The 63,631-nt window shown below is 43.2% G+C and overlaps 1 protein-coding gene across 3 annotated transcripts; it reads right to left on the reverse strand.

The window, feature by feature from the left end:
• Positions 1–17,375: 17,375 nt before the first annotated feature.
• SLC25A19 (solute carrier family 25 member 19) lies at positions 17,376–56,484 on the reverse strand. 3 transcript variants are annotated; one of them, XM_073684033.1, is made up of 7 exons: positions 56,427–56,484; positions 53,489–53,633; positions 52,157–52,312; positions 51,891–52,061; positions 34,338–34,518; positions 30,816–30,946; positions 17,376–22,019 (listed from the first exon to the last, which is right to left on the reverse strand). In XM_073684033.1, the coding sequence occupies exons 2-7, from the start codon at positions 53,618–53,620 to the stop codon at positions 21,819–21,821; spliced, it is 972 nt and encodes a 323-aa protein (XP_073540134.1). In that variant the 5' UTR covers positions 53,621–53,633; positions 56,427–56,484; the 3' UTR covers positions 17,376–21,818. The 3 variants fall into 3 exon arrangements, with proteins under 3 accessions (XP_073540134.1, XP_073540136.1, XP_073540135.1); XM_073684035.1 differs by lacking the exon at positions 17,376–22,019 and adding an exon at positions 22,051–23,963; XM_073684034.1 differs by lacking the exon at positions 17,376–22,019 and adding an exon at positions 22,051–23,981.
• Between the last annotated feature and the right edge of the window lie 7,147 nt (positions 56,485–63,631).

Genomic DNA, 63,631 nt, shown 5'->3' on the forward strand with positions numbered 1-63,631 from the left:
ATAACTGATGTAGGCAGGGGAGTGCAGTCATCCGAGTTTACTCACAGTTCTGTTTAAGTTCCTCAGGTACACTGTATGGGTGTCAGCCTTCCGCGTTGCACTGCGTCTACCAGACAAGGGGTTCAGCACTTTCTCAAGTATATCAGGAGTGCTTGACGGAACCCCACTTTTGTATATTCCTTTCTAGACCGACTTCCCGTGCTGGGTCTTCTCCTTCCTGCCCTGCGCTTCCCCACACGAAGTCCCGATCGGGTGCTCTGAAGTCGCTCTGGGCAACCTGAAGTTCCCGGACCTACTTGATGCCCTTCACGGCGACTAGGGTGAGGCTGTGGCAACTGCACCATGGAAGTGCAGAAGCCTCCGGTTTTCCAGCCGAGACCTGGAGTTCCCTCTGACACTTGGCAGATTCGGGCGTACGGGTGCCGTCCTGCACTCACGGTACCCCCTGGGATCCCTTATGTTACCAGAGCCTATCTCCTCTGCTCCCCTCCTGGGCCTCTCTTACTAGGCCCCACTTCTGGAGCAGAGCTCCTGAAAAGACTCTGCTCCCCTCCTTTCCTTACTACTCACTTCCGTGCACAGTACTGCACTGAACTCACTAACTAAGATGGCTTCCCTATATATATCTCCTATAAAAGTCACCCCCTGTTCTGCGTCCTCCACCCACATCCACTACTGGTTCCCCCTCTCTTTGGTTCCCCCCACTCCAGCCAGGGACAGGGCAGCAGAAGAAGTGCATAATGCCCTTCCAGCCGGCCTGGAGCAGTGTAGTGTTGAACGCGGGTGTTGGGGTCCCGGACAGCACTCCCTCCTTACCTGAGAGAAGGAGACACCACACCTCTGGGTGAGGTGCAGTACCTCTGTGGCGACTGAACCCTCAGGGGCGCCACAGGTACTTGTTGTCATCTTCGGGTTTTCGGATGGATCCGGAGAAGATCCGTGCAGTCCTTGACAGGGAACGTCCCTAGAACCCGAAGGCTCTACAACGTTTTCTGGGCTTTACTAATTTTTATAGGAAATTCATCCAAAATTACTCTGTTATTGTGAAACCCCTTACTGACATGACTAAGAAGGCGTCTGATTTTTCCAAATGGTCAGATGCTTCCCTCCATGCTTTTTCTTCCTTAAAGAATCATTTTGCCACCGCACCTATACTCAGTCAACCGGATATTTCTCAACGCTTTATTGTGAAGGTTGATGTGTTGGATGTCGGGGTTGGGGCTGTGTTGTCTCAGGGTTCGTCCCCTGGTAAATGGCATCCATGCGCCTTCCCTTCTAAAAAATTGTCTTTGGCTGACAGAAATTATGACGTGGGTAATAGGGAACTTTTGGCTATCAAATTGGCGTTCGAGGAATGGCGACATTGGTTGGAGGGGGCTGTCCATCCTATTATGTTATTACTGACCATAAGAACCTGTCATATCTCCAGTCAGCTAAACGTCTCAACCCTAGGCAAGCCAGATGGTCCCTGTTTTTTACTAGGTTCAATTTTGTTGACACTTTTCATCCAGCCAAGGCTGATGCTTTGTCCCGGAGCTTCCATGGTGGTGGTGATGATGAGAACCCTGGCCCGATATTACAGAAAGGGGTAGTCATTTCGGCACTTTATCCTGAACTGGAGTGTGAAATGTTGGAGACACAGGGGGACGCCCCTGCCTCCTGCCCTTCAGGAAAGTTATTCGTAACATTTGATCTGCGCCGCAAAGTAATTAAAGAACATCATAAATCTGTGCTCGCTGGGCATTGAGGTGGTAAGGCAACCGCGGACCCCCTCTCGTCGTTGTTGGTGGCCGGAGTTGCATCGGGATGTGATTGAACACGTAGCTGCTTGTAGCATTTGCGCGCGTTCTAAGGTTTCGCATACCCGTCCATCTGGTACTCTTCTTCAGCTACCTATCCCTAGTAAGCCATAGACACACTTGTCCATATATTTTTTTACTGACCTACCAGTTTCTGCAGGCAAAACGGTGGTTTTGGTGGTAGTAGATAGGTTCAGTAAAATGGTTCACTTAGTCGCATTGCCTGCACTTCCAAATGCCAAGATACTTGTTCAGGTGTTCATAAATGAGATTGTGAAGCTTCACGGGGTTCCGTCTGATGTGGTGTCAGATCGGGGGACCCAGTTTGTTTCCAAGTTCTGGAAGGCATTCTGTTCCCGACTGGGGGTGCAGCTGTTCTTTTCCTCTGCCTTCTACCCTCAGTCGAATGGTCAGACCGAGTGTTTCAATCAGAACTTGGAGACCTACCTCAGGTGTTTTGTCTCCGAAAATCAGTAGGATTGGGCATCCTACCTACCGCTGGCAGAATTTGCCATTAATAATCATCGTCAAGAATCCACTGGCAGGTCACCGTTCTTCGGTGCATACGGTTATCACCCACAATTTGGTACCTTTAGTGGGGGAGAAGCTTCAGGAGTTCCTGAGGAGGAACGGTTTGCTTCGTCGCTCTCCTCGGTATGGCAGGGTGTTCTGAGTAATTTAAAGATCATGGGAGACAGGTATAAACGTATGGCTGACAGAAAACGCTTGCCAGGTCCGGACCTGAATGTGAATGACTTTGTGTTGTTGTCTACCAGCAATATAAGATTGAAAGTTTCTTCTTGGAAGCTGGGACCTAGGTTTATTGGTCCCTATAAAATAACCGCCATCATTAACCAAGTTTCGTCTTGAACTTCCTCAGGCCCTTAAGGTTCACAACGTGTTCCACAGGTCCTTACTCAAAAAGTATATGGAACCTCTTGAGCCCTCACCTCTACCACCGCCCCCAGTAATGGTTAATGGTAATCTGGAGTTCCAGATTTCGAGGATTGTAGATTCTCGTCTCCAACGTCGTTCTCTACAATACTTGGTGCACTGCACAGGCCATGGTCCAGAGGAGAGGATGTGGGTTTCAGCATCATTCAGAGGTGAATGCTCCGAGATTGGTTCGCTCATTACACACATTTTTTTTTCCTGAGAAACCCAGTCCTGAGTGTCCGGAGGCCACTCGTAGAGGGCGGGTACTGTCACAGGTGTATCAGAGGTGACAGACCGTCGCCATGCAGTTGGTTGCAGGAGATCTCTACGTTTGGAATTACAGACATCTTCTTAGAAAAGAGGCTGTCTCTAGGACCTAGCGGCTACCTCCCTCTGGTAATTAGCTCACTTGCCTGGGTGTGTATATACCTGGTGTGTCAGAGAGGGAGGTGCCAGCTATATTCATTTCTACTTGTAAAGGCTTAGCAAGAGCAGTACTTTGTCCTCTCTGGAGCTTAAGGCCGAGTTCGCATTTGTCTGGAGTCGTCTAAAGCTAAGCATTCTCCACCTGTTTGTCTACGCTTGTTGTCTATAGAGTTTAGTGGAGATCGACTAGTGCTCATCTCCTCCCATCCCTAGCCTTAGCCATATGCCAGGGAAAGACAGGGCGAGGCACGCGTGCGGCAATTGCTGAAGAGGCAATATAGGGACGGTAGTTGAGACAGGGTGACACTAGACCAGTCGAGGAAGTCTCCACTCCCCCCTTTCCCTCTTCTCTCTGTGTTGCACTAAGTCTTTCCCACACCTGGCGTGACACTTTCCCACTTATGCATATTCACCAGTGGATACTTATCTATATATTTACAAATCAGTAGTTTATATAAATCTGATATGAGACCAGCTCTATGACCTTTAGTAGCTAAAATATAGACAACATGACATCTTTACATATTCTGATAGGTTTATGCCTGTTTTGAGCCTCAAAAGCATGTCGTATCTGCAGATATTGACATCTGGCAATTCTGGCAAATTCCAGATAGGCCAGAGCCAGCTGTAGACCGCTCCTTCATTTACTGACTCAGCCAGCCCAGCAAGAGCAGCTGACACATAGAGAGTAGAGCAGTATGGTGACCGTTGTGCTCAGGTGAGTACTGCAGATTACATGCCCCCCACATTCAGGCTGTGGTTAGAGCTGCTCTGAGTGTGAAACAGTTGTCCTATGGCAGCTCCTGTCTCTTTGATCTGCTGCTCCCCTCTCACTCCTCTTATCACTGTCCTCTGTAGAATCCGCACAAGACAGTAGATTTAACCCTTGTGTTGCCTTCCTTCAGCTGACTTGGAGAACTGTTTTTAGATGGGTAGTGAAAGGGTTGAATTGTGTGCCTTGTGTAAATGGCTTTTACAAACTAAAGATAGTGATAAGATGTGAAGAGGTCAGTGCTGTCCTTCTGACAGTTTGTGAAGCTGTGCCACAGAGTCCTGCTCACAAAAGCCCCCAATACACATTAAAGGGAACCCTAGCCTCCTAAACCAGCGTCACCGGACTCGACCAGCTGAGAACTATGCCAACAGCTGGCGGTAACATTGCTTTTAAAAATCAGGTCACCCACGCCCACAGGGTTGTGCTTACACAACGAGAAGGGGGATTAATCCAGGGAAATCAGCGCCCCCTGATTTAGTCACCCACTGATTTACATAGCTCGATAACATGTTTAACTCCTTTTAAATCCCTATGTTCCCCCTTGTAATGATAACACCTATACTCCCCTCCGGGGCAGGGGGCTGTTTCCAGCAGTGTCAGCACTGGCTCTTCCAGGATTTGCTTAACATTGTTACGTCACGCGATCCCTGTGGCCAATCATTGCTGGCTTCACTCTCCTCACTTTTGGATAAATCCAGACATCCAGAGGAGGTGAGAGCTGCGGCTGCTTTCTCACTACCTTTGGATGTCAGTTACGTCCAAAGGAGGGGAGAGTGAAGCAGCTGCTGAATTGCCACAGGGATCGTCTGGAACGCCACCGGCATAGGAGGTGAGTGTAAGTGTTATTATTTTACTGGGAGGAATAAAATAATAGTGATTGATTCTGGGTTGTCTGAGTAGTGGACAACCCCTTTAATTTTACAATAAGCAACAAAAAGGGGCTAATGAAAATGTAGAAAACGAGTGCAATAGAGTCATGGTTTCGTTATTGTTTTGCCTATTTCCTTTTTGATGATGATCCGCTTGAGAATCCACATTACATGCTGGGATACTCAAACAAGTCATCATCAGGAGGCACAGGCTGCGGTCAGTGCCGCAACCTCTGTCCCCACCCTGGAACAAAGTGTCATCGTCATCAGTGATGTCCATTTCAGGGCTGGGCTAGCCCCTGATCTACTGAGCATGGTTAAGTTGTCAATTTCGATTTATGCACAGTAGGATCTTGTCACTGTGCAAGATTCTTCTCAGTGCGCAATGACCGTGCGCAACCTCGCCAGCTCTAATGAGAAGTGATGAGCTGAAAAGAGAGCGCATTGTTAATGCGCATTATAAGGAGAGAACAGGGGAGCAGAGACCAGCCATGCACCTGATAGTGAGGTCACTTTCTTGCTTGCTGTGTCCCTCCCTTGACTGACAGCCGGCTGTGCATCAGTGCACAGCCGGCTGTCAGTGAAAGTGCTGGGGCGTGCTTACCGCTGCTGCTCTCACTGCTCCGGGCACGCCTGCATGACTGAAAGTGGCTTCTGGGAGAAATAAAGTTTATTTTGTCCCAGTTGCTGTACTTTCAGTACAGCAGCTGGGCACCTTTCTAATGCTGTTAACCTGCAGATTAACCCTATATCTGCAGGTAAATAGAGTTACTGGACCTGACAGGTTCCCTTTAAATTTCACATAGTGTAATTCTGGCTTCACAGCAGTTTGTATCTTGTAAGACCACATTCACACGTTCAGTATTTGGTCAGCATTTTATATCAGTATTTGTAAGACAAAACCAGGAGTGGGTGATAAATGCTGAAGTGGTGAGGTGTTTCTATTATGCCTTTCCTCTGATTGTTTCTCTCCTGGTTTTGGCCTACAAATACTGATGGAAAATACTGACCAAATACTGAATGTGTGAACGTGGCCTAAATGTGATGTATATCTCAAGCGATCCACAAAGATTGACCAACATATATCACATTCACTTCATATCAAGTGGGCCTGTGTGCTCTGAAATGCCAGGGCTGAATTTCAATCCCAGCCAGACCCTACCCTCATTATCTGAATGCAAGGAAGAGTGTGAACCTGTGCTAAATGTGCAGTAATACTGTCATCTCTGCTCCGTCCTGTTTTCCAGCAAAGGGTTAGAAATGCTCCGTCTCCATATCTGGCTTCATGGCTTGATCATAGATGCTGGATTCTGATTCCCAAGAAAATCCCATTAACCCAAGATTGTGAAAGAAACGCACAAAACACTTTTATTGGATGTTAAATTGACCGAATTTAACATCCAATATTGAGAGATATAATAATTATAATTATTTTATATTGTGTTTATATTAATATTGAGCAAAATTAATTTCCGCCTATTGGTTTGGCCCTCCACAACAGTCAGTCTCTCATGTGGTCCATTGCGAAAATTAATTGCCCACCCCTGACTTAAAGGAATTATTGTGCTTATTACACATCAAGCCTGTAGATGCGCTCACTAATTAGACTTAGGGCAACTTCAAAATATGTGACAAGTTTATTTCACAGGCTTCTGGAGAAAGGCACAATGCCAGTCATTCAAGGGTTAATTCTTTGGAACACTGAGAGGGACTTTCTAACCAATGATGCACCAGTAATAAACACCTGTGGTAACTACAGCAACTGTGCTGATGTCATAAATACCTATAGCATAGATGTAAAAGAAGATTCCGGAACCACAAGTTATTCAGCCGTATGAGGTGCCGTACTTGATGTGTCTGGAGACCTGGAGCTTCATCACTCCAAAATCTATAAGGGAGGAAGGGGAGACCGCCTAGCCAGCCAGATCAGCCATACCGCCTAGCCAGCCAGATCAGCCATACCGCCCAGCCAGCCAGATCAAACTAGCCCTAACGATCAATGGGGTGACAGATGTTGCAGCCAAATCTCCCTCACATCCGGTAATAGCCACCTTCACCTTTATGTGTACGGCCTGGAGAGGTCGCATTAGGCTTCTCCATACGGCGCTCGCACAGGGCAGCTGCTTTGACCTTCTCCATTACTGTTTTCTACTGATGTAATGTGTAACTTGTGTGATGTTACTTATTGGCATTAACCTTCTAAGCCCAAGGGAAAGGCAGTCCTTCAGCCATGGTTCCCTAGAGGTTTCCTTCACAGGGGTTTTTCCTCTCCTGAGTGCTGAAGGATGATTCTTCGTGTGTCAGAGGTTTGCCATTTTCAGTGTCTTTTTCATAGCAATTGGCTAATTCTAAATTTCAGACACTGAATGAAATAATAATAATGTGATTTATAATAAAATTAGGTCAATTTAACATCCAATAAAAGTGTTTTGAGCGTTTCTTTCACAATATTAGGTTAATGGGATTGTCTTGGGAATCAGGATACAGCATCTATGATCAAGTCATGTAGCCAGATATGGAGTTGTAGCATTTCTAACCCTTTGCTGGAAAACAGGATGGAGCAGAGATGACAAAGAGTTACTGCGCTATTAGCACAAGTTCACACTCTTCCTTGCATTCAGATAATAGGGGTAGGTCTGGCTGGGTCTGACTTTTGAGAGCACACAGGCCCACTTGCTATGAAGTGAATGTGATATATGCTGGTCAATTTTTGTGGATTGCTCGAGATATATATCACATTTATGCCACGTTCACACATTCAGTATTTGGTCAGTATTTTACATCAGTATTTGTAAGCCAAAACCAGGAGAGGAACAATCAGGGGAAAGGCATAATAGAAAGCAATTACAGTCACCACTCACAGCAGTGAGCGCGGCAGCTGTAAGCACACCCCAGCACTTTCACTGACAGCCGGCTGTGCAGCAGACACGAAAGTGACCTCACTATCAGGTGCATGGCTGGTCTCTGCTCCCCTGTTCTCTCCTTACAATGTGCATTAACAGTGCACTCTTTCCAGCTTGTCACTTCTCATTAGAGCAGGCGAGGTTGTGCACTGTTACTGCGCACTGAGAAGAATCAAGATACTACTGCGCATATATCGAAATTGACAACTTAAGCATGCTCAGTAGAGCAGGGGCTAGCCCAGCCCTGAAATGGACATCACTGATGACGATGACACTTTGTTTCAGGGTGGAGACAGAGGTTGCGGCACTGACCACGACCTGTGCCTCCTGATGATGACTCGTTTGAGTATCCCAGTATGCAATGTGGATTCCCAGAAATGAAATAGGCAAAAAAATAACTAAACTATGACTGTATTGCACTAATTTTCTACATTTTCATTAGCCCCTTTTTGTTCCTTAGTGATTGATGATTAATGTAAAATTAAAGGGGTTGTCCACTGCTTGGATAACCCCGAATCAATAACTATTATTTTATTATTCCCAGTAAAATAATAACGCTTACACTCACCTCCGATGTCGGCGCCGTTCCAGGCGATCCCTGTGGCAATTCAGCAGCTGCTTCACTCTCCCCTCCTTTGGACATAACTAACATCTGAAGGCAGTGAGAGAGAAGCCGCAGCTCTCACCTCCTCTGGATGTCTGGATTTATCCAAAAGCGAGGACAGTGAAGCCAGCAATGATTGGCCACAGGGATCGCGTGACGTAACAATGTTAAGCAACCCCTGGAAGAGCCAGTGCTGACACCACCTGAAACTGCTCCTTGCCCCGGACGGGAGTATAGGTGCTATTATTACAAGGGGGAACATAGGGATTTAAAAGGAGTTAAACACATTACCGAGCTATGTAAATCAGTGGGTGACTAAATCAGGGGGCACTGATTTCCTTAGACTAATCCCCCTTCTCATGGTGTAAGCACAACCTTGTGGGCGTGGGTGACCTGATTTTTAAAAGCGACATTATCGCCAGCTCTTTGCAAACTTTGCGGCTGGTCGAGTACAGTGTCACTGCTGCCTCCCTGGCAGTGCGCCAATGATATCGGGGTACGTACACTCAACTTCATTGCATGTTGCCAGGGAAGTACAAAAATGTCCGCATGCGCAAAATTTGCAAAAAGTCAGCGGTGACGCTGGTTTAGGGGGCTAGGGTAATAGTCAGGTTCCTTTTAATGTGTATTGGGGGCTTTTGTGAGCAGGACTCTGTGGCACAACTTCACAGACTGTCAGAAGGAACAGCACTGACCTCTTCACATCTTATCACTATCTTCAGTTTGTAAAAGCCATTTACACAAGGCACAGATTTAACCCTTTCACTACCTAGCTAAAAACACAGTTCTCCAAGTCAGCTGAAGGAAGGCAACAAAAGGGTTAAATCTACTGTCTTGTGCAGATTCTACAATCACAGGACAGTGATAAGAGGAGTGAGAGGGGAGCAGCAGATCAAAGAGACAGGAGCTGCCAGAGGACAAGTTACACACTCAGAGCAGCTCTAAGGACAGCCTGAATGTGGGGGGCATGTAATCTGCAGAACTCACCTGAGCACAACGGTCACCATACTGCTCTACTGTCTATGTGTCGGCTGCTGTTGCTGGGCTGGCTCAGTCACTAAATGAAGAAGTGGCCCACAGCTGGCACTGGCCTATCTGGCATTTGCCACAATTACCAGATGGTCAGTCCGACCCTGGTCATAGGGGCAGCTCATTATACTGTGATTTACTTACAACATTTATAAAATGCATATCATTACCATGAAGTAACTAATCATCAACTAAAACAACAAGAATAGAATAGCACAATATATTTATATATCTTTACTTCACACTATATCTATCCTTGCAACCATTGTGGATTTCAACAGGACAATTGTATGTCAGACAATTATTTAAGGAAGGTTGGAAAACACAATGTCCTTTACATATTGTTGGAGGAAGGTTGGCAAACAACTGTCCTTTGACTCTTTTTCTTGAGAAACTGATTATTTCTCTAAAGTCAGTAATGCAGCAAGTTTGTCTATTTTATGCATGAAAAACTGAAACCCGCAAATTGATTGATCAATTTATTATATAATTTCAATAGGTAACAAGTAAAGATGACAAATATTAACACCCACATGGCTTATGTTTACGGTTAAGGAGTTCATTATTGTCCCCCCCCACAAAGGCATTTAGAAGACATAAATCAGAGGAATCAGCAATAGCATTTACATTATCCCTACGTAGCAATAGCATTTACAACAATATCCCTCCGTAGATTCTAGGGGGACGGGCTGCGAAGCTGCGAAGATATCACACTGACAAAAGTGTAAAAAATGTAAATATTTTATATCCCAAACCAAATCCACAGCATAAAATTCAAAAAACAGATATCAACAAAATCATTACAATAAAGAACCATTAATTCCTTAAGCTTATGGTCATTTCCATAATGTTATAGATACTAGAAAGGAACCTTTCACCTAGTGCCTCCTGGTTATGCCGCATTTGTGTGGCACTCATTATTATTATTTATTTCTATAGCGCCATTGATTCCATGGCACTGTACATAAGAAGGGGTTACATACCAAATACAGATATCACTTACAGTAAACAAACTAATAATGATAGTCTGGTACAGAGGGAAGAGGACCCTGCTTTTGAGGACTTACATGCTACAGGAATGGGGAAGGAGACAGTAGGTTGAGGGGTTGCAGTAGCTCCGCTGTTGTTGAGGTGGCAGCAAGCAAGGTGATGGCAGGCTGTAAGCTTGTTTGAAGAGATGGGTTTTCTTCAGGTTTCGTCTGAAGGATCCAAATGTGGAGGCTAATCGGACGTGTTGAGGCACAGAATTCCATAGAATGGGAGATATTCGGGAGAAATCTTGGAGGCGATTGGGTGAGGAACGAATAATTCTGGTGGAGAGAAGGAGGTCTTGGGAGGACCGGAGATTATGTAAGGTAATATATAGGGAGATTAGTTTAGAGATGTACGGAGGAGAAAGGTTATGGATGGCTTTGTAGGTCAGTGTTAGTAGTTTGAACTGGATACGCTGGGCAATTGGGAGCCAGTGAAGGGATTTGCAAAGGGGGGTAGCAGAGGAGTAGAGAGGTGAGAGATGAACCAGTCGCGCAGCAAAGTTGAGAATGGACAGAGTTGATATGTTTAATTTATCTCCTTGCATTGTCCTCTCATCGGTAGCGGTAGTAACCTGCCTCACTCAGGGACCTATTTCTGAATGCCAGCCTTCCTCCTTTGTCACACTTGGGTTGTTCATACCCCTTTTTGAGACTTCAGCTGTCCACCAACCTGGAGACACTATGTCTCGCCTTGGGAACAAAGAACTGTATTCATCAATCTATTCTTACCCTACAATATGCGTAAAACTGATAATGGCATCCTGATTATTCTTCCTTCACACTGTACTGAAATTACACAGAGACCTGCTGACCAGTTGTTATCACCCCCTAATTGTTGTAATACAATGGGACATTTCTTATGGTCTCCGGAACCTTTGTACTTCAAGATACAGTAATCGTTGATATGAACATCCTGATTATCACTTCTTAAGACCCTTTCAGAAATTGACACAAGGCGTACATTAGGCCTGATAAGGGAACTGTCAGCTACAATAATCTCTGAAATGGATCGTCAACAGTGACACTAGTTTCAGGGACTGGGCTAGACCCAGTGCGATGTGCACTGTGCGATGAGTAATGACAGAGCGCTCTCTCAGATCAGCAGTAATGAGCCGGCAACAGAGCGTATTCACAGAATACCAGACAAGCAGAGAAAAGAGACGTCACATGGCGATTGTTACCAAGAATCTTAAATTTTGACTCATCAAACCACAGTATGAATTTCCAATGATCTAATGACCAGTCCTTGTATTGCTTGGCTCAAACAAGTCTTTCTGTGTGTGGTCCTCAGTAGTGGCTTCTATGCAGCAATTTGACCATAGAGACCTACTTGTTGCGGTCTTCTCTGGACAGTTGATGTTGAGATGTGTCTGCTACTTATAGTGGTGTGAAAAAATTGTTTGCCTCCTTCCTGATTTCTTATTCTTTTGCATGTTTGTCACACTTAAATGTTTCTGATCCCAAAACAAATTTAAATATTAGACAAAGATAACACAAGTAAACACAAAATGCAGTTTTTAAAGGAAGGTCTTTATTATTAAGGGGAAAAAATCCAAACCTACAGGGCCCTGTGTGAAAAAGTGATTGCCCCTTAAACCTAATAATTGGTTGGGCCACCCTTAGCAGCAACAACTGCAATCAAACGTAACTGGCAATGAGTCTTTTACAATGCTCTGGAGGAATTTTGGCCACTCATCTATGCAAAATTGTTGTAATTCAGCCACATTGGAAGGTTTCTGAGCATGAACCGTCTTTTTAATGTCATGCCACAGCACCGCAATCGAATTAAGGTCAGGACTTTGACTAGGCCACTGCAAAGTCTTAATTTTGTATTTCTTAAGCCATTCAGAGGTGGACTTGCTGGTGTGTTTTGGATCATTGTCCTGCTGCATAACCCAAGTGCACTTCATCTTGAGGTCACGAACAGATGGCCTGACATTCTCCTTCAGGATTTTTTTTAGGAAACAGTAGAATTCATGGTTCCATTTACCACAGCAAGTCTACCAGGTCCTGAAGCAGCAAATCAGCCCCAGAGCATCACACTACCACCACCATATTTTACTGTTGTTGGTATCATGTCCCTTTTCTGAAATGTTGTGTTACTTCTATGCCAAATTAATGGGACATACAGCTTCCAAAAAGTTAAACTTTTGTCTCAACGGTCCAGAGTATTCTCCCAAAAAGTCTTGTCGATCATCAAGATGTTTTCTGGCAACACTGAGACGAGCCTTTATGTTCTTTTTGTTCAGCAGTGATTTTCATCTTGGAACTCTGCCAGGCATGCCATTTTTGCCTAGTCTCTTTCTTATGGTGGAGTAATGAACACTGACCTTAACGGAGACAAGTGAGGCCTGCAGTTCTTTGAATGTTGTTGTGGGGTCTTTTGTGACCTCTTGGATGAGTCATCGCTGCGCTCTTGGAGTATTTTTGGTAGACCAGCCACTCCTGGGAAAGTTCGCCACTGTTCCATGTTTTCACTATTTGTTTATAATGGCTGTCACTGTGGTTCGCTAGAGTCCCAAAACTTCAAAAATGGCTTTATAACCTTTTCCAGACTGATAGATCTCAAATACTTTGTTTCTCATTTCCTGAATTTCTTTGGATCGCAGTACGACGTTTAGCTTTTGAGGATTTTTTGGTCTACTTCACTTTGTCAGACAGGTCCTATTTAAGTGATGTCTTAAATGAGGACAGGTGTGGAAGTAATCAGGCCTGTGTGAGGCTAGGGAAATTGAACCAGCTTCCCAAGATGTGATAAACCACAGTTAATTTATGTTTTAAGGGAGAGGGCAATCACTTTTTCACACAGGACCCTGGAGGTTTGGATTTCTTTTTACCTTAATAATAAAGACCTACATTTAAAAACTGCATTTTGTGTTTACTTGAGCTATCTGTGTCTAATATTTAAATTTGTTTTGTGATCTGAAACATGTAAGTTTGACAAACATACAAAAGAATATACAACACTATGTCTGTGCATCGTTTATGAGGGTTAATGTCTGAGGCTTACAACTCTGATTAACTTATGCCCTGCAGCAGAGGTAATTCTTGCTTTTCCCTTCCTGGGAATGTCCTCTTGTTTTCATGACTGCACTTGAGGCTACCTTTAAGGTTCTAGCTATTTACCAGGTGGACTATAGTTTCTTTTAGTAGAATGCCATATTCTGGCTTAAAACAGTTGTGGAATAGGACTTAGCATCATATGGAACTGTGTACCAACACTGCCTCTGCAAAACACACGTGATAGTCGCAAACATTTTTTGAAGGTCTGTGATTCCACAAATTAAATCTCTACGAGGCACACCTGTTCATTGGGAGACCATTACAAGTGACGACCTGATGAAGCAGCTTGAGAGAATGCCAAAGAGGTGCAAAGCAGTCATCACAGAGGGGATAACTTTGAGGACTCCAAGGTTTCTCACTTTTTCTGTTTTGTTTCACATTTCTTTACTCCTTGTTTCTATGTGTGTTCCTCTGTGGTTTTGCAGCCTTCAGTCTGACTCTACAATGTGCACATTTCAATAAAAACAAGGAACACCATTGTATGAATAAGCGAGTACAAAGTTCTAACTGATACTGTATGTTTAGCCACGGACATATCACACTCACATATATGCGTGTATATAGAGGAATATTTTCCCTAGATTTTATGTGGCAAACAATTACAAACTAATCTGTTATATTAGTAATATTAGCCACAAAGAAAAACTACTGAGCCTGAAAGCAGTGAAATCATGTGCGATCATTGAATCATTTTCTTCAGGTACAATAAGCTGTATCTGAAACTGAATCTCTCCAAAACGGAACTACTCGTGTTTCTCCCCTCTACCAACCTATCTGTACCTGATGTAGAAATTTCCTTGGGTGGTTCTACCATAACCCCCAAGCAGCATGTTTGCAGTTTTGGGGTCATATTTGAGTAAGAACTTACCTTTATTCCCTATATCCAATTACTTGCTCCAGTTACCTGTATCTAAAAAAACAACTCCAGAATCTGACCTTTTCTCACCTTTGAAACTGCAAAAAAACTCTTACTGTTGCCCTTATCCATTCTCATCTGAACTACTAATCAATCTCCATCTTACAAACTTTCTACTTTCCAATCTGTCCTTAATGCAGCAGCCAGGATCGTAGTTTTGTCCAGCCACTACACCGATGCCTACATCTTGTGCCTGTCGTTGCACTGGTTGCCCATTTGCTGCAGAATACAATACAAACTTATCGCTCTCACTCACAAAACTCTCCAAAGTTCTGCACCACCATACAAATCCTCCCTCATCTCTGTCTAATATCCTACCCATTCTCTCTGTTCTGAAACTGATCTAAGACTAACATCCTCCATAATCTGAACCTCCCACCTCCATCTCCAAGAAATCTCTTGTGCTGCGCCAGTTTTCTGGAATGCACTAACGCGGGTGATACGATTAATACCTAGCCCCCACATGCATGCTTTAAAAACATTTCTTTAGAGAGGCTTATCACCTCACTTCACTAACCTAACTCTCCCCTGTTCCCCCTTCTAATGTTTCCTAAGAATCTGGTCCCTCTTATTCATCTGTCTCCACATCCTCTATGCACACAATAGCACTGGTAATATTACCTATACAGATACTGGCTGATGACTGATGGCAGCTTTAAATCATAACCCCTATTTATTACAATGATGGCTGGACCTTATATGACAAGAGCGTTCAACATGTTGTGTCCCCCCCCCCCTCCCCACCCCCCCACCCACATCTCCTGATAGATTGTAAGCTTGTTAGCAGGGCTCTCACTCCTCCTATAATGGTTGAACTGTCACTTTGTAATGTACATTGTCTTTACATGTCCCCCTCAATTGTAAAGTGCTGCTGAATATGTTGATGCTATATAACAAAAATTCTTAATATAAGCTAAAATTTACAATGTGTCTGCCGTGATAGGAGGAAAAGTTACACCAGTTTTAATAACTTCAAAATATCTGAGCTTTCACCATGTCACATGGAAGGTAAGAGGACACTTTAAAGTTAATTGGGTAGACATTTATTGCTAAGTGCTGCAAACCTGAGCTGTGCATAAAAGCTCACACGCCTAATAATTAGTGATCCTGCCTGGTCACGCAGCGGAGTCCGCTGCCTGTATGTCCCCAGATTTTCTGGATCACATTTAGATAAAAAAGAAGCACTAAACTTTACACAGTAAATCGTTACTAGAAAAAAAAGTGTCATATTTTTCTCTTGTCTGGCCTCCATTTTTTAGATGTTGTTCTTGTGGTTGGTTTGGTGACATGAGTGCTTTAATCGGTCACAAGTGTGCACCACATTTACATTATACGTGTCGGTGCCAGGTCACACTAGCTGCCTTGTATTTGCGCAGCCTTTTTATCCCCAGCAGAAGTTCTATAAGAGATTTTACACCACAAGCACCTAAATTCTTAAACATCTAGGCACTGTCCTGTGACCTGAAAGCACAAATGCTACAACTGTGCCAGTTTCTATCACACTTCTTATGAATGTGCGGTAAATGTAATCAAAGTCTATTAGGTTGGACAATTGCAGCCATTTACGGTATTTTTTCTCTCTGTAAAAAGCCCCGGCATTTCAGAGAAAACATACCGTAGTTTAAAAATCCATCCAGGGACTATTGGGAGTGACCATATTAGCCCAGCGCTGCCCCCTGGCTGGCTTCTTACCGCATCACTGCAGCTGATTGAGTGGTCTCTCATGATGTACACACATGCCAGACACCTGTCAATCACCGGGAGCAGAGCGCGAGTAGCCAGGCCAGGGACAGCACCAAAATAACTTTGTCTCTTACAATAGTCCCTGGATGGCTCTTTAAAGGGAATGTGTCACCAGATTTTTGCTACCCTGTCTGAGATCAGCACGATGTAGGGGCAGACACCCTGATTCCAGAGTTATATCACTTACTTTACTGGGTGCTGCAGTTTTGATTAAAGAACTGTTTTATCTGCTGAAGATCTAATAGTTCTCTAAATGCTGAGCGCTGTATAACTTCGCCCACACCACTGATTGGGAACTTTCTGCCTATGCACAGCATACACAGAAAACTATCAATCAGTGGTGGGGGTGTGTTTGGACTAACTGGCAGGAGACCAAGTAGTTCTCTAGTGATAATATCCTGCTGATAAAAATGGATTTTCATAAAAAGTACACAAAACAGGCTAGTAAGTTATACATCGCTGGAATCAGGGTCTCTGCCCTTACATTATACTGCTCTCAGATTATGTAGCAAAAACCTGGTGACAGATTCCCTTTAAACTATGTTTTCACAAACACTGGAGAACGATTGTAGCCTGACTCTAATTCATACTGTTCATTGTTTGCCAAGCATGAATCCAATGACAGGTTCCCTTTAAGAGATTTCAGCTATAGCACAGTTTGCAGTCCCTTATAATTCCAGTTCATCCGTTTCCAGTTTAAATGTTGCTTAGTTAAAAGGGGTTGTTTCAAGAAGATAATCACGGCCATATAGCATAGAAAAGCATATTTATACCATAGAGGGGGTGTCCCGCTTGTGATGCCCCTCTAGGAGCCTGAAAAGAGTGTTGCTCTATTACAGTGTATCCCATTCTGGTAGACTGGAGCTGACTTTGTACTACATGAACCACCATTTATTTCAATGGCTTCCTTGTAATTCTACAATTAAAGGAGTATCCCGGCACCATTCATGACCACATTAGAGGTGAGAAGTTTCGATGACTATTCCCATTACATGTGTATGGTGTCATAACGACATTAGTAACGATCACCTCCGATGTGAAAGTGTGTGATAACATACAACTCATAGCACGCTGCAGCACACAGATCGCCTATGGCGCTGTGCACACTGGCCACTCATAAGAGTCCTACGACATACAATCCATTTTGTTCTAATAATACAAGTAACCTTGCAAAATATAAAACTTGAGTGTAAACCTTTCATTGCACACCTAACACATGTTGTAATACAATAATCCGTTATTGGGTAAAAAAAAATCTCATTTATTGATGACAAATAAAAACAGCAAAAGCTATAAAGATAAATAATTTTACTTTAAAAAAAATTGTCAGTGCAAACTGGCATATATACTTAAAAGCAGTATAATACCCAGGATATACAGTACTGTATGCACGGCTGAGCTTGATGATAGGTATGAGGGACTGGCTTTAATAGCACCATATGATTTATGATATAGCCATAGTTTCCCTGCAATTGGTAGGATTCTGCTGATTATAGTATTGTTATGATAGAGTAGCAACTCACTCGGGTAAAATAGGCAACGCTAAAACAACTGCAACTGACCCTGCCGGTTCCTGTACAGACTGGAGATCTTGACCCCTCAGTTCCTAGTGGTTCCTGCGTGAGCGGAGATAGCCCTGACCACAGACTAGATGATGGCAACCTGGATCTATGCTGCCTGAAAGGCCGTTGAGCGCTTCACGTTCCTCATAATGAACTGGAGGGCAGAGCAGAGTGCAAATTATCTACAGAAGGGAAAGTGTGCTGAAATAGAAAGAGATCCCAGAGTGAGTAAAACAAACTACGAAATGCAAAATAAAGGGTTAAGAACATACTGTTAGAGAATATGCTGCCTACTTCCTAAAAAAAAATAGAAGATAGGTGTAGGGTAAAGAACATAAACAGCAAAGAGATAAACCCTAGCTGGTCTTTCACTGACTGGCTTAAACTACACCAGTATGGCTGGACATCCAAATGAGACCATCACTAGCAGGAAATACCAGCAGGGGGAAAAGTATATAAAGCCAAACCCGAATGATGATAGGTCAGACAAATGAGTAAATGAAAACACCTGTTACCCTAAAAAGACTGAAGCAAGGATAACAGAAAGTAAACACCTGGAGAAAAGGTGTATCGGCTGTGGCTCAGCGGACACAGATGCCAACCACAAAGCACAGGCTCAAGGGTTTGAATCCAGATGCATAACAAGTATATTAGGGAATTACAAATTATATAATCCATGAAATGCTACACAGATGGACATGTTGTGTGCAGTAGTTTTCCATATTAGTGTGAAAGTAGAGCCCTCTACTGTATAAGGCATTAAGAGTTTTATCTGATATGCTATACAAACCCACCAATCTGCATCAGACTGCATGTGTGTAAATGTATTCTGCCTTAGAAACACAGTCAGCCAGGACCAGTACGGCAAAGGCCAGAGGCTGTAAAGTTGCATGCTAAAGCCGCCCATACATATTAGATAACAGACAGCCGAATGATGCTTAAGCCAATCATTTGGTCAACCGCCATCTTTCCCATATACAGGAGCGCTTGCCTGAGAAAGCCTATGAGAAAGCTGCCGACAGACATCTTTGCTTATCTACGGGAGTACAAAGTGATCAGTATTCTGAAATCACATATATCCAACAGACATCTCCCTCGACCATCAGTTGGCTGGTGCCCCATTATACATTAAAGCGTTTGCTGAAACTGTCGATATTAGCAGATGCAGCCGACATTAGTCCAACGTGTAGGGGGTCTTAAAGGGGTTCTCTGGGATTAGAAAAAAAATAAACTAAATGAAATGTCATTATAAATAAATTCCTAAATAGATTTAATCATCAAATCATAGTAGTTTTGTCTAGAGAGGTAATCCCTATAGAATTAAAATGGCCGCCGCCTTGTTACACTGACAGAAACCTGGCATAGAATGTTAGTACAGACGCCGCTGAGCATGAGCAGGAAGAAGCTCCACATACATATATTGCTACACAGAAGTGTGAGCCGCCTCTTCCTACCTCAGTACCTCTGGTATCTCCAGTAGTATTAGCAGAGGACATCTTCCTACGGATGATGGAGGGCAGAGCCTCCTACTGCATCTGTCCTAACATTCTGGGACAGGTTTCTGTCAGCAAAACAAGACAGCGGCCATTTTAATTCTACAGTGATTACCTCTCTAGACTAAACCATTGTGATTTGCTAATTAAAAGTATTTAAGAATTTAATTATAATGACATTTCCTTTTGTTGTTTTTTTCTACTCCTGAAGAACCCATTTACAGGGCCGCACAGGTTGTGTGTAGAGGGCGCTACCATGTGTGTGGGCCCTTATGTGCATGTGAACCTTTCAGCACATGTGTACTCCAGAAATGAGTAGTGATAAGTGGAACGTGCATGTTATGGCTGCCTTTAGGTTCTACAATAAACCTTAATTACTACAAAATGACCCATCAAGTTTAATACATATTGCCAACAGTTAAAGCCTTTGTTAGTAGGGTAAAGAATTGGCACACCTGACATCTATTGTAAATGTCCTATATTGATGGGAGTCTGTCAGCCCACAAATTGGTATAAAAGAAAGCACAGTTCCCTATAGGGAATCTTGTACTAACAAGAGTCATACCTTTAAAAGAAAAAACTCATGTACAGATGCAGTACACAGAACTGTGGACAGGACAGCGCCATCCGGGAGCACACTTTTTCCGACAGTTTTGCCAACTGGCTCATTGCTGTTAAACAATGCAGCCGAGGGTAATAGCTGTAAAAACTATCAGAGGAAAGGTACTCCAGACCATGTGGCCCCATTCACACTGAACATATGATTTCAAAGAATGCTTTATGTAAAACTTTCAAGCAAAATATAACCAAAAGGTCTACCCTTAGCACAAAGTCCTTTACAAGAACCAGAGCTTATTTCGATAAGGATTATAGAGTTGACAGATGCTCTTTAAATTATATGTGAGTATATTAGAATATATACAGTACTGAACAAAAGTTCGAACACACTTGTTCATACAAAGGTCTTCCTTGTTCTTATTGAAATGTGCACATTGTAGATTCAGACTGAAGGCAGCAAAACTACAAAAGGATAACAAATGGAAGTAAGGAGTAAAGAAACATGTGCATAATAAACCAGAATGTGTGTTAAACTTTGGATTCTTCAAAGTATGCCAGTTTTGACTTTGAGGACAGCTTTACACTTCCTTGGCATTCTCCCAATCAACTTCATCTGGTAGTCACCAGGAATGGCTTTCCAACAGTCTTGAAGGAGTTCCCCCAGCTGTACAATGCACTTGTTGGCTGCTTTGCCTTCACTCTGAGGTCCAGCTTATCCTCAGCCATCTCAGTTGGATTGCGGTCAGGGTGACTTTGGAGACATTTCATCTGACGCAGGACTCCATCCCTCACTTTCTTGGTCACATAGCCCTTACACAGTCTGGAGGAGTGTTTTGGGATCATTGTCATGTTGCAGCACAAATACTGGCCCCAATAAATGCAAACCAGATGAGATGGCATGTCATTGGGTGCCATACTGGGCATGCTTAGAATAAACCACCATCAGAATCTTCGGCAAAGCAACCCCCACACCATCACACTTCTTCCTCCATGCTTCATGGTGGGCACCACATGTGTAGAAACCATCATCCCACTTTTTCTCTGTCTGAGAAAGACATGGTGGCTAGTACCAAAAATTCCAAATTTTGACAAATCCGACCACAGTATAGATTTCCACCGATTTACGGTCAAGTCCTTGTGTTGCTTGACCCAAACAATTCTCTCCTTCCTGTTTACAGTCCTCAGTAGTGGCTTCTTTGCAGAAATTTGATCATAAAGGCCTGCTTCTCGCAGTCTGCTCTGGACAGTTGATATTGAGATATGTCTGCTACTTGATGTCTGTGCATCATTTATAAGGGCTGTTATCTGAGGTGCTGCCAATTTCTATTTTCTAAGATTGACAACTGTTGAACTCCTCTTCCACAGTAGAGGCAATTCTTGGTCTTCCCTTCCTACGGCAGTCCTCATGAGAGCAGTTTTATTTTTTATAACGATTGATGGTTTTCATAAGTGTGCTTAAGGTTACCTTCAAGGTTCTAGCAATGTCCGGATTAACTTTCATATCTTAATGATAGACTGTCGTTTATCTTAGTTGAATGGTTCTTGCCATATTCTGGCTTAAAACAGTTGTGGAATAGGACTCAGCATTGCATGGAGCTGTGTACCAACGCTGTCTCTTCAAAACACATCTGATAGAGGGAAATTACTTCTGAAGGCCGGTGATGCTACTTGAGAGAATATGGCAAGGGGCGTAAAGCTGTCATCAGAATAAGAGAAAAGTACTTTGAAGAGTCTAAGGTTTTACACATATCCTGGATTGTTTCACGTGTTTCTTTACTCCTTGTTTCAATGAGTTTCTTTGTGGCTTTGCTGCCTTCAGTCTGAACCTACAATGTGCACATTCCAATAAGAAAAAGGAAAACCATTGCATGAACAGGTTTGTGCAGATTTTTGACTGGTAGAGTTAAATATAAAACAAATTTATACAGTATAGCATATCTAGTAATAGACATATATAAAAAATATTTTTCTACACTTTCACTAAAAGACAACAGTATGAAGGCAATAGATATAATGTTCTAAAAAAAACATATAAAAATACAGCACGAGGTATATAACAGCATGGTGGTAGCGAAAGATGACTGCGACTGCCATTCAGTTCATACTTCCTACATTTGCTGTTTTTGTGTATCTTTTGTTTTTTTCATGCTCAAAAACATACTGCAGAACATCTCATAGCAGAAGAAGGTGAGTCCAGTGGAAACAGCAGCTTTCAGCAAACTAGGAGAAAGTCCTTTAAAAAGGCCCTTAAAGCCTTCTTCTTTTTGCATACGGCAAGCACAGTCGACCAGCCCTTTATAAGTCCTGACCTGTCAGAGAAGTAAAAGTAAAAATAGTATGAATGGGAAAAAAATGGATAAATCAAATATAACGGAGGTACAACAGATGGACAAATTCACTTTTCACTGTGCATGGATATAAAAAGTTGATACATTTGCCAAAAAAAAAAAAGAAAACCCAGTTAGTTCCCGTGGAATAAGGCAGCAGGTAAATGTCTACTTATGTGTCAAATAGGGAAATGTTCCTGGAACGGCTTTTATACATTTTTCATTTTTTCAACTGTTGTGTTCTTGATAGAAAAAAAAAGTCCAAAAACTGCCAATTGCAGGATGCCCAAAAATGGTCTAGTTGTTAACTACACTTTTAGGCTGGGGGTCACACAAGCGTATGTACTCTTGTGCAAGAGACTCAGGGCGATTATGATAATGACATTCGGATCAAACTCCGTAAGAGTTTGATCCAAGTGTCACCTTAGTGTGATCCAATTCTCTCACATGAGAGAATCATATCACAGGTGTGGGGAAGATGGAGAAAGTAATTTCTCCATCTCCTGCATTGCCAGCATCCTCAGTAATCGGGCTGCACTCGGATGCAGTCTGATGTTTCACATGCACCCATAGACTTGAATGGGTGAGGGTGATCTGATTATCGGATGCACTTGCAGCATGCTGCGATTGTTTTCTCATGCCGATTCGACCTGCACTGCCCCATAATATTGTGGGGGTCGTGATGACATTCCACTCGTCCTCCAGTCACTCCAAATTCAAACTATGAGCATGGGTCAACCATTCAAAGAATGAGTCAGACAACAAGCTGGTTCAAACTCAGAGCATGCTCAGAAGACTACTACAGTCAACGTCCTCAGCATTGTTCTGCCTTTATTTTTACATGCACAAATCTAAATACACTACATAATGGGAGGGAAAAGGGGTTGTCCGGGGCGGGGTAAGCCATGAAAGTCCAATGTCTGGCCACTCCTGATTGGTCCACATCTCCTTATCTCAGTCTCTGGGCAGATATTGCAGCCGTCAGCTTATAATCTTGTTTCGTTTCTCTGAAATAAGTCTTGGCAACGCTGGAAATGTCTTAGTTTAAGTTTCGATTTGAGTATTACGTAGCAAGGAAAGCTTATTGTTATATGATACAAAATGGTGGTTAGTACATTAGCAAAAAAGCGTATAAAAGTTACAAAAGTATAAAAGTTACAAATATATATATTCTCTTTTACCCTGACATTCCCCCCTAAACACTAAGCTTTCCTTTGCTTCGGGGCCTTTGAGACTGTCCATGTGTGGGGAGAGGGGAGGTGGATTTCTTCACCCAATCATCTTAGAAGCTGCCCCCTTATGGGACGCCCCCAGACAATCGAGCCCTACCCTAAATGACACATGGAGTTCTCCCAACTGATCCTAAACTAGATCTTTCAATTGGACTCTATCATGGGGGGTCTGGTCAGGCTTGTTCAAAGGAGTGTATTTCTCCATATCTTCCTTACTGGTATCATCATGTAACAGAGATGTGGTTTCTTGATTCAGAAAGGTCCCGGAGGTTGGGACAGCATTGGTTATATTTTTCCTGTATAAGGGGACTATGCAGCACAGGACCACCAGGCCCAATACTAGTAGGCCTCCCATTACTAGACAAACTTGTTGGAGGAATCCCTTGAGCCCTCCCAACCAACTTGAGAAGAAGGAGGTATCTACCCCTGTGTGGTAGCTGTCCACCCTGGGACAGACAGTAAGCATATGGAAAGGATATAGAAGAAGGTAGTCATCTTTTATAGGCTCGTTCTGTCGTGCAGTGGGAGGCGTGAATCCAGGTGCTCTTGCCCTCAAGCTTCAGAGCCGTCGGGGTGGTGAGAAGCACAGTGTACGGTCCCTCGAACCGCGGCTGGAGGCAGTCTTTCCGGACAAACTTCTTCACATACACTAGATCGCCTGGGGTGAAATCATGTACTGCATCACCTGTAGATTCTGGGAGAGAAGCAGATACTGGAGAGCGGGTGTTAGTCAATTCTCTAGACAAGGCAATCACAAATTTTACCACTCTATCATGTGTTTCAGACAACTCTTGGGGCCTAATCTCTCCTATCTTGGGTGGGGGTCCCAAACAAAATTTTATAGGGAGTCAGCCCATGTTTGGCCTGAGGAGTGTGTGTGATATGATACAATACTATGGGGAGTAGGTCGGGCCAGGGGAGGGGATGATCTTAGGTCATTTTCAAGAGCTGGGTCTTGAGTGTGGAATTCATCCTTTCCACTTTGCCTGAACTGGCAGGATTGTATGGAGTGTGGAGGCCCAAATCTGTTCCCAACATGTTCCAAAGTTCTTTGTAGATATTTGTTGTGAAAGCTGGTCCTTGATCCGATTCTATGACTTGGGGAACTCCAAATCTGCAGACAATTTCGGTGATCAGTTTCTTGGCTGTGACTTTAGCAGTCATGTTGACAACCGGGTAGGCCTCGGGCCAGGCTGAGAACATATCCACGGCTACCAAAACGTACTCCTATTTTCTTGCTTTAGACATTTGGATATGGTCGACTTGTATTCTCTGCCAAGGGTAGTCTGGTTTAGCCAGGTGTTGGAGAGGGACCCGTGCCGTACACGTTGGGTTGCAGGTAGCGCAGACAGAGCAGGATTTTGAGTACGCAGTCACAGTGGAAGAGATTCCGGGTGCAAAGTACAGTTTCTTGATACATGCCAAGGCTTGATTCTTTCCTCTGTGTGTAGGCCCGTGAGCCCATGCTGCCACAGCTGAGTACACGCGTCTAGGCAAGCAAGGCTTCCCATCCACTTGGTAGAGAGTCGAGTTGACCTTTGAATCTTTGCGACCTGCCAGCACGGCTCCTGCCGCTTTCCATTGCTTGACTTCTTCAGTGGGGGGTCTTCCTTTGTTCCTCACACAATTTTTCTTCAGGCATCCTGACCCCCCTGGATTCCATTCGTGTCTCCGCTGGACTTGTATGGTCTTCCGCCAGCTGTTCTTTGGCTCTTGCTCTAGTGAGCGCCACAGCTACGGTTTGCAGAGTCTCTCCCATCTCTTCTTCCTTTTCCTGCCACTTTGATGACACATTCTCCACTGCTGCAGTCTTGGCTGCTTGGTCAGCTAGGTGGTTGCCCCTGGCTTCTCTGGATTCTAGTCTTCCATGAACCTTGACCTTCATAACAGCAACCTGAATGGGTAGTTCCAGGGCCTTCATTAGGGCCTTAATCCATGAGACATGTTTCACTGGTGTACCTGCAGCTGTGATGAATCCTCTAGACTTCCACAAAAGTCCAAAATCGTTGCAAATTCCATGTCCATACCTGGAATCGGTGTATATATATATATACGCCTTTGTTCCTGCTGCCAGGTGGCAGGCCTCTGTGAGAGCCACAAGTTCAGCTTCTTGTGCAGACATGTATGGTGGTAGAGCTTCAGCCTTGAGGACTGTTAGGTCTGTTGTGACAGCATATCCCGTGTGGAACTTCCCTTGAGGGTCTGCGAAACGGGATCCATCAGTCCATAGGTGCAAGGCAGGGTCTGCGAGCGGATGTGCCACCATATTCTCTGGAGCAGAAGTCTCTTCCTGCAAAATTTTTATACAATCATGAGGTTCCACCAATGGACCTTCACCCTCTTCACCTTCCCCCCTAGAAGGTGGAAACAAAGTGGCAGGGTTGATAGTCAGACATCTGGTAAATGTTATATTGGAGGGCAACAATAGGGAACACTGCAGCCGCAGGTGTCTTTGGTTGGTTAGATGTTTCGGAGATGTTTGTTGCAGAACAGCTGAGAGATCATGTCCGGCCTGTATAACTAGATCATGTCCAAGGACGATATCAGCTGACTTGTCAAGGAGGATGTGAGCAGCGTGGAACGCCTTAAGGCACGTGGGGGCAGTTCGGGCGACAGGGTCCAGGCGGGCTGAGTAGTAGCCCAAAGGCCGATACTTATGATCATAGCGTTGTGCTAGAACTCCAGAGGCATGACCTTCCGATTTCGAGACAAAAAAGTGAAATGGCTGAGTATAGTCTGGTAAGCCCAAGGCCGGGGCAAAAACAACAGCCTGTTTAAGGCGGTCAAAACATAGTCTGTGTTGATGAGAAACACGTGGATCTTCAGCATGAAGCCAAACTGAGCCTTCATCCTTGAGACAGTCGTACAGAGGTTGCATGAGCTTTGAGGCATCAGGGATCCATTGCCTGCAGTAAGTGATGAGGCCAAGGAAAGTCTGCATAGCGGAGTAGGTGGTTGGGAAGGTGATATCCATGATGGCTTGTTTTCTTTCTTTAGTCAGATGTCTAGCACCTTGTGATATACAATGTCCGAGGAAAATGACCTTGGGCAGACACCATTGGACTTTGCCTTTTGAGACTTTACAGTTAGCTGAGTGAAGAAACCAGAGAAGGGATGCTGACATCTCTGGCAAATTTTCTTCAGTGCCACAGAGTAAAAGATCATCCACATACTGTAGAAGGGTGACCTGAGGGTTCTCTTGAACCCATGGCTCCAGAATAGACTTCATAGAATGAGTGAATTGGTTAGGAGAGTTCTGGGCTCTTTGCGGAGTCCTGGTCCATATAAGCTGTGCTCCTTGAAAGGTGAAGGCAGAAAGAAACCACGAATCTTCATGTAAGGGTATACTGAAAAAGGCGTTGGCCAGATCTAACACCGTAAACAAGGTGGCCGTTGGAGGCACCTGAGACAAAAGGGTGTTTGGGTTGGGTACCACTGGAGTTTCTAAAATGGTAGCTGCATTGACGGCTCTGAGATCCTGAACCAACCGGTATCTTGGAGACTCTCCCGGAGCGGTTTTCTTTTTTACAGGAAAGAGGGGTGTATTGCATGGAGATACACATCTGACAAGGACTCCTGATTCCAGGAGGGAAGCGATTTGGGTACCCAAGCTTTGTTCTTGTGCAGCCTTGAGGGGGTATTGTGGCAACCGTGGGTACCTGTGTCCAGGCTTGAGGTGTACTCGGACCGGGGGAACCTGCAGGAGGCCAACGTCCTCTGGCCCACTGGACCACAGAGAGTGAGGGAACTGTGAGGTTGTATGGTCATCATCATGAGAGGGAAGGCTTTAAGAACACCGCGGTCTTCAGTCCCTTGTTCGGAATGAGGGTCCCGCAAAAGAAGCTCCATACCATGGTTTCCGAAGGTAATTGTTGCCTTCATTCGCTCTAAGAGATCGGCTCCCAACAGATTGACAGGGCAAGTTTCAGAGACCAAGAATCTTGTGAGTACTCCGGTGAACGGTCCTGCAGACACAGGGACTGTGAGTGGAGAGGAAATATGTTGGCCTTCCACCCCAACACAGGTGAGGGTATCCGGTGATAGGGATACAGAAGGAGGGAGCTGTGCAGAGGAAATGACAGATGTGGCCGCCCCAGTGTCCACCAGGAACTCCAGTGGTTGATGGTCCACCTGTAAAGTGACAGTCTCTGAGGATGTGGTCAAGGCTACCACACTCCCAACACAACATTCGTCCTTCAGAATCACGAGATTGTCTCCTGTTTCTAGATGATCCCTTGTCATCTCTTCTGTCTTGTCTTCTATATGTGGGAGGAGTATCATCACCTGTGCCTTTAACCATTACCCACTTGATTCCATGTTGGTTGCCAGAGGGTGGATAGTTTTCTTGAGCTTGATATACCATGGCAGGTGCGGCTTTCTTCTTTGGCTTAGTATCCTTTTCCATTTTTAGCATTGATTTTTGGAAAGCTTTAACGATGTCCACCGCGTCGTTGAAAGAAGAAGAACGAATCTCGGGCCGTACTCTCAGGACTTCATCTCTGAGAGCGTCTTGTAGGCCATCTACTAGGGCCTGAACCAACAGGGCGGCCTGCGTCTTGACGTGAGGACTGTATCCGAGATCCTCAAAATGCATGCTGAGTCTTGCAGCATATCTTTCCACTGATTCATCAGGGTCTTGTTGAACATCTTGTACAGATCCAGCTTGATCTGACAAGCGATCCTGAGCCCAGGCTTTTAACTGTTTCATGTATTCTAGGCCGGATTCATATGTATTAAGGGATCCTGCTTTTGTGGAAACCATGGCCTTTTGAAAGCTCTCCGTTTTCGGCTAAGTGAGCCTGGCATTCTGCAGCCAGAGTAGAACCAACAGCAAGGGAAATTTTGCGAGCCAATCCTCCAACATGGCTCATACAGGTGTTTGCAGGGTTGACTATGGCCCCCACCCGATGTGTAAGGATGTCACCATAGCCTATTGACAGAGTGACAGGGCGTCCTGATGGGTCTACTAGGTTCCGGGAGCGGCAGGGGTCCCAGACTTCTGAGGGGCTGAGGGGTGGTGTTCTGTCAGCAGTTGTTTGGAGCAAGGGCCGGAGTACGGGTAATGGATATGGGGTGGAGGATGCCATAGGAGACGTATGGGGTAAAGGGGGGGCTGGAGTATCTTGAGCCCATCCCTCATCTGGCTCCGTATCGTCTTGAGTAACAGTATGTTGGCGGAGGGAGAGCAGTCTGGCCTGAAATTCTGGGGAGTTGAGGAGGATATCCCCAGGGTTGTGGGTGACTCCCATAGGAAACAGGGGAAGCGTCTCAGCATCGTGGACTGGAGCAGAGGGTATCACATTAGTTTCAGATGGGTACTCTGGGACTACGGGCTTTTCCACCTGTGCTGGTGGCTGGTAATATGCACCGGACGGATCTAGTAGTGGATATAGGCCGGATTGGGGCTTTCCGGGCCTCCCACAACAAGTAAGAGGTGTAGCAAGATGGCCGTTGGAGGGAGGAGGTGGGAGTGGGGGTGGGATTATTCTTGGAGGCAGGAAAAGGTGTAGTAAGATGGCCGTTGGAGGGAGGAGGGGGGAGTGGGGGTGGAATTGTTCTTGGGGGCAGGCTGGGCATCGTGCCATGGGTGGCCCCCCCCCCCACAGACACAGCAGAACTTCGGATTCTGCTGTCAGCACATACGACACGTCCATCCTTCCGATGATTTAGCGTCGGCGCCATTATAGGGTGGTGGCTGAGGGCTCGGTGTAGTGACAGGCATCAAAGGTGTAACGGCCATTTTGGGGGCACATAACAAATCACAATCTGCAGCTTTCATGTATCCGAACAAAGGCTCGGCATTATCTGTTCCCCCCCTGCACCATCTACTCTAAGATGTGCATGAGCCTGGAGTAGAAATCCTCACCCAACTTTCCCAACTTCTGTATAACACATTCTTTCTAAACTGAAGACTGGAGCCTGCCTGTACTGGATAAGCTTATCATGTTATACAAATTCCTAACATTCTTCTTGCCTTCCCGTAACTCCACTAATTGGCTTAACTCTCACAGCAGCATTCCGCAACTTACGAAATCTTTCAAATTTGAATATACGCAACATTTTCTTATAGAATGCAATGATCTGTCGCGACTCAGATCACTGGTGCAGTCCACAGGTCGCCACTCCTCAGTGTAGAGACACCTCAATACACTGATGAGATAGAGAGACACCTCAATCTAACTCCTTTCCTAGCCTTGAATGGCGACTTTACAGTGCGACTCACCACGGCACCCTGACTACAGGTCACCACCCGTCAGTGTAGAGACACCTCGATACACTGATGAGATAGAGAGACGCCTCAATCTATCTGCTTTCCTACCACGGTACCACCCGACAGTGTAGAGACACCTCGATACACTGTTTAGATAGAGAGACACCTCAATCTATCTGCTTTCCTACCACGGTACCACCCGACAGTGTAGAGACACCTCGATACACTGTTTCCTAACCTTGACTTAACAGCAGTCTCTGTGTTAGACGAAGAGCACACCTCAATTCGTCACAGATTCTTTCTCCCTTACACTACAATTCAGGAATGCTTTGTAACCTTGACTATCAGTCACGGGAGGCAGCTATCTAAGAAAAGTACAGTGACCGGGGGAGGAGGAGGTGGTGTGCACACGAGCACGCGCAGGCATGCGACGTCACTCGTTTTAACACTTGCTGGTTCAGGACGTGGTGCGGGACGCCCAAGGTCTCACCACTCGACCGGTCACCCACCCAGATCCAACCTGACAATCCCACAGGAACCGCTGCGGCTGACACACAGGCAAGTGAAACATATATATATATATCTCAACTTACCGTGTTCGATGGAGGTTGATCAGGCCTCAAATTCAGCCACCGCGGTCACCACCAGGGAAATCAGCGATATGGGTCCGGGAGGGCAGCGTACCGCTAACCACGCCCCACGTTGGGCGCCATTTGTGGGGGTCGTGATGACATTCCACTCGTCCTCCAGTCACTCCAAATTCAAACTATGAGCATGGGTCAACCATTCAAAGAATGAGTCAGACAACAAGCTGGTTCAAACTCAGAGCATGCTCAGAAGACTACTACAGTCAACGTCCTCAGCATTGTTCTGCCTTTATTTTTACATGCACAAATCTAAATACACTACATAATGGGAGGGAAAAGGGGTTGTCCGGGGCGGGGTAAGCCATGAAAGTCCAATGTCTGGCCACTCCTGATTGGTCCACATCTCCTTATCTCAGTCTCTGGGCAGATATTGCAGCCGTCAGCTTATAATCTTGTTTCGTTTCTCTGAAATAAGTCTTGGCAACGCTGGAAATGTCTTAGTTTAAGTTTCGATTTGAGTATTACGTAGCAAGGAAAGCTTATTGTTATATGATACAAAATGGTGGTTAGTACATTAGCAAAAAAGCGTATAAAAGTTACAAAAGTATAAAAGTTACAAATATATATATTCTCTTTTACCCTGACAATATAACAATGGTCCGAGTGCTATCTGATTTATACGATGGTGAGCCCTTATGAGAACCATCCTTCTTACACTCAGGGCCTATGGCAATATGGTATTACTTACCTCTCCAAAGGCTGCTCTCGCCTGCTCAAACCCCCCCACCTGAAGTCTTTTCTTGAAGAGGTCCAGTGGATAAGTAACAGTTTTACTAATCACTCCGGCTCCACTGCCGCACAGGAGGCTCTTCAGGTTATCTTGTTCAAGGAAAAAAAATATACTGATTACTCAAATGTTAGAGAGACTTTATTCCTAATTATAAAACCCTTGTGGTGTATATAAACCAACAGTTAACATTTTATTACGGGATGCTACTTTTCAAGATGTCAGTATATCTTCTTTTTCACATCTACCTCCAGTTTTTAACAATTGTCCTCCTTTAATTTTCCTTAAATCCTTCAAATGAAACCCCGAAAAAAAAAAAAAAAAAGTTATTGTCTGTTTAATTTCTAGGAGGCCCAACAATCACATTTAATCTATAGCGAAACTCATCATTAGGGCCCTGATTCATTAGGACTGGTCTTTGGACCAAGCCCTGCAGGAATAAGATGCAACAAATTCATGAGGAGGCAAATGTCACTTAAAAGAATTCAGCAAATCTAATTTTCTGGTGTAAATGCTTTGATGAATAGGCCTCTAAGGTTATGTTCCCACATGTTGTATTTTCCCGCATTTTTTGCTGCAGATTTTTATGTAAATTTTCAGCTGCGTTTTGCAGTACCAGCAAAGTCTATGAGAAACCAGAATTCTCTGTTCACACGTCTTATTTTTTTTTTGTTGCGTAAGTTGTGCCTTGGTTGGGTTCTTGGAAAATAGAGCAGGTCACTTCTTTCTGCGTTTTTTCACCCATAAGAAGTAATGGATGGTGAAAAAACACACACCAAAAAACGCAGGTAAATTTTTTCAGCGTTTTTGATGGCAAAATAGAACAGGCTTCTTATTTTTCACAGAACTTTATGTACATTATTATTTATTATTATTACATGCATAAATAGAGACTGAAGGACAGTGAAAAAAAAGCATCAAAAACCCGCAGCAAAACCTGCAGATTTGACGCAGCTGATTTCCTGCCAGAGATTAGTTTTGTTGCAGATTTCTGACTGAAAAAAAAACGCAACATGTGGGAACATAGCCTTAGTGTTCAATTCTCCTGTTTTTGTTTGTAGTGCTTTTCTACAGAGGCTGGCTAGTGGTTCTTCCAAAAAAAGACCCTCCCTTTTATTAAAGGGGTTGTCCATTTCATTTTATTTTTTAATCTTTTGGTTTACTGTGCACAAAAATAACAGGCAGCTGCACTTGCCCAATGTCACTCCAGTGCCAGTTCTCCGCCAATGCCTTCAGTCTTTGTTGATGTGACTGCAGCGTTGATGTCAAGTTGATATCCGGTGACTGCTGCGGTCTACATCACCACAGTGCCTAGTGATTGGCTGCAGCAGTCAAAGGCAGTAGTGTAGAGCTGGCACTGGAGTGGCATTGGGTAAGTACAGTTGTATTTGTTATTTTTATGCACTTGAAATCAACACAAATTAAAATGGACAACTCCTTTAACCCCTTTACCCCCCATGGCTGCATGTTAATCACCAGGCCAATTTTTATAATTCAGACCAGTGTCACTTTATGTGGTAATAACTCTGGAACGCTTCAACAGATCAGGGCCCTGACGAAGGCCCGCTGAAACGCGCGTAGGGGTGACACCCCCCCCCCTCTCCTTCGCAGGGTCTCTGCTGGTGCCTACTACTTAGGTAATTATACATGTGGCACATATCCCCTTGTTTGCCAACTACTCCTGCTTTGTTGCCTATTGATTCCCTTCCTCTTTTTTGCAGGCTGTGTATAATTCTATTAGTGGCATAGGGGTTCCCTAGATGTAACTTATTATTTATGTTTCATCTTTTTTGTAATGTGATTTGGCATTCGGGAATTGTTCCATTTGATATATATGTATTTTCATATGTGGCCCTGGTGGTCCTATATTGGACCTTTCATTATTAGCAATATTTCCTTGGGGGTTCTGTGGTGTCGTTTCTTTTAACCTGCACATGTGGCACTTGGTGCCCAGAAGCTCTATGTAATTTCTATACTTTTTTTGTATATGTATATTTAATAAAATTAGTCTTTTCATATTTGGGGCTTGTATGTCGCTTGTTTTTTCCTCTAAACCTTTTATGCCTCATAGCTGTCAGCCCCGCAGAAACAAGTTAGTTAGATCATGCATTGCGCATGATCTAACTACCTTGCTATTGCCCGGTGACAACATTGGGTCACCATGGCAATGATCGGGACCCTGCGATGACGTTGCAGGGTCTCCGATCCAAGAGCAGAGGGGCTTTTGTCCCTCTGCCTGCTTGCTAATTGCTGTGATCGCATGATTTAGGGGATTAAAGTGCCGGGAGCAGTGCGAGCACCACTCTTGGCACTGAGTGCCGGGTGTCAGCTGTCAGAATCAGCTGACACCCAGCAGCGATCGCACGCGCACATCCTCTGTGCGCGCAAAATCACCTAGACGTATCCATACGTCCTAGGTCGGTAAGTACCAGGCCACAGGGACGTATGCATACGTCTCATGTCAGAAAGGGGTTAAAGGCCTTTATGCAGATACATTTATGTATACACATTAGGGCATATATGATGTTATTAGTTTGGATCTTTAATCCTATGACTGGGCCACAATCTGAATAGACTGACGGCATTACAGCCCCAATGAGTGAGGCTATAGCATTTCCCAATAAAATATGGAAAATGGATTTTCTAAACCAATTATCCCCTTTAATTAGAGTTTGTACTACAGCCTTAAAAAAAAATAATTTTTTGGATGTCTTGTCCTTCCTGTACAAAACTCAAATTTATGTAACAGAATTATATATAGCGCCTTGAAAAAGTATTCATATCCCGTGAAAATTTCCACAATTTTTTTAAGTTACGAGCACAAACTTAAATGTATTTTATTTGGATTTTATGTATTATACCAACACAAAGTATATAGTGTGATGTCTACCACAGCCCCCCATATACAGTGCCTTGAAAAAGTATATGGGGGGCTACATTCACAAACTTTAATTGTTTTATTGGGATTTTATGTGATATATCAACACAAAGTAGCAAGTATTTGTGAAATGTAAAGAAAATTATTTAGACTTTTTTTAAAAAAAGTTGAAAACCATATATCTGAAAATTGTGATGTGCGTTTGTAGTCAACCCCCCTGTAGTCCGATACCGCTTATATAAAATCCTGAGAGACCAATTGCCTCCAGAAATCAAATAATTAGTAAATTGGGCCCATCTGTGTTTAATTTATTCTCAATATAACTACAGCTGTTCTGTGAAGGCCTCAGAGGTTTGTTTGAGAACATTAAGGATCAAACAGCATCATGAAAACCACGGCACACACCAGACAGGTCAGGGATAAAGTTATGGCACTGTATCTTAGTGTTGGTAAATCCCAATAAAATACACCCACAAAGTTAAATGTAATGTGAAAAAATATGGAAAAGTTAATGGGGTATGAATAATCTTTCAAAGCATTTTATTTATTTTACATACACAATATTGTATAGGTGATACATTGAAAGGCAGATTGCTTTTATTTACCTCTCTTATGATTACATGGCAGCAGCCAGCTCCAGAGTCTCTTCAATAAGTTGTAGGAGGAAAACTGTAGGCCGGCATAAGGAAATACTGCCAGCAATGTGGGAAACAGGCCACGATAGAATGTAAGTACTCCTTCTGTTCTGTGCATAGTAATGATGGCATGGCGCAAAGTCCTATACACCTGTGCAGAAAACAGAGAAGGGTTTTAACCATATTATTATTATTCATTTCTAAAGAATACTTGTTATTTCAGATGACTGTTCGGAATAAGAGGTCATGTGTGTACATGAGGATTAGCACTATTTCTAGCCATTATATTAAATGTATCTTACATGTTCACTTGTTTTCTTCATCAGGTACAGTAGTGTTCAAAATAACAGCAGTCCAATATGACTAACCAGATTAATCACTGTTTTTAGTATAAATTATATTACCACATGTCAAGCAATTTACCAGTAGGTGCAGTAAATTCTAAGAAAACCAACAGACTCCGCATTCATGATCTGCATGTTTTTGAGTCTGCGTATTTGAATAATTAATTGAAAGGGGGTGTGTTCAAAATAATAGCAATGTGGAGTTCAATTAGTGATGTCAATCATTCTGTGAAGAAACAGGTGTGAATCAGGTGGCCCTAATTTAAGGATGAAGTCAGCACATGTTGTACACGCATTTCTCCTTGAAAGTCTGAGAAATATGGGTCGTTCGAGACATTGTTCAGAAGAACAGAGTACTTTGATTAAAAAGTTGATTGGAGAGGGTAAAACTTATAAAAAAGTGCACACAATGATAGGCTGCTCAGCTAAAATGATCTCCAATGATTTAAAGCGGAAAGCAAATCCAAAGAGACCTGGAAGAAAATGGAAGACTACCATTTGAATGGATCAAAGAATAGCCAGAATGGCAAAGGCTCAACCAATGATCAGCTCCAGGATGATCAAAGATAGTCTCAAGTTACCTGTGAATACTGTGACAGACACCTGTGTGAAGCTAATCTCTTAGCAAGAAGTTCCCGCAAAGTCCCACTGTTAAAAAAACACATGCACTGAAGAGGATACAGTTTGCAAAAGAACACATCAACTGGCCTAAAGAGAAATGGAGAAACGTTTAGTGGACTGATGAAAGTAAAAATTGTTCTTTTTGGGTCCAAGGGCGACAGACAGTTCATCAGACGACCCCCAAACTCTGCATTAAAGCAACAGTACACTCTGAAGACAGTGAAGCATGGTGGTGCTAGCATCATGATATGGGCATGTTTCTCTTACAATGGTGCCGGACCTATTTACCTCATACCAGGGATCTTGGACCAGTTTGCATATATTAAAATACTTGAAGAGGTCATGTTGCCTTACGCTGAAGAGGATATACCATAGAAATGAGTGTTTCAACAAGACAACGACCCTAAACACACCAGTAAAAGAGCAAAATCTTGGTTCCAGTCCAACAAAATTGAGGTTATGGCGTGGCCAGCCCAATCCCTGCACCTTAATCCAATAGAACACTTGTGGGGTGACATCAAAAATGCCGTTTCTGAGGCAAAGCCAACAAATGCCAAAAAATTGTGGGATGTAGTCAAAGCATCCTAGGCTGGGATAACAGTCGACAGGTGCCAGAAGCTGGTTGACGCTATGCAATATAGATGTGAAGCAGTTCTAAAAAGCTGTGGGTATACAACTAAAGGGAACCTGTCACGTCCTAGTTGCTATGTACACAGCCCCCATTGGTTTGTTAGTGATGCAATGTGCATCACTAACAAGCTGTTTTTATGAAAATCGGTGGTAGTATAATGATGTTATAACGTTTTATATACTTTCTTACCTGCTTGTATTCAGTCATAGGAGAGTGATTCTCACATTCAGTCATGGGCGGTCTCCGCGTTCAGTTAGTGCTGGCGCCGTCCATGACATTTGAATACTGCTCCTGGCAAGCGCGATATTTGAGGAGACAAGCGCATTTGCACAAGTCGGGCCGCTGGTCCGGCGCGTGCTCACTGAGGCTGTGGGACCAGCTTCAGTGCACACGTGCTGTCACCTGTGGGTCCCGGCGCGTGCGCAGTCAATGTAACTTACGATCACCGCATGCGCAGTGACACTGCAGTGGTGACCGCAATATACATGACTGCGCATGCGTCAGTCACAGGTCACAGCGCGTCCGCACTGAAGCTGGTCACACAGCCTCAGTGAGCACGCGCCAGACCAGTGGCAAATGCACATTGCATCACTAACAAGCCAATGGGGGCAGTTTACATAGCTACTAGGACGTGACAGGTTCCCTTAAATATTGGGTTAGTGATTCACAGGAATCCTAAAGCCTCAAAAAAAAAAAAAAAAAAAAAAGAGTACATGTTGAGAGTTTGTAAAGACAAATGCAGACACTATTTTTTTGAAGAGCCCAATGATCACTTTTTGTTATTTTCTGTAAAGTAGTTGAAAATTATATAGATTTCTCTTCATGTTATGAATTAGAAACCAGTGTGCAATGTTCCCAATGCATGGAAATAAACACTAGTATAAAGATTTTGTGCTTAACTCATGTTTTTGAACACACTGCTATTATTTTGAACACTGCTGTACTATTTGTAAGACGTCTGCTTTTCATGTACAAACTATCCATATTTTTCATGGAAAGCACTCATACCTATGATAATCTATGGGGTTGAGCACATGTCCGATGAGTCAGATCAAAATTGGCAAAGCAATGCTATGGGTCTGTGAAAATATCAGCACAGCAGACTCGAAAGAAACTTCTGGTGAAGAAGGCTGCTATTTTTAAGGTTAGGGATAAAAATGTGAAGTTATGGGCTTACTGGGCTCATGCTTAGCGGCCTCCTGTATCTATTCTGTGTATCAGAAATCCAATTGAGGGATTGCATACTGACCCACATGTGATTAACGAGATTTTGGGGGATTTTTATCAAGATTTGTACAGTTCTAAATGTGACCGTGTCTCTCAGATGGTAGACTCCTTTCTATTCGGTCTTCCCATCTGGTGCTTGTCCCATAAATATTCAGAGGCACTAGATGCCCGATTAGTGAAGAAGAGCTAGAAGATGCTATTAAACCACTACCTTCTGGGAAAACTCCTGGAACCAAGGGTTTGGTAGGGGATTGGTACAAGACTAATTGTGATTTGGTTAAACATCATTTCCTTGAGCTCTATGAGACAATTTTTAAGCGAGGGGAGCTTCCTGACTGAGGGAGGCGCTGGTAGTGGTCTTATTGAATCCAGGGAAGGACCCCATGTCTCCCGATTCTTATTGCCCTACTTTGTTACTTAACACGAATATTACAATTCTAGCTAAAATCCTTGCTTTAAGATTGAGTCGGGTTCTGTCATCATGAATACATCCTGACCAAACTGGATTTATTCCAGGTAAAGCGACAGATATTAACATTCAACGGTTAAACTTAAATATAGCAGCTGCCAGTGATGATCCTTCTCCTGGTTTTGCTATGTCGTTGGATGCATGTAAAGCCTTTGACTCTGTGGAATGGCAACATTTGCATTCATTACTGTCGCACAACAAGTTTGGTCCTTCCCTGACTTCCCACCCAAGGTTGGTGGATGAATTTGGGTAATTTTGCGGCTTAATAGTCAGAAACGGGTTCTTTTCCCTCTATCGCCTTCGTATGGTCTGAGCCAGACTCCAGATGTGTGTGTGCCAGGTGCTGATAATTGTAAGTATTTGGAGATTATTGTTTCTCAAAACGCAGAACAAATTATTGCAGTAAACATTGATCCACTAATATCAGAGACAGGTAGGCAACTTAAGTACAAACAACATCTCCCTCTGACTCTTATTGGGGCATAAATCTCTTTAAAATTTATATATTGTCCCAAATTGTTAAATTTAATTTCTCCCCGGTTATGATTGCTAAATTGATGGGTTCTTATAAAGGGTCAACTAACCTACTCTTTAGATATAATGCAGTCTCATCAGCTCTAATCCCTCTGAAAACAGCAGCTATAGTGTGCGCAATAGCACAAAATATACTGAGGAGCTCAGATATGCCACCGGGGTGCCTCTTTGGTTTAATCCTCACTTTCTACATACTGTATATATTCTTTGCCTGATGTCATCCTCTGGGCGAGGTATAGTGTCAAATTCACCTTTCATATTGCATACCTTTTGAGGATTTCCAACTAGATATGGGGTTTCTAATACCGCTAAGTTCCTATACATACAACTCCATCACGCAGTGCATGCACAATTTGGAAAAGCGCCAGTGTCCCTTGGCTTTTCAAAATTGGAGAGGCTCTTGGGGATCTCCGACTTACTAAACCCCTCATATTCTCTTCTCCAGTCGTCTGATGTTGAGCCTTATGATAAGGCTTACGTGAAAAGTGGTGGCTATCCCTGGCTTGACTGTGGAGCAATGGGGAGAGGTGGAAGATACATTTTATTTCTCAGTGGTGAGTGCTAGGAACTATTTGATTCAGACAAAATTTCTAAAGAGTTTATTATACCCCAGAAAGCTCGAGGAGGTTTGTCATGACTCCTTTCTCCACTCAGTTTGGTTCTGTCCAAAAATTCTTCCATTCTGGTCTGAGCTATTTCTGTTTATTCATGAACACTTTGAATTCCCTAGGGTGTTGTTCCCTAAATTGTGCCTGCTGGGTATTAGAGATGAGCTTATTGATGGATCCTAAGATAGACTTTTTTTTTTTTTTTAGATTTCTGTTTTTCTGTGCTAGAAAAATAATTATAATGGCATGGAAATCTAAATTTGATAAGGTCTGGGGACGGTGTTAACAATAGCGGACACTGCCCAATAGGATTCCCAGCAGAGACTTCTGTATATTCAGTTCTATCATATGTTTCCATAAGGTAATACTTAACAGTTCGGGGGAGTGGTGATGGACATGGGGACCGATATGATTGTGTGTGGTTTATGTGATTGTATGTATTGAGTGTGTGGTTATGGTTCTTTAGTTGTTGTTAATTCATTCTATACAACTACACTGTATTGATCCAAAGCCAGACATTGAACTGGCTTCTGTGGACATTGATGATACTTATTGATTCTAATGGCATGCTATTGTTAATATTTTCATTACGTTTCAAAACAAAATGGAAAATAAAGCCTGTTAAAAAAATATATACAGTACAGACCAAAAGTTTGGACACACCTTCTCTTTTAAAGATTTTTCTGTATTTTCATGACTTTGAAAATTGTACATTCACACTGAAGGCATCAAAACTATGAATTAACACATGTGGAATTATATACTTAACAAAAAAGTGTGAAACAACTGAAGATATGTCTTATATTCTAGGTTCTTCAAAGTAGCCACCTTTTGCTTTGATGACTGCTTTGCTCACTCTTGGCATTCTCTTGATGAGCTTCAAGAGGTAGTCACCGGAAATGGTTTTCACTTCACAGGTGTGCCCTGTCAGGTTTAATAAGTGGGATTTCTTGCCTTATAAATGGGGTTGGGACCATCAGTTGTGTTGTGCAGAAGTCAGGTGGATACACAGCTGATAGTCCTACTGAATAGACTGTTAGAATTTGTATTATGCCAAGAAAAAAGCAGCTAAGTAAAGAAAAACAAGTGGGCATCATTACTTTAAGAAATGAAGGTCAGTCAGTCCGAAAATTTGGGCAAACTTTGAATGTGTCCCCAAGTGCAGTTGCAAAAACCATCAAGTGCTACAAAGAAACTGGCTTACATGAGGACCGCCCCAGGAAAGGAAGACCAAGAGTCACCTCTGCTTCTGAGGATAAGTTTATTCGAGTCACCAGCCTCAGAAATCGCAGGTTAACAGCAGCTCAGATTAGAGACCAGGTCAATGCCACACGGAGATCTAGCAGCAGACACATCTCTACAACAACTGTTAAGAGGAGACTTTATGCAGCAGGCCTTCATGGTAAAATAGCTGCTAGGAAACCACTGCTAAGGACAGGCAACAAGCAGAAGAGACTTGTTTGGGCTAAAGAACACAAGGAATGGACATTAGACCAGTGGAAATCTGTGCTTTGGTCTGATGAGTCCAAATTTGAGATCTTTGGTTCCAACCACCGTGTCTTTGTGCGACGCAGAAAAGGTGAACGGATGGACTCTACATGCCTGGTTCCCACCGTGAAGCATGGAGGAGGAGGTGTGATGGTGTGGGGGTGCTTTGCTGGTGACACTGTTGGGGATTTATTCAAAATTGAAGGCGTACTGAACCAGCATGGCTACCACAGCATCTTGCAGCGGCATGCTATTCCATCCGGTTTGCGTTTAGTTGGACCATCATTTATTTTTCAACAGGACAATGACCCCAAACACACCTCCAGGCTGTGTAGGGGCTATTTGACCAAGAAGGAGAGTGATGGGGTGCTATGCCAGATGACCTGGCCTCCGCAGTCACCAGACCTGAACCCAATCGATATGGTTTTGGGTGAGCTGGACAGCAGAGTGAAGGCAAAAGGGCCAACAAGTGCTAAGCATCTCTGGGAACTCCTTCAAGATTGTTGGAAGACCATTTGCGGTGACTACCTCTTGAAGCTCATCAAGAGAATGCCAAGAGTGTGCAAAGCAGTCATCAAAGCAAAAGGTGGCTACTTTGAAAAACCTAGAATATAAGACATATTTTCAGTTGTTTCACACTTTTTTGTTAAGTATATAATTCTACATGTGTTAATTCACAGTTTTGATGCCTTCAGTGTGAATGTACAATTTTCATAGTCATGAAAATACAGAAAAATCTTTAAATGAGAAGGTGTGTCCAAACTTTTGGTCTGTACTGTATTATCAATCAGCATTCGGATGACAACTTAGATGGAACGCAAAATAAGTGATGAAATTAGAACAGTTTCTTGGACATGAAAAAAAAAATTTTTGAATGAGCCCTAATTTTCAATGTTGACCAACATGGATTCTAAGGCGGTGTGCACACGTTGTGTTTTTGCTGTGTTTTTTCATTGTAGATTTGTCATAAAACCCGATCCGTTTCCTGATGCCTGCAAAGAATGAGAATCCTTAAAAGGGAGTCTTTCACCACATTTGACATATTAAACTATTATTAAAAGTATTAACATGGGCATACAGATTATAGACTTCGAAAAAAAGTCCACCCTGTATGTCATCATCCAGGCAGCGTCCTCCCCAGAGCCTGGAAGAGATCATTTATATAAAGTGATAAAAGATGATTTCTCAACAACAATACATCTGATATGAAGCATATAGGCATCACTCTCCTCAGCAGTCTATAACCTGTATGCCCATATTTATAGTTTAGATCGGTCAAATGTGGTGACAGATTCTCTTTAAGTCTCATGCACACGTTGCTTATTTGTGACTGGCAGATTTGGTGCAGATTTAAATCTGCAGCATGTCAATTCTTTCAGCATTTTAGCTGCAGATTACACCCATATTAATGAGTGGTGAAAAATCTGCACCACAAATGCAAATAAAAACACGGCAAAAACACATTTTTTGTCACTGCTTTTTGCCTGCCAAGAGATGCAAAAATGGTGCATAAATTTCTGTACCAAATACTTAACGTGTGCACATAACCTAACAGGTTTTCTGAGTGGATGATGATTGCAGGAGGCAGCAGGGAGGAGAAGTGTCTCATAAGTGAATATATAAGCACATTTCTCTGATTAAATATATATTTTTTCTATTTGCCAGTACTAAAGATTTATGCAAAGTTTACTGAAACAACAGAGACCATTTAAAGAGAATCTGTCTCTAGGTCAAAAGTGATCAGTTTTTACACTTAATTTATTTCCACTGCTTCCGAGTATTTATTTATTTTTTCCTCCTTCTTAAACCTGCCACAAAATTCTAGAGATACGGCCCTTTTATTTAGTGCTACTTTTATGGTCTTTACAAGGGGTTGTGACTCACAGGATTCTCTGGGGTCATATCGTGAGGAATCGCTGTATAACTACCTGTGAGCAACGCCCCCTTGATAAAGCCCATAGAAATCAGCACTAAATAAAAAAGGTCCATATCTCTGGAACCTTATGATGGATTAAAAAATATAAACCACAACTATAAGCTATACTCAGAGGAGCAGTGAGAATAATAATATATGGCAAAAAGTCATAAGTTACTTACCGGTAACGGGATTTTTCGGAGACCATGACAGCACCACGGAATATAAGGGTGCCGTCATGGTCTCCGAAAAATCCCGTTACCGGTAAGTAACTTGTGACTTTATCGGTCGACCATGACAGCACCACAGGAGAGGGGATCCAACCACTAAGGACAGAAAACCTACAGGCTTAAAAGGGGCAGCCCTCTCCCTCGCCTCAGTTTGGTTTCCTGTTCTTGATGGAGGGATCCTATAGCAGGCTCATGGAAGATAATCGTATGAAGCTGGATATGGCGACGGCTGTCCAGCAGCGCCCGTATCTGGGAATGGCAGCTCCAGCGTCAGCTATGCAGGTGCACCCCTATCTTGGGAATGCACAGCATCCTTGCACCGGATAGCAGTGGGAACTGCGCCCCTATCTGGGGTGGCAGCCCTAACATCACCTGCTACAGCAAGGTCTGCGCCCCTGTCTGAGGGGGGATGCCCCTGGACTGGTCCAGACTGCAGTGGGACTGCGCCCCTATCTGGGGTGTCAAGCCCACCAACGCCCTGAAGATGATGGCGGGTTGCGTGGGTGCCATTCCCATCGACACCCGGCAGAGGATGGCGCTCTGGATATTCTGGGGGGCAGCGTCCCTGTCTAGGGTGGCAGCCCCGTCGGTTCAGCGGTGGCTGCGACCTGGGAAAACAGGCCGATCATCCCCCTGGAGCGGCGGCGGCTGGAGCATCTCGGTGTTCTCGGGGCTCGCACTTCCGACCTCCTCCTGTGAGTCGCGGATTGATGATGTCACCGTGCCTCGGGGCGGGCACGTTACCGGGACCTGGAAGTCCGGTCATGTGCATCTCAATCGCAAGTATAAGTGCGGTACTAACCGCGGCGGCGTCCCTTATCTAAAAGAAAAATGTGTGTGTATATATATTTAAATACAAACAGGTGATTGAGATTAATGTAAGGGTGGAACAGGTGCAGCTATTTAACTGGCCCAAGCACCGCTGTTCGGGGCTTCTCAGCTTCATTTCAACCTATCATGGAGACTGATAGTGAGCAGCAGCAGCAAGTTCAGCAGCCACCATCTTCACCATCTCAGCGGCTGCTCGGGGAGCTTCAAAAGGTGCATCGCCCTCGAGCTACTGGTAATGCCCGGTCCTCAGAAAGCGAGGTTCGGCGTCTAAGTCCAGTCATAGAATCATAGAATCATAGAATGGTAGAGTTGGAAGGGACCTCCTGGGTCATCTGGTCCAACCCCCTGCTCAAAGCAGGATTCACTAAATCATCTCAGACAGATGTCTGTCCAGCCTCTGTTTGAAGACGTCCATTGAAGGGGAACTCACCACCTCTCGTGGCAGCCTGTTCCACTCATTAATCACCCTAACTGTCAAAAAGTTTTTTCTAATATCTAATCTGTGTCTCCTCCCATTTAGTTTCATCCCGTTGCTTCTAGTCTTTCCCTGTGCAAATGAGAATAAAGATGATCCTTCTACAATGTGACAGCCCTTGACATATTTGTAGACAGCTATTAAGTCTCCTCTCAGTCTTCTTTTTTGCAAGCTAAACATTCCCAAATCCTGCAACCGTTCCTCATAGGACATGGTTTGCAGACCAGTCACCATTCTGGTCGCTCTTCTCTGAACTTGTTCCAGTTTGTCTATGTCTTTTTTAAAATGTGGTGCCCAAAACTGTACACAGTATTCCAGATGAGGTCTGACCAAAGAGGAGTAAAGACCGATAATGACTTCACGTGATCTAGACTGTATGCTTCTGTTAATACATCCCAGAATTGTATTTGCCTTTTTTGCTGCTGCATCACACTGTTGACTCATGTTCAGTCTATGATCTATTAGTATACCTAAGTCTTTTTCACATGTACTGTTGCTTAGCTCTATTCCTCCCATTCTGTATATGCTTTTTTCATTTTTATTGCCCAGATGTAGTACTTTGCATTTTTCCCTGTTAAAAACCATTCTGTTGGTTGCTGCCCACTGCTCCAGTTTATTTAGGTCTTTTTGAATCCTCTCTCTCTCTTCTCTAGTATTAGCTATCCCTCCTAGCTTTGTGTCATCAGCAAATTTAATCAGTTTACCCTCAATTCCTTCATCTAAATCATTGATGAAGATGTTGAACAATACAGGTCCCAGGACAGAGCCCTGTGGTATCCCACTTGAGACATTCATCCAGCTGGATGTGAAGCCATTTACAACCACCCTTTGAGTCCGATCACTAAGCCAGTTATGAATCCACCTAACAGTTGCCTGGTCCATTGCATACTTGGTCATTTTTTCAATAAGGATGGTGTGAGATACTTTGTCAAATGCTTTGCTGAAGTCAAGACATACTATATCTACAGCATTTCCCTGATCCACCCAGTCAGTGATTCTGTCATAGAAGGAAATTAAGTTAGTCTGACATGACTTGTTAGTTACAAACCCATGCTGACTCTGGTTAATCACTTCATTCTTATCCAGGTACTTACATACATGATGTTTAATAATTTGTTCAAAGATCTTTCCTGGTATAGAAGTCAGACTCACCGGCCTATAGTTCCCTGGGTCCACCTTCTTCCCCTTTTTGAAGATAGGAACAACATTTGCTCTTCTCCAGTCTTCTGGGACTTCTCCTGTTCTCCAAGAATTTTCAAAGATTATGGAGAGTGGTTCTAAAATTTCTTCTACGATCTCCTTCAGTACTCTGGGGTGTAATTCATCTGGACCTGGAGACTTGAACTCATTTATGTCAGCTAAATATTCCCTCACAATCTTTCTGTTTACAGATAACTTGGATTCTTCTATTCCTTTAAAAGGACAGTGAAAATCAGTTGATGTTACATTTTCTTTCTGAGAGAAAACAGATGCAAAATAGGAATTAAAAAGTTCGGCCTTCTCAACATCCTCTCTTACCATTTCTCCATTTTCATCCTGTAAAAATCCTATAGCATCTTTGACTTTTCTTTTACTTTTGACATACCCCCAAAATCCTTTTTTATTGCTTTTGACATCTCTTGCAAGCCTTAATTCATTGTCAGCTTTAGCTAACCTGATACGTGCCCTACAGGATCTGCAGACTGCATTATAATCTTCTTTAGATATGCCTCCCTCTTTCCATTTAATAAACATTTCTTTCTTTTTAGCATGTGTTTAAGTTCTGTGTTCATCCATCCTGGTTTCCTTAAATGCTTCCCATTCTTCCTACTTTTCGGGATTGTTAACGATTGTGCTTTGAGAATCTCATTTTTAAAAATTTCCCATCCTTCCTGGACATTTTTGTCCTTAAGGACATCCAGCCATTGGATCCCTCCTATTCTCTTTCTGAGTCTCTTAAAATCTGCCTTTCTAAAATCTAACCTTGAAGTTTGAGTCTTCACATGTCTTCCTCCTCTAGTTATCCAAAATTCTATAATAGCATGATCGCTGCCTCCTAGGGTCCCAGCCACCTTTACCTCCTCAACCATTTCCTCCCTGTTTATAAGGATTAGATCCAAAGTAGCAGATCCCCTTGTTTTCTCCCCTACCTTTTGGAAGATAAAGTTGTCAGCAAGAGAGGATAAGAATTTGCTTGACCTGTTAGTTTTACTTGAGAGAGATTCCCAACAAATGTCTGGATAGTTGAAATCTCCCATGACCACTACGTCATATTTTTTGGAGAACTTGGTCATTTGATACATAAAGAGTTCATCCATATCTTCAGCTTGCCCAGGTGGCCTGTAGTAAATGCCTACAATGGTGTCCTTTCCGTTGTTCTCTCCTTGTATTCTTACCCAAACAGTTTCCACAGAACTCCCAGTCTCTGAAGCTTCAATCTCTGTGCAGATATACGCTTTTCTAACATACAATGCGACACCTCCTCCTCGTTTATCAATTCTGTTTCTTGCAAATAAGTTGTATCCTTTTAGCCTTTTATTCCAATCATGTGTATCGTCCCACCAAGTTTCAGTGATTCCAATGACATCATATTTCTTTTCCTGCATTAGTAGTTCCAATTCTCCTTGTTTGTTGCCCATGCTTTGTGCATTTGTATAAAAACATTTTAGTTTGTGATTGGTTTCTCTTCCTCCCATATTTTTATTTAGATTTTTTTGTCTTTGTTCTTTCTTTCCACTTCCAGTAGCAGAGATCTCAATAGTATTTGTCAGCTGTATGGCTTTTTCTGGCCTTTTGCTTCCCTTCCCACATTGTTCTAGTTTAAAGCTCTCCTGATGAGTGTAGCAAGGCGACTTCCAAATACATGTTTTCCAGTCTTCGTAAGGTGCACCCCATCTCTAGCAAGTAGTCCATCGTATAGGTAATTCATTCCGTGATCCAGAAATCCAAATCCTTGTTGACGGCACCATCGACGTAGCCAGTTGTTCACCTGTAGAATCTTATTCCACCTCATTGTTCCATGGTCATCAACTGGGAGGATGGATGAGAAGACCACCTGCGCTCCCAATTCTTTCACTTTCTTGCGGTGTCATTTGTCCCCACATGTATTAGCAGGAATGGGTAGTGATCTGTAGGTCTGAAGAGTCTTGATATCCTGTCAGACACATCTTTAATTTTTGCTCCAGGAAGACAGCACATTTCTCTTGAGGTTATGTCTGGTCTGCAGATAGCGGCCTCTGTTCCTCTTAGCAGGGAATCCCCCATGACCACCACTCTCCGTTTTTTCTTCACAACATTCTTCTTTCTCCATCCAGGAGGATTCTGAGGGCTTACAAGGTTATTCATTGCTGGCAAAGTCTTATTTTGCTGTATTTCTTCATGGTTCTCCTGCGTGAGAGCCTGGTACTGGTTCCTGAGCAGTATGGGTGCTGACTGCCTCTCGATCCTCTTGCTTCTCGCGGTCACATGCTTCCATTCCTCTGTTTCGCCAGGTGCAGTTCGAATTTCTTCTCTTTCTGAATCATGAAGAGATAATTCTGCTCTGTCTAAGAACTCTTCACCTTCCTTAATGATTTTCAAGGTAGTTAACCTCTCTTCTAGATGTCGCAACTTTTCCTCCAACAGGGACACAAGCTTGCATTTCTGGCATGTGAAGTTTGGCTTTTCCACTGGCAAGTCTGTGAACATGTAGCGGGATATGCAGCTCACCAAATGGCTCCTGGACTCTTCCATGTTCTTACTGTTAATGTTCTGAAAACAGTGAAAAATGCTTCAAAATGCACGCGCCGTTAGTCATCACGGCTCCAGCAGGATGGACGAATCTGCAGCCTCCAGGGAAGATCCCCCGGCTGAGAAAGGTCCTAAGTGATCTTCAAGAAAGTTCACTTAGTAATGGAGTATCCCTTCTCCCCTTCTATCTTTTAATAGGGGGAGAAGTGTGCCTCCAAGACCAAGCATTTTCAATGTGCATTGTGTAACTCTGTCCTTCCACCCTGTTAAGAGTGTGATCCGATTCTGTCGTATGAAAGAATCGTACAACAATTGCGGAGAAGATGGAGAACTTAATTTCTCCATCTTCTCCATTGTCTCTGTGTGCATACATCGGACTGCACTTAGATATCATCCGAGTGCAGTCCGATGTTTCACTCGCACCCATAGACTTGGATGGCTGAGTGTGATCTGATTATCGGATGCATTCACAGTATGTTGTGATTGTTTTTTCATGACTAACTGGCCGAGTGCTATCTGATAAAACATCGGCCATGTTATAAGGCTGTGTGAGTAAGCTCTAAAGCTGGTCATACACATTAGACAGCTATCTCTCAACTCCCCATACACAGGAAAACCCGGCTCCTGTGTTCTCTATGAGACAGTCGCTGGCAGACTCCTCTGGTAGCGGATTATCACTGTGCGGAAAGAAAGGAGCAGCTGTTAAAATTCAACAACTCGGTTCCTTCTCTCCTCAGACATCTGTATACACAATAGATGGTCGATGGGTTTGGCCGATTTACAGTGGGTACGGAAAGTATTCAGACCCCTTTACATTTTTCACTTGTTGTTTCATTGCACCCATTTGGTAAATTCTAAAAAGTTCATTTTTTTTGTCATTAATGTACACGCTGCACCCCATCTTGACTGAAAAAAATACAAATGTAGAAATTTTTGCAAATTTATTAAAAAAGAAAAACTGAAATATCACATGGTCATAAGTATTCAGACCCTTTGCTCAGTATTAAGTAGAAGCACCCTTTTGAGCTAGTACAGCCATGAGTCTTCTTGGGAATGATCCAACAAGTTTTTCACACCTGGATTTGGGGATCCTCTGCCATTCTTCCTTGCAGATCCTCTCCAGTTCCGTCAGGTTGGATGGTGAATCTTGGTGGACAGCCATTTTCAGGTCTCTCCAGAGATGCTCAATTGGGTTTAGGTCAGGGCTCTGGCTGGGCCAGTCAAGAATGGTCACAGAGTTGTTCTGAAGCCACTCCTTTGTCATTTTAGCTCTGTGCTTAGGGTCACTATCTTGTTGGAAGGTGAACCTTCGGCCACGTCTGAGGTCCAGAGCACTCTGGAAGAGGTTTTCATCCAGGATATCTCTGTACTTGGCCACAGTCATGTTTCCTTCAATTGCAACCAGTCGTCCTGTCCCTGCAGCTAAAAAACACCCCCATAGCATGATGCTGCCACCACCATGTTTCACTGTTGGGATTGTATTGGGCAGGTGATGAGCAGTGCCTGGTTTTCTCCCCACATACCGCTTAGAATTATCACCAAAAAGTTCTATCTTCGTCTCATCAGACCAGAGAATCTTATTTCTCATAGTCTGGGAGTCCTTCATGTGTTTTTGAGCAAACTCTATTTGGGCTTTCATATGTCTTGCACTGAGGAGAGGCTTCCATCGGGCCACTGTGCCAGAAAAGGCGCGACTGGTGGAGGGCTGCAGTGATAGTTGACTTTGTGGAACTTTCTCCCATCTCCCTACTGCATCTCTGAAGCACAGCCACAGTGATCTTGAGATTCTTCTTTACCTCTGTCACCAAGGCTCTTCTCCCACGATTGCTCAGTTTGGCTGGATGGCCAGGTCTAGGAAGACTTCTGGTGGTCCCAAACTTCTTCCATTTAAGGATTATGGAGGCCATTGTGCTCTTAGGAACCTTGCGTAATGCAGAAATTCTTTTATAACCTTGGCCAGATCTGTGCCTTGCCACAATTCTGTATCTGAGCTCCTTGGGCAGTTCCTTTGATCTCATGATTCTCATTTGGTCTGACATGCACTGTGAGCTGTGAGGTCTTATATAGACAGGTGTGTGCCTTTCCAAATCAAGTCCTATCAGTTTAATTAAACACAGCTGGACTCAAATGACGGAGTAGAACCATCTCAAGGAGGATCACAAGGAAATGGACAGCATGTGACTTTAATAGGAGTGTCTGAGCAAAGGGTCTGAATACTTATGACCATGTGATATTTCAGTTTTTATTTTTTAATAAATTTGCAAAAATTTCTACATTTCTGTTTTTTTTTCAGTCAAGATGGGATTCAGAGTGTACTTTAACCCTAGAACGCATACCTGGGGTCTCGCAGGCCCGCCCTGTTAATTGTTTTCTATTTTCTGCAAGATTACTTTAGTTAGAATCTTGAAACTCTAGGTATTCCTCAGGTATATAGTTGTTTGTCATTTTTGTTTGAGTTATTCCATGTTATTTGCACACGGGCCTAAAAGGCCCCAGGTATGTGAAAGTGTAGATTTTTATGGTTCTAGGGTTAATGAGAAAAAAAATGAACTTTTTAGAATTTACCAAATGGCTGCAATGAAACAAAAAGTGAAAAATTTAAAGGGGTCTGAATACTTTCCGTACCCACTGTATATCCTATGTGTATGGGGAATTAATTCCAGGGTGCTGTACGTGTGAAAACAATTTAAATTCATAACAAAAGATAAAAATAAGTATAATACACATGAATTACATAAGTAACATAATAGTACAAAGGGAAAGAGGAGCCTGACCATAAGAGCTGACAATCTGCATGGGAAGAAGACGGTAGGGGAAGGTAGACACTTCACATATGGTAGTGTCAGCATGTATACTGTAGGGTGCGGGCTTTCCTGAAGAGGTGGATTTTGATCTTGCTATTGATTAGTCTACAAGATGGGGAAAACGTCTGATGGTTGAGGTAGTGATTTTCAGATAACTGGGGAGCACAGCCGAAGCCTTGGAGACAGTTGTGTGAGGAGCAAACAAGCAGAGCAAAGAAGAAGCCCTAGTGAGGACTGGAAGTGCAGGAGACATTGGGGATTAAAGCAGAGCTGTAGGGGGGGGGACAGCAGTATAGGTCACTGCTAGTATTGGGAACAGAGTTACCTGAGCCCGAATTCGCTCATCAGCGTTCCCTGAATACATCCAGTGTAATGTTACATGCTGCTGAAGCGTTTTCTGCACAGCTGACAGAATAATAGTTGCCCAGCTAATTATAAATGGCAAGTAAAATTATCAAACTGTTTTTTTTTTTTATTATTATAGAGCAGGTATCACAACCTTTATGTCACCACCACAAATATTGTAGGATTTTCCTGTCCGTGCACTGGTGGGTCCCCTATACAGCAATAGCTGACATGATGACACCACAGACTGCAGGTGTCAGGACATGATAATGGGCAATGTTATTAAAGAGTTATTCCCATAGTCATAGATGGGTCTTGTTGAATAGTACTTGTAAAAACAAGCACTTTTGCAATTTACTGGTTATTAAAATTTGCTGTAGTTCATGTGATATTACCACTTGTATTTTGTTTACTGCTGGAGTCTGGCGACCACTCCTGTCATCTAGGAGACTGGCGGCCACTGCTGTCTACATTGTAAGCACTGCTCTGAAGCTGGCCAGGATTAGGAGGTAACAGTGCACTGCAGAGATCCTGACCAGCCTCAAAACAGTACTTACAAGCTCAATAGAAAAGAGCTTGTAAGCACTGCACATTTTCTGCTATCTAGCAGTGGTGGTTGGTCTCCAAGGCAGAGAGCAGTAAAGAAAAGTGGCAATATCTCAAGAGAGGCTGAAAACCTTAATGAGCAGTAAATTACAAAATGGCTTGTATTTACCAGCACTATCTGGCAATGCCATTTATGAAGATGGGAGGAAGTCTTCAACGTTACCTAACATGTGCCCTATTAGGGCACTTGCAGGTGATGAAGAAGGGGCATGGTCAGCTCCAGAAATATCACCAGCAGCTTTCAAACAGTTGCCTGCTGCAGTATGAGCTAGATTTACATGTAGCCCATGGCAGAGGAGTGTCATGTATGGAACTGATTATTGGAGGGTGGAGGTATCATGGACATTTGTTGGTGGCTTCCTATAGCGATATGTCAAGAAATCATGAAGTCATAATAATCAGTGTCAATGATATGGCCTGGCATACTTCTTTTAGGCCCCATAACAGATGAAGATGATGTGTCATCATACCCAAATGCCAGATACCCAAGGCAGCAGCTTTAGGAAGTATTGCTGGCCTGGCTGAGTAATTTAGAATAATAATAAAGCTAGACTACATCCTGCTTGTTGACAGTTTCCAAGTAGCGTTAGGGCATCTTTCTATACCGCACAGAAGGGAAGACTACAAAAAAATAAAGATCTATTGTCAAAATGCCCCAATTTATCCATTAACCATATAATTTCATACCTTGGGCTCCCCCTGGGCAGCAAAACGTGTCCTTAGGGTGTCCAAAGGCTGCACAGCCAGAGTCGCTGAGCAGGCAGCAAGACCACCACACAAAAAGTGCACTGCTGGGGCACGAGCATCTAGAGACGTGGAAGTATGAATCGTTTTAGTTAATGCCTCAAAGCTTGCAAACTGCAGGGAGAAAAGACAAGAAGGGAGAACAGATTCAGTCCAATTTATAGAAGCACATTATCTAATATTACTTATAAGAGGAGAGAAACACGCACTTGTACAGCCCCGTAACACACTGACAAGAGCTGAGCCGGGATGTGCCCCTTCCAGAATCCAAAGACCCCTTCTTCTCTCAGAATCAGTGTCACCGCATGGAGAATTCCTCTGTACTTGCCCGGCTTCCCACATCCATTCACATCTTCAATTTGAAGCTGAGTGAAATAAAAAAACAGATAACACGCTCAATTGATCAATTTAGAAATTATTTTGAATTTTCTTACATAAACATCGGCATTTTTCTATTTTGTTGGGGCGGCCATGTTTGCAAAAGTGACAAAAAGAAGTGCAGCCATATCGGTTGTCAGCTCCGAAACGGCTGGAAAGATTTACTGTGAGTGGAATTATTGGAGAAATGGCGCCTTTGATGTAACTTTCATTACAGAACTAAGACATTTATGGTCTTCAGGACTTTATTTTTGCCTCTGAGAACTACAGATATTTTATTTTCGCAATCTAATTTCTTTTTTTGTTTAGGTTCTTCTTTGTGCAGTTGTAGTTTCTATACATTTCATTTTTGAAATTAGTCTAATTTTTCCAAGTTTAATTTTAAAGGGACAATCAATTCTGCCATGTATTTTTTTTTTTCTTACATGTTCATTGCTGACCTAAAATAAGTGTATAAATGTATAGCGCAAGTTGCTGCGATTATAGAACAGGGGTTCAATTTACTTTACATGGCTGCTTTCTTAGAGAAACAGTGCCATTATTGTCCATGGGCTGCATCTGGCACTGCAGCTCATCCTCATGCACTGGAATGTGAATGAACTGCAATACCAGACACAGCCCATGGATAAGAGTAGCGCTGTTGTACAATAAAAAGACTGCTTTTTGTAATTCTGGAAGACTGCTTTAAATATCATATGAATATACAGCGTGTTAAAGGGAACCTGTCACTTGATTCATGATGGCTAAATAGTGCACAATTGCAGCCAAGTATATTTTTCTCCAGGGATCATAGCCAGAAACAGACTAGTCTGGCGCTGCCACTGGCCGGCTTTTCCCAGTGTGTCTAGAGGTGATTGACAGGTCTCTCTCATAGCAAGAATCCTGTCAATCAGCTGGAAAAGTACGGGAGAAGGAGTCGGACTTGTCTCGTCTCTGGCTATGATCCCCAGCCAGATCTCCAGAATGCTGGACATTTTCAGAAATAAAATAAACTTGGCTGCAATCATGAAGCCATGCTCTGATTCATGCTGTCTGTTATTTGGGCCTCATGAATCAGCTGACCGGTTCCCTTTAACAAGTTCATTCATTTTAGAATTTTCAGGAATGAGAACAAGGAGAGATAGAAAAGTTTCACTGTAATTAAAAAGAAAATACAAAAATACCTGAAATCGAATTTTAATGACATCCAGAGGGCTAATAGCCGCCCTTGTGACCAGTCCAGAAAGAGATCCTGCAGTAGCCACTTCAGTTGCCGAAAGAAGGCGTCCCTCTGAGCTAGGGTCATAGCCCACCATCCTTCAAGAAGACCTAAAAGAAAAGAATAAGGAAAATGTCATGAGAATGGCGGCATGTTCTGCAGTTCTCACTGCTAATTCAGTCACAGGATTGCATCTCTAGTCATGGAGTCTAAAAATCCAATAGTAAACTACTATGACCATGGGTTTGTAGGAATAGTGAACTTCTCAGGACACTAGTAGGACATGTGAGTTACTGTCACCACCTCATATCACACATGATGGAGCAGATATAGACATCAGGCAGTCATTCTAACCCAGGTCTAATGGGTTTTACCCATGGAAATACCAAGTACTCTGTTTGCTGCTCCTCTCAGCATTGTCAACCGAGGTATTAGCAGAAGTGTAACAAGGTATATACAACCAAAATTATTCATCCCCACCCCTACTGCAAGTTAGGATTATTAGCAACAGTTACAGACTTTCTGCTGTTTGCAATAAATGAATGAAAAATAATTCAAATAGCTCAACACAACTGATATTATAAGTGGTTTCTCAAAATTTACACAAAATGCCATTTTTACTGTTTTACTGACTATGCAGTCTCAGAATTAGTTAACCCCTTCCATAATAAGCATTTTAGTACTGTATAGAGTCCCTTTGGCAGTTATGATCTGCTGCAAACATGATGTATGGTCAGACTCCAGCTTCTGGCAGCGATCCTGATGAATCTTAGCCCATTCCTCATGGGCTATAGGCTCTGGTTCAATAATATTTTGGGGTCATCTGAGGAGTAGTCCAAAAAGTTAAAGGGAACCGGTTATTAGATTTATGCTGCCTGAACCGCAGGATTAAAGTTCGGTCGAACCAGACAAACCCAAACTTCCATGGGTCCACTCATCACTACCCCTGAGCTATCAGTGGCAACTGCTCCCAAACCTCTCCTCCTATTCCTCTTCATTGGTGTATCTTATAATATTCAATCAAGAGGAAGGACGCGGGTTTATGAGGGGCTGCTGCTGATAGTACTTAACACAGAGTGAACACCTAATGCATCACTTGCATGCAGTGAGTAAATAAAAGTTCATATTTTCAGTTAAGCTTGATTTATGATTGGACATAGAAATGTTTTCCAACACTTAGGGCTCATTCACACATCCGATTTTTGTATACGAGTGCTATCCATGGTTTTCACGGATAGCATTCTTACCTATGCATAGCCCCATAGAATATCATACGTCTGATTTTTTTCCTGGGACCGGGTGGTCCGTTATTGATCCAAGTGTCAGATCAAAATTAGCAATGCAAGTCTATGGGTCCACGAAAATATCGGACCGCACTCAGATGACATGATGGACTGCCAGAATGGAGAAGGTGGAGAAACCTTTTCTTTTTAATTTCTCCATGTACGAAAAAAAGTTTCTCATACGTGGAAAAATCGGACATGTGAATGAGCCTTTATTTAGCTCACAGGATCACTTAGAGGCTGGTGTTCATATAGTGTTCGTGTGCCACAAGTAATTTACCCTGAACTGGAGCGGTTTAGCAGTACAATTATGGACTGTGCATTTTGCTTTTTACAGGTGAAACGTTAAATAAAGAATTACTCCATCTATAAAAACAATGTGCCAAATAAAGACGTTACAAGTCCGTGGCATATTGTGGTAAAACACATGATTTTGGAATGTGTCACGCTACCATAAGATATAAGCTCAGCTTTCGCCAGCTGGTAATGGAGCAAGAACGGCTTTGGGATTACATGGCATTTCTAGTATTAGTGACCACTGGTACATATAGGTTTATATCATTTCTGTTTTTCACAATGAATTCAAAGGAGAATAATAAAGATTTTACAACATTTATAGATCAATGTGTCTTCTTTGAACATTACAGAACATGTAGCCAGACAGCATGGAATGTCCACAGCGAATACATTCCAATGCAATATATATGTCCTGTGCTATATGGGTAAGTGGCGCTACTTGTGTGTTCCTGCAGGTCTGGCACATCTTTCCTTTGCATTAAGTTTATGGTCCAATGCAAAATACTGATTGACTGCTGCCGCTTTCCTTAAAGGGGTTTGTTTACCTTTGTCTTTGGAGACTTCTTTACTTAAATGCAAGTATTTGGGGCTAAAAAATCATTTTTGGAACAGTTTGTTTTTTTCTGGCTCTTTGTTTTCTTGCAGATCAGCTTTGATGTAGTCATCAATCAGCTGAGAGAATCTCAGAAAACGACAAGTTACAAGCTTCCCGAAATACAGTCATAGTTGTTTGACTGATGGATTGTTAGTTAAGGGGCTGTCCGGGATTTTAATACTGATGGATTGATGGCATATTCTTAGAATAGATCATCAATACCAGATCGGGGGGGAGTGACACCAGCCACCCCGACAATCAGCTGTCCCCGGCCAGAAGGGAGCAGTTGCAGAGATGCACAGAGCCATCAACTGTATAGTGGCCAAGGACTGGTACTACCCCTCCCCCATCTATTAGGATCAGCGGGGGAGAATAGTGTCGCACCCCCAACGATATAGTATTGATGACCTGTCCTAAGGACAGTCCATCAATATTAAAATACCGACAACCCCTTTAATTGAAAGGTGGACAACTCTTGAAGAGGTTCTGCAGCAGCAGCTGCAGTGTATATTATCCAGGGTCATTTAAGTTTTGTAGACGTGCTCAGTCTGCAGCCTCCAGATTTGTTAGTCACAGAACTCCTTAGTGATTGCTGATGCAGTAGAGGTTACATATTAGTAGCGATATCCTGTGGGCTGGGCAGCGGCTGCCAGGCAGCACTATAGGAGGAACCACATAAAGAGCAGAGGAGCTAGAATCCCCAGCCCCAGCCGGCAGCACACACTCACCTTCTCCACACCACACTTCCTCTGCAGGCCACGCCCTCCAGACTAACCAATAGGAAGTGAATGTGGGGCCAGGCCTCCTTCAACCACCAATGAGCGCCTGGAATATTCCGCATTGTTTTAGGTCCGGCGAGGACGTTATGTCATGTGATCGGTCACGTGTATAGGAGGAGGCAGGCCCCAGGCTGTGCTGCTGTTGGGGGTTTCCTGTGAGTTTCCCTTGATGTGAGCGGGTACCGGCTGTGTGCTCTTATGCCCGTTCACACCATGCGGCCTGTACTGCTCTGCACTGTGCAGGTTACACACAACTCTGCAATATGCCCAGCTCATCATACAGCGCTGCGTGTGGGGGAGGGGAGGCTTCACTTAGGCTGTGTGCCCACGTAGCATTTTTCAAGCGTATATGCTGCGGAATTTCCGCAGCGTAAACGCTTGAAAAACGCATGTATATCCGCACCCCATGGTCCCCAATGGGATTCCGCAAGTTCTATGCACATGCTGCGGATTTTTCCGCAGCGTTTATGCCGCGTTCAAAAATCCGCAGCATGTAGGCTATGTGCCCACGTTGCATTTATGAAGCAGAAAATTTCTGCTGCATAAATGCAAGTCTTCTCCCGGAAAAACGCATGCGGAATTCCGCACGCGTTTATCGCACATTTTTCGCGCGTTTATCACGCGTTTTCCACATGCGGAATTGCCTTGCGTTTTTTATGCATTGGACTAAGGCAATTCTGCTTGCGGAAACGCAAAATTAAATGACATGCTGCGGATTTTTGAACGCAGCATAAACGCTGCGGAAAAATCCGCAGCATGTGCATAGAACTTGCGGAATCCCATTGGGGACCATGGGGTGCGGATATACATGCGTTTTTCAAGCATTTACGCTGCGGAAATTCCGCAGCATATACGCTTGAAAAATGCTACGTGGGCACCCAGCCTTAATTTTGCGTTTCCGCAAGCGGAATTGCCTTTGTCCAATGCATAAAAAACGCAAGGCAATTCCGCATGTGGAAAACGCGTGATAAACGCGCGAAAAATGCGCGATAAACGCGTGCGGAATTCCGCATGCGTTTTTCCGGGAGAGGACTTGCAACGTGGGCACATAGCCTAATGCGTTACCTTCCGTTATTGTAGGTGTGGGGCTTCCTACAGGTGAGGTGCAGGGGCCACAGTACGGACACTCCATGGCATCTGCTTTACAGTCATCCTGTTTGAGTCTCATTTACTGGATCTATCCATCTACATCATAGACCCCCTACCTGGGACTCATGGTGGTCTGCTCAGGCCAGTGCCAGTCTGAGATGTACAGGTGTCCACAGGACAGGGGCACCCTGGGCATTAATATTGGTAAAGGGGTGGGCCAAAGTCATTTTCATTCTAAATCCTTAACTACTTAGTGCCATAATCTAAACTATTTGCTAATATACTTGCCTTAAAAATTCCCTATACTTCCCTGACTCCACTATCTAACTGCTTTCCTATTTTTTTTCCTCTTTCTTTTTGATGATGCTTCGTTTAAGAATCCCAGTGCATGCTGGGATACTCAAACGGAACATCATTAGGGGTCCGAGACTGCGGTCACTATCACAGCCTCTGCCCCCTCCCTGAAACAAAGTGTCATCAGTGACACTCACATCAGAGGCTGGGCTAGTCCCTGCGAGCTGTGCAATTTGCACAATGACCGCTCGCGCTCTGTTGTCGGCTCAGATTAGCAGTAACGAGACAGCGACAGTGCGCGTTGTCAGAATGTTCGGCATTCAGAGACCAATGATGTCACTTGCAGGGGCGACGCTGGTCTCTGCACGCCGGCACTGACAGTGCGATCTGTTGTTGGCTCTTTACTGCTGTTCTGAGCCAACAACAGAGCTCACTGTCATTGTGCACATTGCGCAGGGACTAGCCCAGACCCTGAAACAAGTGTCACTGATGACGTTTCGTTTCAAGCAGGGGGCAGGGGCTGCAGCAGTGACCTCTGCCTCGGCCCCCTGATGATGCTTCACTTGAGTATCCAAGCATACACTGGGATTCTCGAATTAAGCGTCGTCAAAGAGAAAGTGGAAAAAAAAAATAGAAAAGCAATTAGATTAGTTTAGGAATTTTTAATTCAAGTATATAAGAAAATAATAATTTTTATTTCTATCGCGCCAACATATTCCGCAGCACTTTACATTTTAAAATAGATTAGATTATGACACTAAATAGATAGAGATTGAGGAGGAAACTGACTTTTGGACTTCGGACCACCCCTTTAATCCCCAAGCCTGTTTTCACCTTCATGACCAGGCCAAATTTTACAATTTTGACCAGTGTCACTTTGAGGTAATAACTGGAACGCTTCCACAGATCCCACAGTTTCTGAGATTGTTTATTTTTTAACATATTGTACTTCATGATAGTGGTAAAATTTCTTCGATATGACTTGCGTTTATTTGTCAAAAAAATAAAAATTTGGCAAAAGTTTCGCAATTTTCAAACTTTAAATTTTATACCCTTAACCCCTTCACAAAATATGACGTATTTATATGTCATATGTCGTGTCTCTCCACCTTTGGTGCAGGCTCTGGCGCTGAGCTCGCATCTTTTCCTGCACATGACAGCTGATTTCATCAGCTGACATGTGCCGCTAACAGTCGTGGATGGAATCGCGATCCACCCGCGGCTGTTAACTGCCACTGTCAATCTCTGACAGCGTCATTTAACTCACGCAAACTGGATGCGCGTCATTAGCTTCACCCATCAGCGCCCCTGATCCATGGGTTGGCATGACAACCGGGGTCTGCAGGAGACCCCTGTGGCTGTCATTGCTGAACTGCTATGATCGCCGCCCCGTGGTCGGCGCTCATAGCAGATGAGCATAATTGCTACACATAGCAGGGCTGAAGCCTTGCTATGCGTGGCGCAAGCAATCAGACGATCACACCTTCTAGTCTCCCATTGAGACTACTGAAGCAAGTAAAAAAAAAAATATATATATATAATGTGTTCACATCAACTCCCTTTTGCCCCATTCAAAATAAAACAATACAAAAAAAAAATACACATTTGGTATTGCGACGTTCAGAATCGCCCGATCAATATATAAAAACAATTAATCCGATCGGTAAACGGCGAAAAAAATCAAAACGTCAGAATTATGTTTTTTTTGCTCGCGGCAACATTGTATTAAAATGCAATAACAGGCGATCAAAATATCGGATCTACCCCAAAATTGTATCAATAAAAATGTCAACTTAGTGCTCAAAAAATGAGCCCTCACTCGGCCCCAGATCCTGAAAAATGTAGATGCTACGGGTCTCTGAAAATTTAATTATTTTTTTTACCACTTAAATAAAAAAGAACCTATACATGTTTTGTATCTACGAACTCGTAATGATCTGGAGATCATGACAGGTCAGTTTTAGAATTTAGTGAACATGGTAAAAAAAAATAAAAAAACAATTGTGGAATTGCACGTGTTTTGCAATTTCACCGCACTTTGAATTTTTTTCCCATTTTCCAGTACATTATATGGTAAAATAAATGGTGTCATTCAAAAGTACAACTCTTCTTTTGACGAGCTTTATTGACGGAAAAATAAAAAAAGTTATGGCTCTGGAAAGAAGGAGAGCAAAACACGAAAAATGGCCCAGGGGTGAAGGGATTAAAGGGAACCTGTCACCAGAAATAACGCTGTTAACCTGCAGATATGAGGTTAATCTGCTGGTTAACAGCGTTATTATGCTGCATGGCGCCAGCACACAGCTGAATGCACTGGGGAGAAAATGAACTTTATTTTCCCCTCCAGCATTCAATTTTAAGGCATGGGGGCGGCACTGGTTCAGTCATTGCTCTGAGTACACAGAGCGGCTGCTGTAACCGCGCCTCCGGCCCTGACTGACAGCCAACCCCAATGTAGAGCGAGTGTCAGTCAGGGCCGGAGCCGCTCTGTATACTCAGAGCAATGACTGAACCAGCGCTGCCCCTGCCACCATAACTTCATTTAATTGAAGACAAATTAAATGAAGAGAATAATACCAAAGAATTTGTGATTGCAGTCATTTTCATGAAGAAACTGAGTATTATCTGACAGAATTGCAGGGGTACCAATACTTTTGGCCAGCACTGTATATGACAGAAAATACCCAAAAGTGACTCCATTCTAAAAACTGCACCCCTCAAGTGCTCAAAACCACATTCATGACGTTTATTAACCCTTCAGGTGCTTCACAGGAATTAATGGAACGTGGAAGGAAAAAATTAACATTTAACTTTTTTTCACAAAAATTTTACTTTAAGCCTAATTTTTTATTTTCACAAGGGTAACAGGAGAAAATGGACCCCAAAATTTGTTGTGCAATTTCTCCTGAGTACACCGATACCCCATATGTGGGAGAAAACCATTGTTTGGGTGCACAGCAGGGCTCGGAAGGGAAGGAGCACTGTGTGACTTTTTGAACGCGAAATTGTCTAGAATATAAAGCGGACGCCATGTCGTGTTTGTAGAGTCCCTGATGTGCCTAAATAGTGGAAACCCCCCACAGATGACCTCATTTTGGAAACTAGACCTCTCAAGGATCTTATCTAGATGTGTGATGAGCACCTTGAACCCCAGGGTACTTCACGAAAAATTATAACATTGAGTCGTGAAAATAAAAAAAATCTAATTTTTTCAACAAAAATCTTCTTTTAGCCCCAAATTTTTTTATTTTCACTAGGGTAACAGGAGAAAAAGGACCCCAAAATTTGTTGTGCAATTTCTCCAGAGTACACTGATACCATATGTGGGGGAAAACTATTGTATGGGCGCACAGCAGGGCTCGGAAGGGAAGGAGTAACGTTTTGGAATGCAGACTTTGATGGAATGGTCTGCAGGTGTCATGTTGCGTTTGGAGAGACCCTGATGTGCCTAAGCAGTGGAAATCCCCCACAAGTGAAGCCACAACTGAGTTTGAGTCATTGACAGTTTTTTTACCTCCTGCATTATAAGGCGTACTGATAATATCCACAAGTCTGATTACAAGTGTTATACCTCCTGCATTATAAGGAGCACTGATAAGTATTGACTGGTATTGATGCTTTAATCAGATGTTGATATTGATTGACATTGATGCTCTAATTAGATGTTGATAGGGGGCCAGCTCCATAAATGGAAGCAGAAAGTAGTATCTGATTCATTTATACTTATTATATACACATGTATGAACGGATGATTGGGAGATATTTGGCTATAAAGATTCTTTTGATATTGGCCTGAACTATGCTAACTCTCTAGCATTATATATGTGGCACTTTACGTGTGTATGTATGTGTGTGTATGTGTGTGTATATGCTTTATCAAGAGTTAGGAGGGTTCCCTTCCCTTGATGGCCAGAAAAGGGTCAGCCGCCGACGAGTGGGGGCGCCACTGCGCAGGAATTAGGGTGCTAACCTCCACTATCAGGTAGGGCTTTATCAGGTGACTTACTAGGGTTATACCCCCTAGCAAGAACGCACCATACTTATTTATATGAACTATTAGAGAAATTACATAGTAGACGAGCACACCTCCAATAGAGAACAATATAGAAAAAAAGTTTATTGGACCACACATGATAAAAACATTTTAAAAAAAGCCATAATTTGGCATGCAAGCTGCCCCCCGCATAACGAATATCAATAAACAAACAATGATGGACACCCCAAAATATATTCAAGTGTAATGATGGATAGGGAGTAACACTCAAATAATGAGACAATACATAATTTAGAAGCTCCCCAATAATACACATAGAGAAATAAGGTATGTATTAATAGATACAGTTATATGAAAAAGTTTGGGCACCCCTATTAATCTTAAGCTTAATGTTTTATAAAAATTGGTGTTTTTGCAACAGCTATTTCAGTTTGATATATGTAATAACTGTTGGACACAGTAATATTTCTGCCTTGAAATGAGGTTTATTGTACTAACAGAAAATGTACAATCTGCATTCAAACAAAATTTGACAGGTGCATGAGTATGGGCCAGAAAAGTGACATTAATATTTTGTAGATCCTCCTTTTGCAAAAATAACAGCCTCTAGTCGCTTCCTGTAGCTTTTAATGATTTCCTGGATCCTGGATGAAGGTATTTTTGACCATTCCTCTTTACAAAACAATTCCAGTTCAGTTAAGTTTGATGGTCACCGAGCATGGACAGCCCTCTTCAAATGATCCCACAGATGTTCAATGATATTCAGGTCTGGGGACTGGGATGGCCATTCCAGAATATTGTAATTGTTCCTCTGCATGAATGCCTGAGTAGATTTGGAGCGGTGTTTTGGATCATTGTCTTGCTGAAAGATCCATCCCCTGCGTAACTTCAACTTTGTCACTGATTCTTGAACATTATTGTCAAGAATCTGCTGATACTGAGTGGAATCCATGCGTCCCTCAACTTTAACAAGATTCCCGGTGCCGGCATTGGCCACACAGCCCCAAAGCATGATGGAACCTCCACCAAATTTTACTGTGGGTAGCAAGTGTTTTTCTTGGAATGCTGTGTTTTTTTGCCGCCATGCATAACGCCTTTTTGTATGACCAAACAACTCAATCTTAGTTTCATCAGTCCACAGGACCTTCTTCCAAAAATAAATTAGCTTCTCCAAATGTGCTTTTGCATACCTCAGCCGACTCTGTTTGTGGCGTGCTTGCAGAAACAGCTTCTTTCGCATCACTCTCCCATACAGCTTCTCCTTGTGCAAAGTGCGTTGTATAGTTGACCGATGCACAGTGACACCATCTGCAGCAAGTTGATGCTGCAGCTCTCTGGAGGTGGTCTGAGGATTGTCCTTGACTGATCTCACCATTCTTCTTCTCTGCCTTTCTGATGTTTTTCTTGGCCTGCCACTTCTGGCCTTAACAAGAACTGTCCCTGTGTTCTTCCATTTCCTTACTATGTTCCTCACAGTGGAAACTGACAGGTTAAATCTCTGAGACAGCTTTTTGTATCCTTCCCCTGAACAACTATGTTGAATAATCTTTGTTTTCAGATCATTTGACAGTTGTTTTGAGGAGCCCATGATGCCACTCTTCAGAGGAGATTCAAACAGGAGAGCAACTTGCAAGTGGCCACTTTAAGTAGCTTTTCTTATGATTGCATACACCTGGCTATGAAGTTCAAAGCTCAATGAGGTTACAAAACCAAAAAAAGTGCTTTAGTAAGTCAGTAAAAAGTAGGTAGGAGTATTTAAAACAAGAAAATTATAAGG

The sequence above is a fragment of the Phyllobates terribilis genome, unplaced genomic scaffold (assembly GCF_046119375.1).
Source record: "Phyllobates terribilis strain yellow unplaced genomic scaffold, ASM4611937v1 Scaffold_5__5_contigs__length_657084704, whole genome shotgun sequence".
In the NCBI taxonomy this organism is placed as follows: domain Eukaryota; kingdom Metazoa; phylum Chordata; class Amphibia; order Anura; family Dendrobatidae; genus Phyllobates; species Phyllobates terribilis.

Coding starts and splice junctions, on each gene's coding strand:
- SLC25A19 (XM_073684033.1), bottom strand. CDS start 53,620: ATGGTGGGCTATGACCCTAGCTCAGAGGGACGCCTTCTTTCGGCAACT. Junction 52,313..53,488: donor TCATTAAAATTCGATTTCAG/GTATTTTTGTAT, acceptor TATTTCACTCAG/CTTCAAATTGAAGATGTGAA. Junction 22,020..30,815: donor CGAGAGCAGCCTTTGGAGAG/GTAAGTAATACC, acceptor CTTCTCTGACAG/GTCAGGACTTATAAAGGGCT.